General features: G+C 41.5%; 3 long non-coding RNA genes across 3 annotated transcripts; 2 read left to right on the plus strand and 1 right to left on the minus strand.

Moving 5' to 3' along the window:
* The first annotated feature begins 28,497 nt into the window (after positions 1–28,497).
* Positions 28,498–32,698, plus strand: LOC131218863 (uncharacterized). Its single transcript, XR_009157874.1, has 2 exons — positions 28,498–29,040; positions 30,384–32,698. It is a non-coding gene; the product is annotated as an uncharacterized LOC131218863 (long non-coding RNA).
* LOC131218865 (uncharacterized) lies at positions 30,579–30,960 on the minus strand. Its single transcript, XR_009157876.1, has 2 exons — positions 30,847–30,960; positions 30,579–30,747 (listed from the first exon to the last, which is right to left on the minus strand). It is a non-coding gene; the product is annotated as an uncharacterized LOC131218865 (long non-coding RNA).
* Positions 32,699–41,002: 8,304 nt separating the features above from the next.
* On the plus strand, positions 41,003–50,994 carry LOC131218864 (uncharacterized). Its single transcript, XR_009157875.1, has 2 exons — positions 41,003–41,573; positions 50,548–50,994. It is a non-coding gene; the product is annotated as an uncharacterized LOC131218864 (long non-coding RNA).
* The last annotated feature ends 21,095 nt before the right edge of the window (positions 50,995–72,089 follow it).

The following is a 72,089-nucleotide window of genomic DNA, read 5'->3' on the forward strand; positions in this document are numbered from 1 at the left end:
GTGACGGGGTTCACTAGACAAAGTGACAAGATTGCAGCACAAAGTGACAGGGTACAGTAGACAAAGTGACGAGGTTGTAGCATAAAGTGACGGGGTACAATAGACAAAGTGACGATGTTGCAGTACAAAGTGACGGAGTTCAGTAGACAAAGTGACGGGGTTGCAGTACAAAGTGACGAGGTTCACTAGACAAAGTGACGAGGTTGCAGTACAAAGTGATGGGGTTCAGTAGACAACGTGACAGGGTTACAGTTCAAAGTGATGGAGTTCAGTAGACAAAGTGACGAGGTTTGGATTGGATTCAGTCGTAATAAATGGTGGGAGTGACTCTCTCCACTGTTTTCTGTGGTGGGGTCCACTCGAGTTTTGGATTTGATTCATTCTTTGGCTCATGCCCTAAAATGATCTCTCCAAATGGATGGACAGTGTGGATACAAAACATACATCATAGTGGGACTCATATAACTGGGTGACATCACTTCCCCACCATGATGTATGTGTTTCATCCATTCCGTTAATCTATTTTTACATATAATTTTAGGGGTTGATCCCAAAAATGAGAGGGATTTAAATCTCATATGGACCACACCACAGGAAAACAATGGTGATTGGATATCCATCATTAAAGTCCTCCTAAGGCTCACCGTATTGTTTATTTGACATCCAATCTATTGGTTTAGTCATAAAGACTCAGGTGAAGGGAAAAATCAAAGATCAGTTTGATCCAAAACTTTTATGGTCCCCAAAAATTTTTTAATGGTCAACATTCATTCAACACTGTTTCATGTAATGTCGTCCACTTGAGTTGGGTTATACCTCATTTTTGGTCTTAGACCATAAAATGATCTAGAAAAATAAATGGACGGCATGGATGAAACACATACATCATGGTGGGCCCACGAGCACGAAGTGGCAGGGGAGTAGCCAATACATTTCCAATGGAAACCGTGTACGCGGATTCACTGGAGAAAGCCTTTTGCATGAAGTTCCAACGCTGGATGTATGGTGGGGTCCACCGTGATGTTTATAAGAATTCCAATCCATTCATCCATTTTTAGAGCTCATTTTAAGACATGTAAACAAAAATTAGGATGATCAAAAACTCAACTGGGCCATACAAGATGAAACAGTGGAGAAAGAAATTCCTACCGTTGAAACCTTCCTGGGCCTCTTGATGTTTATACGCTATCCAAACTATTTAAAAGGTCATTTTTACTAGGATGAAGTGAAAACACCAAAATATTAGACCGATGCAAAACTTTTGTGGCCATATAAATATTTCAACGGTGGACACTAAATCCCCACTGTTTCCTCTCGTGTGGCCCATTTAAGTTTTGTATATTCACTAGTTTTGGTATGATGTCCTAAAATGATATCTAAAAATGGATGAACGGATTAGATTTATCATAAACGTCGCAGTAGGCCCAACTGAAATCCTTGTGCAGGATCTTACTGCAAAAGGCTTTGGTAGGAAATCTGCGTCTAAAACGTGAAATCGGATTGCGTACCGAGTCTTATCGTACTGAGTAAACTCTATTGGGCCCATTGTGAATTCATGTGGTTTATCCACGCCGTCCATCCATATTTTCAGATCATTTTAGGAGTTGAGCCCAAAACTAAAGTATATCAAAAGCTCAAGTAAACCATACCAACGGAAACAGTGGAAGTATTGATTTTCACCATTGAAGTGTTTCTAAGCCCCCAATTATTTTTATTTTTCATCCAAACTGTTCATAAGATCACAAAGACATGGATGAATGGAAAAACAAATATCATCTTGATATAAAACTTCCATGGGCCCCAAAAACTTTTCAACCTTAGAATTCAATTCACACAGTTTTAGGTGGTGTGGTCCACTTGATCTTTGGATATGATTAATTTTTGTTCTAAAACCCTAAATTTAGATGATAAAAGAGATGGATGGAGTTGATACAATGCAGGAATGACAATAACGGTGGGTTCCAGAGACTTCACTCATTACGTTTACCGTACTAAGGTACTCAGTGCGCAAACCGCTTCGGTTTAACGTCTTCGTTACGGTTCTTATTAAATGTATTTTTTAATATATTTAAAAAATTAAGGACGTGGCACTTACAATGACGTTGACCAATGAAAACGCTGGAGGCAGGGAGTACCTGCCTCCGGGAGGCAGAGGATCCGCACTCAACAAAACATGCATGCGTCAGATGGTGATATCCCGCTACGGCGTGACTGTGTGGGGGTGTGTAAAAAAAAAAAAAAAAATTGCATGCATGCGTCGGATGAAAGAAAAAAAAATTGCATGCATGCATGCATGCGTCAGATGACTAATGTGCTATCTTGATTTGGACGTGAATTAGGTATTGCCCACAGGGACAACATGATGGGATATGATTGGATGATAGGCAAGATGGGCCTGATCGAGTACCTTATGTACCCAACAACTTTGGAACATACTTTTTGTGAATTGTGGAGCCCATCAATGTATATGTTCTATATCCATGCCGTCCATCTGTTTTTCTAGCTCATTTTAAGGCATGGTCCAAAAAATGAAGCTAATCCAAATCTCAAGCGGACCACAATATGAAATAGTGGTGATTGAATGCCCACCGCTAAAAAGTTGGATTTTTTTGCCTTCATAAGTCTGTTTTAACTTTATCAACAAGTTGGATGGTAAGTAAACGTTACGGTGGACCTTAGCAAATTTTCAATTCTAAGTACTCCATTTCCAATAGAAAAATAGATGAACGGCACGGATATATAGCACATACATTAAGGTGGCCCCATGATCATGGCCTCGATCACATGATCATGGCCTCAAAAGGAGTAATTAGAATTGAAAATGAACAAGCAAAATAGATGAAGGGCATGGATATATAGCACATACATCAAGGTGGACCAGGCCTCATCGAACTTGGTGGTTCCCATCCTCACCGAATCGGCGCACCCGGTCTTCGTCCTCTTTGACTTTTCGTAACATGGACGTTCGTCATATGCTATGTTAAGATAGTGCCCTCACATGTGTTGGCGGAGAAATTTCCTACTGTACGATCCATTTATGGGCCATTTCCAAAATAAGCCCACTTATTTTGAGCTCTCAAGAATAAGCACCAGCTGTACGGCCCCATTTCGCAGGTTGAAAATGCCCCTCTTTTTCAGCTTTTTGATTGGTGAAAGCTTGGGGCTCGCCTTGGCTATAACCGTACCCATAACATGCCGATTGCAAAAGGGTGGACAGCGAGATGGGTCGATCAGGGTTGGACCCAGTCAACCCCAAGACACTATCCCACTGACCCGATTGACCCCAACTCACTATTCCACCTATGTACTTTTTTTTTTTTTACAAGTAGAACTTTTTCTCTCATACATTTTTCTCTAATACATATTTATATAAATATGTATATATAAGCATATAAAAAAAATTTCTCTCTTTTTATTCGTTTCTTTCTTTATTCATTTAATAAATATATCTCTTAAACTAGAATGAGTTACTTGACGTACCATATAGGATTTTGGGGTAGGAGATACTACTTTAGCTAACCAACCTACTTATTTTCCAAGATTCCATCAGGTCGATGGTCGAAAATTTATTTCATTCACTTCGTGGTCAATTTCAATCAGTTTGAGGTTAATTTCATTCATTTCATTTCACGGTCAATTCCATGAATTTCATGGTCAATTCTCTTCACTTTCACAGTCAATTCGCTTCACTTCACCATTAATTCCATTTATTTCACGGTCATTTCGCTTCACTTCACGGTCAATTCCATGCATTTCACGGTCAATTCCCTTCACTTCATGGTCAATTTGCTTCACTTCATAGTCATTTCCATACATTTCATGGTCATTCCCGGCGATTCCGTGTTGATTCACGGTCATTTCCATGCATTTTACGGTCATTTCTACGCATTTCACGGTCAATTTGCATCACTTCACGATCATTTCCATGCATTTCATGGTCATTCTCGGCGATTTCGTGTTGATTCACGATCATTTCCATGCATTTCATGGTCAATTCCCTTCACTTCACGATCATTTTCACGCATTTCACGGTCAATTCGCTTCACTTCATGGTCATTTTCATGCATTTCACGGTCATTCTCGGCGATTCCGTATTGATTCACGATCATTTCCATGCATTTCACGGTCAATTTCCTTCACCTTACGGTCATTTCCACGCATTTCATGGTCAATTCGCTTCACGTCACAGTCATTTCCATGCATTTCATGGTCAATTCCCTTCACTTCATGGTCAATTCGCTTCACTTCACGGTCATTTCCATTTCCATGCATTTCATGGTCATTCCCGGCGATTTCATGTTGATTCACGGTCATTTCCACGCATTTCACGGCCAATTCTCTTCACTTCATGGTCATTTCCACGCATATCATGGTCAATTTGATTCACTTCACGGTCATTTCCATGCATTTTACGGTCATTCCCGGCGATTCCGTATTGATTCACAGTCATTTCCATGCATTTCACGGTCAATTCCTTTCACTTCACGGTCAATTCCCTTCACTTAATGGTCAATTCCCTTCACTTCATGGTCATTTTCATGCATTTTACGGTCATTCTCGGCGATTCCGTGTTGATTCACGATCATTTCCACACATTTCATGGTCAATTCCCCTCACTTCACGGTCATTTCCATGCATTTCAAGGTCAATTCGCTTCACTTCACGATCATTTCCATGCATTTCGCAGTCATTTCGTCGATTCCGTATTGATTCATGGTCATTTCCACCCATTTCACGGTCAATTCCCTTCACTTCACGGTCATTTCCATGCATTTCACGGTCAATTCACTTCACGTCACGGTCATTGTCATGCATTTCACGGTCAATTCACTTCACTTCACAGTCATTTCCATGCATTTCACAGTCATTCTCACCGATTCCGTGTTGATTCACTGTCATTTTCACGGTCAATTCGCTTCACTTCACGGTCATTTTCATGCATTTCACGGTCATTCCCGGCAATTCCGTGTTGATTCACGGTCATTTCCGTGAAATGCATGGAAATGACCGTGAAGTGAAGGGAATTGACCGTGAATCAACACAGAATCGCCGGAAATGACCGTGAAATGCATGGAATGACCGTGAAGTGAAGCGAATTGACCGTGAAATGCATGGAAATCACCGTGAATCAACACGGAATTGCCGAGAATGACCGTAAAATGCATGGAAATGACCGTGAAGTGAAGCAAATTGACTGTGAAATGCGTGTAAATGACCGTGAAGTGAATAGAATTGACCATGAAATGCGTGGAAATGACCGTGAATCAACACGGAATCGCCGGGAATGACCGTGAAATGCATGGAAATGACCGTGAAGTGAAGCGAATTGACTGTGAAATGCGTGGAAATGACCGTGAAGTGAAAGGAATTGACCGTGAAATGCGTAGAGATGACCGTGAATCAACACGGAATCGCCGGGAATGACCGTGAAATGCATGGAAATGACCATGAAGTGAAGCGAATTGACCGTGAAATGCATTGAATTGACCGTGAAGTAAAGGAAATTAACCGTGAAATGCATGGAATTGATCGTGAAGTCAAGGGGAATCACCGGAATTGACCGTGAAGTGAAGTGAATTGACCGTGAAATGCATGGAATTGACCGTGAAGTGAAGTGAATTGACCGTGAAATGCATGGAATTGATTGTGAAATGAAATGAATGAAATTCACCACGAACTGATTGAAATTGATTACGAAGTGAATGAAATAAATGAAATTAATTACGAACTGATTAAAATTGACCGCGAAGTGAATGAAATGGATTTTCAACCATCGACCTGATAAAATCTTGAAAAATAAGTGAGTTAGTTAGCTAAAGTGTCATCTCCTACCCCAAAATCCTTGATGGTACGTCAAGTAACCCATTCTATTTTAAGAGATATGTTTATTAATGAATAAAGAAAGAAATAAATAAAAAGAGAGATTTATATATATATATATATATGCTTATATATACATATTTATATAAATATATATATATATATATATATATAGCTTATCCAAAACCTGCCCTGACCTCACGAACTTTTAACGATCCACCAAAGATTTGAATTTGCTTCAATTTTGGGTCAACCGGGTTTGGACTTTTTTTTTATTTTTTCCTATTGTAATCCTACTGCTTTTTATGGGTCCCATTATGATGTATGTGTTATATCCAAACTGTCCATCTATTTGGCAAACTTGTATTAAGGCTTGATACGAAAAATAAGACAAATCTAGCTATCAAGTGGACCACACCATAAAAGGTAGTGGAGGATTAAACATCTCCCATTGAAATCCTTTCGGGGGGGTCACAAAAGTTTCAAATCAATATGAAATTTGTTTCTCCTCTTCATCTAAGTCATTATGACCTTATGAATAGATTGTATGGAAATATATGTTATGGTGGGATCTATGAAATTTTTAACAGTGAAAATCAAGTTTTCCGCTGCTATTTGTGGTGTGATGCAGTTGACCTCTGGGTATGGTTTATTTTTTTTCCGATAATGCTCTGAAATGATCTCGAAATATGGATGAACGGTATTGGATATGATAAATACATCATTGTGGGGCTCATGTCGAGGAGCGTCAGCGCTCGTCTTCGCACACCAGCCAATCGGCTTTCGGAAGGAATGAATGACGGTTCTTTGGTTCCCCGAGAAGTCGGCCGTACACAGCGGAGTATTCTTGGAAGCATAAAAAGAGGCGGGCTGCAAATAGCCGGTGGGCCATAAATGGGTCGTACAGTAGGAAATTTCACAGGTTGGCTTCGTTGCTTGGGTCACACTCAACCAAAGAAGTAGCTTCGGAAGTTTCCTTTGCTTGGTCCTTAAGCAAACAGCCACGCCCACATGCCTCGTGCTGAACTAGGTGCGTGTTACTGTCAGCTGCTTCGTGGCGTGCGGTGCGAGTATCAGATTCACGCCTATCCTCGGAGCGGAAGCGGATTGGCTGGTGTACCTTACACCAGCTATATAGCTGCTGTATTGACGTCAGCAAGTTGTATGGCTCTAATCACGAGGTATGTGTTACATCCAGACCGTCCATCCATCTAGTGAGCTCGTATTAAAGCTTAAAAAGAAAAATAAGTCAGATCTAACCATCAAGTGGACCATACTATAAAAGGCAGTGGGAGATTAAACGTCTACCATTGAAACCCTTTTTTAGATCACATAAGCTTTGGATCAATATAAATTTTGTTTTTCCTCTTTATGCAGGTCTTTGTGACCTTATGAAAGGATTGGATAGAAAGGATTGGATGGAAAATAAATGTAAGGACCCTACAAATTTTTTAATAGTGAAAATCATTATCTCCACTGCTATTTGTGGTGTGGTTTAGATGATCTTTGCATATGATTCATTTTTTAAATAATGCTCTAAAATGATCTCTCAAAATAGATGAACAGTATAGATATAATAAATATATAACTGTAGAGCCCATATAACTTTGATCTCTTTTAAACCGTCCGTACAACTTGAAGCTTGAGGAGCGTCGGTGCTCGTCTGCGCACCACACGTACCTGCAGTAGCTATATAGCTAGTGTGTGGTACACCAGCCAATCTGCTTCCCTCGGAGCGGATTAGGTGGGACACCGGATCCACTGAGGTCGGCAGGACCCTTGACTGTAAGGCTCATAATGATTTATTTTCCTTAAATCCACACCGTCCAACCATTTTCAAAGCTCATTTAGGGAATTATTCAAAAAATGAAGCACATCAAAATTTTAGGTAGACCACAGGACAGAAAATAGTTGTGATTGAATCCTCACCATTAAAAACTTCATAAACTCCACCAGAATTTTTATTTTCCATCAAAACTGTTGATAAGGTCACAAGTACCTATATGATGAGACCAAACAAATATCATATTGATCAGAGATTTGATGGCCCACAATAAAATGTTAATGGTCAATTACTACTGTTTCCTCTGGTGTAGTCCACTTGAGATTTGGATCTGCTTCATTTTTTGAATTATACCTTAAATTGGGTTTTCAATACAGATGGACAGCACGGATTTAGTCACGTACATCAAGGTGGGCCCCACAATCAGGGTCCCACGAACCTCGTGGATCCACCGAAGCCACGCCCGGGTAAAGTCCTTCGCAGGAACTGCGTCGCAAATCCGTGATGTCTGTGGCTCTTTTTTCCATATCAGATTATGTTAGTACATGATGCAAATCCAAAACTCATGTGTGCCGCAGGTACGACAGGAAAACTTGGGTGGATAAATGCCTACCGTTGAAAGCTCCCCAGGGTTGAGGGGAATATTTATATGCCATCCATGCCGTTTATTAGGACGTGGAGTGCGTCTTGCCAGGACGGGAGCAGATTTGGTGAGACCCCGGATCACATAAGTTGGTGGGATCTTTGACTGTGGGGCTCAGGGTGATGTATGTGCCTAAAATCCACGCCGTCCAACCATTTTGAAAGCTCTTTTTTGGGCATTACTCATGTGGAGGCCCTCCTCACGCGCATCATACATTGCATGATTACGCCCACTTTTTTATATCCGTTAATTCTAAGTTTGATTTGATTAAATGTGAGGTTGACTAAGAGGGAAAAAAATATTTGATTTGGAGGCGTCACTGCCCAAGAGAAGCTTAGAATCTTCAACCGGTTAGAAATGATAAAATCACTTAACCGCCGGGAAATCACAAGATTCCCCAACTCAAAGTGACTCCTGTGATTGATATACGCCCATGGATTTTGGGTAAGGGCCTTAGTTATAGATAATGAAGGGGTTAGGTACCATTTTCCATTCGTATAATATGCAGTCTCTATTTTATGGGGTTGTACGATTTTTAAAAGAATTCAGAGGAACTTCCAATGTTGCATGAATCAATCCATACTTCGCAAGTCTTTTAGGGCCCAAGTAGGCAAAATAGAAAAGTTCAGTAACAAAGTAAAGAGAACTAATAGGGTTAAGCCATACTTCGTAGGCTTTTTAGGGCCTGAGTGGGCAAAATATAAAAGAAACAAAAGCAAAATAAAAGCATGAGTGAGTTTAGATGTTGTAGGCGTGTAGGGAATGTGCGAAGTGAAATATGACTTGATTTTGAAACGTGAGAGGGAAAATTGAAAATCACACACCATTTTTTTTAATCAAAAGGGATGGTTAGACATCTCAGATTTTGACCCTACTCAGTGACTTCGACTTTGGTTGAATTTTACCGTGGTAATTGCTTTTGAATTCTCAATTGAGGGAGTAGAAGATGGAAAACATTTTCTTTAGTCATTGGCACTGAGTTATCAGTTACTTCGGAACGACAAGTGGATTCTGTCGATGATTAATACGAAATGGATGCCAAACAGAGCCTCAATTTCTACCCTTCCGAAGCTTCCTAGCTTGTCAAGACGCTTGCAGCTCCATTTTTCTTTCCTTACTGGTGACTTCTCACTGGTCTTTCTGCCTCCTCCTTTCTCGCTTGCTCCGACCTGTAATTCTTCTCTCGCTCGCTACGACTAGTCAATCCCTTTACCGAGTCTCGGCGAGCTACTTAAATAGGCAATGGGCACTCGATCCATCATGATCAAATGAGGCAAATGGTGTGCTATAGTTGGCAAGAGGTGAATGGCTAAGATTGACCCAACCTATATGCGTCATGCGTAAACCGCATCCGCGTATGCGGTTTATGTATGACCGCATCCAGGATGTGAAATGCCCCTGGTTTGTAGGTGAAATAAGTTTAGTACTCACTTACTTTTTGGGTTTGCTCGTGGTTGGCAGGTGAACCCAGGATAGTACTCATTCGCCTACCCCATGACCTATACATCCAGGTCTTGGTCAATCCGATCTAGTAGACATTTTCAAGGCGTACATTTAGTCGTACAACCGCCTTGGTTAGGGCCCATTGAAGTCGCTTAGTAGGATTAGGGTATGTTGCACGTTGAGGTGGCACCTAAAAGCAGTGTATGCAGGACCACATCCATGGATGCGGTTTACAAACCACCACATCTAGGGTGGGTGTCTACAGATGCCTCCCTTTGGTAGAGGTTGGAGTGTAACCAAATGCCAAAAATAAAGCTGGCTTAAATCATAGGTAGACCACATGTAACATCCCAATTTCAAAACATGAGTATACTCATCTTCCGAAAACCCAAGCATTAACTTTTAAAATTCAAGTCTAAATTTAAACAGTCTTGTCATTAATCGGAGTTAGCAACAAATATTAGCGGAGTAAGCTATGAATTGGGTAAAAGTTTTCCATTCATTATAAAAATTTAAAAATAGTGCCCATATCGGACTTATATAACCCAAATATTAAAAGTACACTAATTTAAAATGAAAATATATCAACTAATGATAAGCCCATTATGTCTCACTAGGACCTTGTCTTGCTTCCCAACTACTCGATCTTTTCCAGCAATCAGGTGAACGATGTCTCCTCGCTTTACACCTGTATCAACTGATATGTTTTGATAGCATCAATAGCTATCACAGTAAAGAATACCCTTCAAGATTACACACTCATCATTCATAATATAATATATTTGCAAGACATAAAAAAAGATATATTAAACAACGAAATTCAAAATCATAATCAAAGACTTATAAATATATCCAACTAACACAATTTCACCATTATATATATAGTAAAAATTACAATACGAGTGAATATATCCAGATAGTCAGATGATCAACATACGACTTTCTATTGCCCCCAAAAATCACATTGTACACAAATTCCGCAAGATGACTAGAAAATCAATAAGTGAACTTCTGCTTCACCTGGAAATCATATAAAACTCGGTAATGTGATTAGAAAATTAATAAATGAACTTTAGCTTCATATGAAAATCATATTAACTCTGAAAGGTGATTAAAAAATTAACAAGTGAACTCTACATCATCCAAAAATCATATAGAACTCCACAAAGTGACCAAAAAATCAATAAATGAACTTCAGTTTCATCCGAAAGTCATAAGAACTTCGCAATGTGACTAGAAAATGAGCAAATGAACTTCTACTTCACCCGAAAATTACAATACATGTGAACTCTGAAAGGTGAATAGAAAATCAACACATGAATTCTGACATCACTTGTAAATCATATGAACTTCATAATGTGACTAGAAAATTAAAAAATGAAGTTCATCTTTATCTGGAAATCATATTGAACTCCGTATAATGACCTGAAAATCAGCAAGTTTGTACAAAATATTTCATCATGCCGCAAAAGGAAAATGTCTCATGAAAGCTGCATAGGGCAAATATCCGAAAATCAAAGTCACATAGAGAAAATATCCAATCAAAGCCACATAGGGCAAATAGTCCGTCAACGGATGCGATAAAAGTAGGTTATCCCTAAAAGCCGCATAGTCACAAATGATCTGCGAGATGGTAAGTCCACAACAAATTCTCTTCAATCTATTAAAACATACACTAGTTTGAAGACCTCCAAAATATCATCAAGTAATCACAAGTAGCAACATCTAATCGATTGACAAATTTTTAACTTGAGATAACATGTGACAATTAAATCATCCATGCATACTATAATTAAAGAAACATGTCAATTATTCAATCCAAGAGTCATGTGTGCAACAGATTAGCATATTTACATAGTGAGACAAGTAGATTAATTAAGTAACTCAGGAGATACTAAATATAAGAGATTAAAACATCATTTATATCAAGATTAGCGAATTTAATTGGAAAGCTTAAAGGGGGAGTCCTCACCTTTGGGTGCAGGTTCTCTTTTAGATTTATAGAATATAATATCGTGCCCTAGGCACAAGTCCTGTCCTAAATTGACCACCAATGGAAGGTTAGGATCCTCATTAGAGCCTTAATCGTGAAGTATGGTAGACCTTACTCTAAAAATCCCAACCTAGCTAGGGTTAGGGTTTTTAAAATTCAAGCTTTATAATTATAACATCTAAATGATGATCAAATATAAATTCAACAAAAGAGGCATAGAAGTGTACTCAACTCAAGTCTTAGAGTTATTCAACTCGATCCCACACTTTGTCCCGATTTGTACTCCACAAGGTGGATCTAATGGAATGTTGAGGAAAATCAAGTTTCCTACACTAAGAGCATAAATTAAAATTAAAATCTTAGACTAAGATTTGATTAAATTCCAATAAAAGCATTTAGAGAGTCAAGTCACCTATATTAGGGGTGCACATCGAACCGGTAGAACCGTGGAACCGGACCGGAACTGATCAAATGGTTCGATTTGGTCCAGTTCTAGACTACACCAGTTCCGATTCCAAAAATCCAAGAACTGTTGGATATAGTTCGGTTCCTATTTAGGGGCATGTAGAACCGAACTGAACCGTTGATCCCAAACCATGGATTCGAACTTTAGTGTGTGGATAGAGGCTTTCGACAATACACATGGGTTTTCAATTATAACTATTAGTCCTATACATTACTAATCAGACCATTTTTTAGTTCTAAATTCCTTCCATATTGGAATGTTGCAACCAATAATCATTCCCATTGTTCAGGCTCATATTGCAAGGTTACAGCCACGGGTATTAAGACTTCTTTTGGGGTGAGTTTGCTATGATATAACCTCCCTTGTTCCTTCATTTCAGGACTGCGGTTCAATGATCCAAACCCTTTAAATGATGGGCCTTACAACTGATTGGATAACCCAAAAAGTATAAAAAAAATCAGAATGATCCAAACCCTTTAAATGATGGGTTTTTTCATTCATTTTTGTCGTTTCTTCCATGCGAAACTTATTGAATTGTCTTGTTATATGGACATATCTAAAACTTCTCAGCGGTCATTTAGCAACATGGATGTAGATTCTAATTCAAAACTACAAATCCTAGATTTTTAAACATGTATGTACGGTGGATATAAATGCATCTCATACTAACTGGGTTGGATTTTAAAAAGCCCAGAACCATGGAACCAGTCCAGAATCGAACCGGTTTTCACGGTCTGGTTCTGGTTCGGTTCTAGAGTGTTAACGGTCCAGTTCCGGTTTTGAAAATCCTATAACCGTTAGGAACGTTTTGGTTCCAATTTCACCCCATAACCGGACCGAACCGACATGTGTGCACTCCTAACCTATATGATTGCTTGACACTTAGTCCCGTTTTAGACCCAATTAACTCCGCTTCGATAAAGAACTTGGAATTCCCGAACGAGCTAGCTGGTGTGGTCGAACTAAAATAGATCCGAACCCATTTGACCCGCTGCCAAACTCAAAAGCCCCAACCGCATTAACTCAACCACGTAATGGTGGAAATCAATCCAACCCGATGTTGTAAAGTAACTCAACTCAATTTTGAGTTTTCCTTGAAACTAGCTGAGCAGCAGCAGCAGGTAGACATCCCATGATCCAAGACCCGATTTATTGGATAAAAACATCTCAGGAAATGGTCAGTCTCGGTAGACCCAACCGAGTCGACTCGACAACAACGTGGAGACTCGACAACCGAGTGCTTCTCCTCCTACTCTTTCTTCTTCTTCTTCTTCTTTCTCCTTTTCATTTTTCTTTTCTTTCTTACAACACCCAGCAGCGGTTCTGGACATATCAAGCCCGAACCAGGCCTGATATGGCTGGGTCAGTGACTTAACAATGACATAGAAGAAAGCCAACCGAGTCGATGCGGCAGCCCTCGACTCTCTCTCTCTCTCTCTCTCTCTCTCTCTCTCTCTCTCTCTCTTCTCTTGGTTTCTTTCTCTCCATCTTCTTCTTCTCCCTTTCCTTTCTCTCTGAATCCTATTTCACGACCAGACAAGGTCTGGACTCGGCCCAGACTCGGATCACGACTCGACCCAGTCACCTAATGCAGTAAAATGACGCCCTCACTTTTTCTCTTTCCGTTTTCTATATTTGGCAACGTGATGCCCAAAAAAGGAGGCCTATATATGCTCTTGATCTATCTATAGAGTATGACAGCTAATCTCCATGTAAGATTGGCTCTAATACGAGTAACTCAATCGAATGTCTGTTTAAAACACTTATCGCCTGCATGGCTGTAAACCAACACTATAAATGGACTTCCGTCGTTGAGGGCCACCCAATAAACGACTCAGATCAGTAAAATGGGCCCCATCTAAGAAGATGGATTCCTCCAGCTTAATGGAGAAGATAACCCCACCATTAATGGCGAAATGCTAACGTGTAGTTAATCTTCGAATATACTACATTTGGATGGTTCAGATGGGTCACAAAGATCTTGTGGGGCCCACCATTTGGACGACCATTGTTCTTTCCATGATGGGATCGGGTTTATCATGCGGCGGTGAGTGAAAACCCTAACGGTTGTTGAGAACCCTAGGATGACTTGGAACGGAGAGTTAATATGGAGGAAAATGGGCGCACTCGGATTGCTAGCCTGTCACGACGAAAAGAGAATTTCCATTTTCGAAAAACGCCGCACTCACCACTCCACTCGCGCTGGTGTTCGTGTGTTCATGCGTGCGTATCATCGGGTAGACCAACTATATTTTTAATTGTAATTTGATGACACACCAGATGGACAGTTTGGATCGATCATGTAGGCAATATAGGTGGGCCACAGATCACATCCGCGAATGGCGTCCGTTCGAATCCCGACCGGGTGGGAAAAGTGAGAGGAAGAGGGAGGAATCCTCTCTTTTTTGGCTGGTCTTCAGGTCAAAAACCGGATTGACTGGAATTCCTGGATGGGTGCGACGCAGGAGTACACATTTTTTGTACACACAATATCTAAGGTGGGGTCCACACTAATGTTTTGAGAAATCTAATCCGTCCATCAGTTTCAACAGCTTATGATAGGCCACCTATCTGACTATGAAGAAGATTCATATCTTAGTGGGCCATATAACAAGGATTTTTGTATTTAGTTGATGGCCAAATACAATCCAACAATCGATTTTATAATCGGATGGATATATCATTACAAAATTACTCCTCCTCTGTTCTAGGTATTGTACTAGATATAACTATATAATTTCCATTTAACGGTCGAATTGTATAATTATCGTAATGGATTATCATGTGGGCCATAATTCTTAATTGGTATATCTAATTGATGATTAATAATTTAACGATCCCATTCATGCTATCATGAAGTTGAATGTTTAAATAAACTAGATTTGTGTTTACACTAAGAGTCTGTTTGTTAATGTTGAATTTTTGTACTTAACTTGCAGTTTCGAAAATGTTCCATATTTAATAGTGTTTGTTAACGCATAAAAAGTTATTATTTTTTTAATCCAAAATTGTCGTTTGGGGGAGAGATTTTCTCCTTGTGTCATACACATCCCAACTTTTAACATGGGGCACTTCTTTGAGCCCACCATGATGTATGTGTTTCATCCATTCCATCCATCCATTTTTTAAGATCATTTTAAGGCTTGATACAAGAAAAAGAGAGGAATATAAATCTCAGGTGTACCACACCACAGGAAAACAATAGTGATTGGATATCCATCATTACAATTCTCTTAAAGCCCAATGTACTGTTTATTTGACATCCAATTTGTTGATTAGGTCATATAGACCCAGATGAATGGAAAGAAAAAAAAAAAGAAAAAAAAAAAGAAGCAAAGATCAGCTTGATCCAAAACTTTTATGGCGCCTAAAAAGTTTTTAATGGTCGACGTTCATTTAACAATGTTTTCCTTTAATGTGGTTCACTTGAGAATGGGATATACCTCATTTTTGGTCTCATATCATAAAATGATCTAGAAACATAGATGGATAGCATGGATGAAACACATACATCACGGTGGGGCCCACATAGCACCGACCACCTGCCATTGGTTGGTGTAGGGTAGAAACCTAGATGGGATACCGATCAGTTTCTACCCAAGGATCTTGTGTGGGCCAACTTAGATGTTTGTGAAAAATCTAACTCCTCCATCCGTTTTTTAAGCCCATTTTATGACGTGAGACCAAAAATGAGGAAGATCCAAAACTCAAGTGTGCCACACGAGAGGAAATAGTGGAGATTTAGTGACCACCGTTGAAACATTTATATGTCTATAAAAGTTTTGTAACGGTCTAATTTTTTTGGTGTTTTCATTTTATTTGAGTGAAAATGACCTTATAAACGGTTTAGATGGCATATGAACAGCAAGGTGGAGCCTCTGAAGGTTTCAACGATAGGCATTCCTTTCCCCACTGTTTCATCTCCTATGGCCCACTTGAGTTTTGGATCCTCCTAAATTTTGATAGCATGTCTTAAAATGATGTCAAAAAACAAATGGACGGGTTTGATTTCTCACAAACATGGCAGTAGACCTAGAATCCTTGCGCAGGACCTTGTTCAAAAGGCTTCCGCATAGCGAAGTTTTGTGGGCCCATCATGATGTATGTTTTGTATCCACGCCCATCCATCCATTTGGAAAGATAATTTAAGGTAAATATTTAAAGAATAAGTCAAATTCAAAGCTCCACTAGACCTCACTAGAGAAAATAGTGGGGAGAGTGACGCCCACCATTAAAAACTTAAATAGGCCATAAAAGCTTTTGATCAAGCTGATATTTGTTTTTTCCCTTATTTCATGTTTGTGTCTATGTTAACTTGTGAATATGTTGGATTTCAAATAAAAATCATGGTGAGTTTTAGGAAGGTTTCAACAATAGGCATGAATCTCCCCACTATTTTTCGTGGGGGTCAACTACATATTTGGTCCTGCCTCATTCTTTAACTCATGCCCTAAAATTATATCTCCAAATAGGTAAAGATAAAGCACATACATTATAGTGGGGCCCACATACATCATAGTGGGTCCACAGAACTCGATGATGTCACTTTGGTAGCGAATCTCACCATTTTTCTCACCAGTTATGTGAGCCTTATTTGAAGGTTTCGTTGCTACCAGTGCTCAAGCCTACACGACATGGTGACAATCTTCCCGCTAAGAGGAATTGAGGGACTTATGAATAATGATATTTTAATTTTATATTAAGTATTTTAGTTTATTTAAATTAAATATAATAATTTTATTTTCATTTAATAAAAAATAATTTCTTTATAATGTAAAACATTTCCAAAAGAGAGATAGCACCAAATGTGTCAAATTAACATATTTCTGACATTTCAAATGTTTGTTAACAAACAAGTTCCTCCAAATTCAATACTTAATTTTTAGACTTCAGCCATAATTATCAAATAAGTATTTTGACTTCAGATTTCAGACTCAGGCTTCACATTTCGGATTTAGACTTTAGATTTTAGCTTCAACAAACGGAGCCTAAGTTGGATTTTCACGGTAACACTCAGTGCTAAAAAAGTACGGAGTATTACACCAACATGCAAAACATTTGTGATTGAATCCCCACCATTAAAAACAAACTCATGGATTCCACTGAAATGTTTATTTGGCATCCAACTTATTGATAAGGTCACAAACACCTAGACGAAGGAACCACACAAAAACCATTTTAATTAATACAAAGCTATTGTAGCCCACGATAAGTTTTTAATAGTCAAATGCCACGGTTTCATACACTATATCTCTTTTGTTTTTTTGTTTTTTTTATCATGCATAAAATAAGCTTTCAACAGGGATGGAAGGCGTGGACGTACTCAAATACATCACAGTGAGCCCTACGGTTACAGGTCCACCCCACCTCTGTGGATCCCGGGTCTCACAAAATCTGGACTGGTCCTGGCAGTAGCTCTGTGGGGCCGCCATAATATATGTGTTTTATCTACACGGTCTAGTCAATTTTAAAGAGTATGAGTCAAAAAATTAAAGAGATGCAATGCTCAAGTGAACTACACCGCAGGAATCAATGGGGATTCAACACCCACCGTTGAAAGCTTCTTCGGACCGCAGAAGTCTTTGATTAAGATGACATCTGTGTTTTCCCTTCACGCAGGTCGATGTGACCTTGTGAACTGGTTGGATGGTAAGTAAACATCCCGATAGGCAGTAGGAAGGTTTCAATTGTGGTGTCATTTTTGCCATTGCTTCTGTCGTGTGGGCCACTTTATCCTTGGATCTGCCTCATTTTTCAGTTCATGCATTAAAATGATTGATTAAAATGGACGGACAACGGACAACCTGAATAAAACACATACATCATGGTGGGCCCCACAGAGCCCCTGTCATGACCGAGTTAGTCCTAGCAATCCACAAAGGAGATGAGGACAATCGTTCAAAGAGTAGGCCACAGAGATTCACTGATTGTCGGACTATTTTAATACGTTCATTCCTTGTGCATGCCTATATGCCACTTCATTATCCAGCTAGGTTGAATTTTGGCCCAGTGATGAATATGGTGGGACCCACTTGATGAACGGCTTTGATCTTGCACTGTTGTCCGTATGATGGGGCTCTCACTTTTCTTTATGAGCTCCTCCCCACGTCCTTGTATTTATTTTACGAGTGCTGCGTGGGCCCACCAGGGTGTGCATGGCATTAATTCTGACCACCATGAAGTTGGACACGTCAGAAAGTAGGTCATCCAACTATCAACTGTTTTCGACCATTTATTTTTATTGGATTTTGGATGGTTGTCTGTTGTTTTCTTTGGTGGTGTCATTGTGCTGTGTACGTGCCCTCTAAGCCGTCTATTGGGGTCCTTATGATGGAGATGGGCCACCTAAAAAATCAGGCCTATACAGTCATGAGGCGGCCAAACATTCAAGTTGCTGTGGTGCATGACCTAATGGTTGGATGGGTTGGCCCATCGTGCTGTGTATACGACCCATGCATTGCGGGGCGTTACTATGCAGTTGGGCTACCTAAAAAATCAGGAATATACGATCACGGAGTGGGCAACACTATAGAAAACGACGCGTAACCGTCCAAAATACCTCCAAAATTCTTGTGGTGGCCCACCCTATGGTTCGATAAGCCTGCCTACCATATGGCACAGTTTATATGCCATCCAACCTGTGTATTACGTGGGTCTTACCTTGAAGTTGGGCTGCCAAAAAACTTAGGGCTATACAATCTCAAGGTGGGCCACACTATAAGAAAACAATGGACAGCTATTAAAAACCTCAAAATACGGACACGCATTTCTTTATAAGAATGGTTTTCGCATAAAGTTACTGTAACTTGAAGTTAGGTGGGCTGCCGTCTTTGTGAGAAACCTATCCCATTCATCTATTTTGCATATAAAGCATATCCAAAACTCTAGAGCTGCACAAACAGGAAACAATGGGTAGAGAAATTTCTACCGCTGAAATTTTTGTGACCCCACCTTGATTTTTATATGCCATCTGTTGGGGACAAAAGATACGGAGTTCGGAGAAAACGTTGCGCTTCGCATTCATCTCCGAAAACTCCCTCCTGGGGACTTCGAGAACCTCTAGCCGCCATTATCACTAAATAAAGAGGAAGGGGAGACTCACCGGAGGGAGGAAGGAAAACGGAAATGGCGAAAGGAGCCGCTGACAGTTATCTCAAAAATCTTTTTGAGGTGAGAAAGAGAAACCTCCAAAGGAAAAGCAAAGCGGGAATGGCGGTATCTTAACTTCTACTGCCATTCCCGCTTTGCTTTTCCTTAATCTTTTTGAGGTGAGAAAGAGAAACCTCCATCGTCTTGTGAGGTGAGAAAAAGATTCTTTCTCAAAACCCCTCAATACATTTAGACCCAGAATCCAGGCCTGAAGATCGGACCGAAGCTCGACGAGTTTTGCTAATAAATCGGCTTTGACCAATTAAGAGCATACATGGAGAAAGCAAAAGAACTTATCAATGGATTCCAACTCTGTCGTGTCACTCGGATCCCTCGTACAGAAAACGGCAAAGCCGATTTATTAGCAAAGCTCGCCTCCGCCGATGAAGGTGATATACCCAGGTCCGTCCCTGTCGAATACGTCGATAAGCCGAGTATAAATGAACCGATTAGCGAGGCCGTCAATACAATCGACTCGGAACCATCCTGGATCGATCCAATCCGCCAATACATTGACAAGGGAAAGCTGCCTGAAGATCGTGTCGAGGCTCGACGAGTTAAGATCCGAGCCTCCTGTTACACCATACTCAACGGAACCCTCTATAAGAAAGGTTACTACGCTCCGTTGCTGCGGTGCCTCAAACCCAGTGAGGCGAACTATGTACTACGTGAAATCCATGAAGGAATCTGCGGAAACCACTCTGGAGGGCGATCTCTCGCCCACAAGGTCCTACGACAGGGATATTACTGGTCCACTATCCAACACGACGCTCGCAAGCTCGTTCAAAAATGCGACAAATGTCAACGGTTCGCGGCAATTCCGAGACAAGCCCCCGAGGAACTGACGTCGATGACTGGTCCCTGGCCCTTCGCACAGTGGGGTGTCGACATCATAGGTCCACTCCCTATGGGAAAAGGTCAGACCAAGTTTGCTGTGGTAGCAGTGGATTATTTCATGAAGTAGGCCGAGGCAGAGCCATTAGCCAAAATAACCGAGCAGAAGATCACCGAGTTTGTATAGAAAAACATTATCTGCCGGTTCGGAGTACCCCGTACCATTATTACAGACAATGGAAGGCAATTTGATAATAGGAGCTTTCGCGAGATGTGCGACAACCTCGGAATCAGAAACGTCTATTCTTCACCTCATCATCCTCAAACTAAAGGACAAGTTGAGGCGGTTAACAAGATTATCAAGCAACATCTTCGGACCAAGCTTGACCGGGCCAAAGGAGCATGGGCCGAAGAGCTCCCGAAAATTCTTTGGGCTTACCGAACTACAGCCCGAACCGCCACAGGAGAAACCCCCTTTTCACTCGCGTATGGCTCGGAAGCCGTCACTCCCGTTGAAATCGGATTACCTTCGGCTCGAATCACTTCGTTCAATGCGGAAGAAAATGAAGAACTCCTCACACTCGGGCTCGACCTTCTGGACGAACAAAGGGAAATGGCGCGGCTGCGCACGGAGGCGGGACAATGACAAGTGGCTCGGTTCTACAATACCCGAGTTAAGGTCAGGAGGTTTCGAATGGGAGATATGGTTCTCCGAAAAGTATTTTCCAATACCAAGGAATTTGGATCGAGTACGTTGGGACCCAATTGGGAAGGACCCTATATCGTCTCGGGCACCATCCGACCGGGAACGTATCGGCTAGAAGATCTAAACGGACAATCATTGCCTCATCCCTGGAACGCTGAGCACCTCAAGATTTACTATCCTTAGCTCGGTACTCAATGTTTAAAGACTCTGAACTAAGAAAGATTAAAGCTAAGTCAAATGAATAAAACTAAGCGTTTTCTTTCATTCATCAACCGCATGCGAGTATAACATGTGAATACATCGATATAAAAAAAAAAAGAAAAAAACAACACAAGGGGCCCTGGTTACTGTCTGCCGGTAGGAACGGTACCCGAAGCATTCTCGCATGTACCGGCTTCATCCCCAGCAGTGACTTCAGCAGCGGCGTCCGGATTCTCGGATTCCGAGGCTCCTCCACCCTCGATTTCTGAGAGATCAAGGTCAGGAAAAGATTTCTTTATGTCTTTCACACATTCCAGATATCCGCTTTGAAACAAGCAATCCCTCTCATCCTCGAACTCCGCTGACTCAAGGAAAGCTTGGACGGCTTGGTCCCTAGCCTTCTCGGCCTCCCGAGTCTTCTCGTTGGCCTGCTGAATGTGCTCCGCCGCCTCAAGCTTAGCCCGAGCCAAGTCATCTGCGCAAGAAGCATGGACTGCGAGAACTCGTCGGTTCTCTTCTTCAGCTCTGGAAAGGAGAGCCAATACCCGAGTAACCTCGGCTTGCGCTTCATCAAGGGCTCTCCTGGAGATAGCCGCCTCTGCTTTTGCGTCTTCGGCAGCTTTTCGGGCAAGGGCCGCCTCGCCCATCAGAACGCCGACCCGAGTTTCGGCGTCCTCGCGTCGCCCTTCGGCTTCCGACAGAAGAGTCTGCAGCCGATGAGTCGAAGATAACTCTTTGCTGGCCTTAATCAAGCAGGGAGCGAGCTCAAAAAGCACCCTTGCTGCATGACCGACGGTTTGCGTGAAGGAGCGTTGTAGAGACTGATGAACTCTTTTTCGCTCCCATGGGCTAAGGCCCAGGGAACCATCCCCGACACCACCTTCTGCAGGACGGACGGCCCTTCTTAGCTCATTTTCTCCCCTCTGGAGGATGCAGCCCTCGTCTCTTCTTCTCCTCTGGAAGACGCAGCCCTAGTCTCTTCCTCCCGTCTTGGAACATCCGTCGCAACGCGTCCCGAGTCGAGCGCCGCCTGAGGTTCCGAGGCTGCGGCCACCGTCGCTTCCGCCCTTTCTTCCGGGTCAGAAATTACGACGACAGTAGGGGCAGAAGAACTCGCAGGCTCCTTCTCCTTCCGCACCACTCTTTGTCTCTTCGGCGGCCGAGGCTCCGACAGAAGAACTGATCGCGGAGGAGCCTTTAACTTCGAGACCGCCCTAAGAGAAGGACGAGCTCCAGTCATTTCTGAGGGGACCGATTCGGGAACAACCCTGAGATGGGGTCGAGCTTCGGGCAAATCTAAAAATAAAAAAAAACGAAGTAAGTCAGGAAAAATTCAGAAGGTACATGAAGATACATTTTTCCATTACCTGTGATGGCCGAGTCAAGACCTGCGAGATGAAGACGCTCCGGCTGTAAGAGCACCTTCCAGGACCTATCTGCCGGATCTAACGTCCTCAACTCTTTGATCCGAGCTGTAGCACTGGAGCCGAGCTTTTGCCGCTTCTTCGGAATATCTGCCAGACACAAGCCCGTCAGACTTAGAATATTACAAAAATAAAGAAGGGCAAGAGAGAAGACCTAAGTCACCTGCTCTCTGGAACGCCCGAGGAACACGAGCCTTGTAGGACCCGGACTCAGCCGTCTCCCAGCGACCACAGGCCCAAAACCAACGTTCTCTCCAATGTTTGTTGGAAGTGGGAGGGTCAGTTATTAGGGAGCCGCCTCCGCCCCGCCAAGCAGCGAAGACGTAAAAGCCGGGGTAGTTCGGGTTCACGCGCACTTGGTACAGGTGGAGAAATTCGTCGACTGTTAGCGGTGACTGTTTCATCTCAGCCCACAACACCGCACACCCGAATAAGTTCCTCCACCCATTCGGAACTATTTGCCCCAGGGCAATCTGAATACGAGATAAAACTCCCCGGACAATGGCCTGAAGGGGCAGACGCAAGCCGCACTGCATCGAGACTTGGTAGATCGCGACCGCCCCAGCAGGAGGATGATCCGGCAAGTCATTCGGACGGGGGAGATAAGTGATAACTGATTCAGGGATGTGATATTCGGATTCTGTCTAAATCCGCCTTAGTTAAAACTGAAGGAACCGGGCTGCTTGGATCATCCCCTGATCCTTCTCCTTCAGACTCGGCGTGTGCCGACTCATCAACAGGAACCGGCCCAGAGGTTCCCTCGGCAATCAACATTTCCTCCTCCTCCTCTTCTTCTTCCTCCATGCCCCTTGGAAGATTAGGCCTTCCCGGGCAGGTTATTAAAGACGACCCACCACGAGGAGGATCAACGGAGGCAGGGCGCTCCGCCGGAGCTTCAGTGACCCTCTAAGAAAGAAAAGCAGCGTTCGCATCAACTGCTATCTCTGTCAGTAAGGAAGGCGATTCCGCAACATTCCAAAAACGTTGCGCTTCGCCTTCATCTCCGGAAACTCCCTCCTGGGGACTTCGAGAACCTCTAGCCGCCATTATCACTAAATAAAGAGGAAGGGGAGACTCACCGGAGGGAGGAAGGAAAACAGAAATGGCGAAAGGAGCCGCTGACAGTTAAGAAAGAGGAAAGGAAGAAGACGAAAGACCGAAAAAGCTCTAAAGGAAAAGCAAAGCGGGAATGGCAGTAGAAGTTCGAAATGCGGGACCCCCACCATTTTATAAGATTGCCATGTAGCGGAAGCAATTAATGGGAAAATGATTCGACGCCTACATCGACTCCCCCACTCGACACGTGGCGCACGTCGACTGACGACAATAATGCCCTTGCTACGTGTCCAACCCTCATTGGCGGGGTGAGCCATTTGACGGCTGTCGGCGCATGCGATGTCAGAAACTGAACAGTCTCCCGTCAAAGGCGACACAGAATGCATTAAATGACTACTTATTGTCTCGGACTGAGTTCAATACCATCCAATCGCTTCCAATCCGCCTAGCTAAACGGGCCTTAAGTTTTGGATATGAATTGTTGGGGACAAAAGATACGGAGTTCGGAGACTCGGACTTTATGCCTCGGGTCGCCAAAGGATGTGTCAGATCCGAGGCATGGTTCACTGAACCGAGACAGAAGTTGAGTCGGCTCGGACGACACATCAGCAATCCGGGCATGCATCGGGCCGATCTTCTTATCGGATCGGCCAGCGCAAGATAAAGCCTCACCCCGAATATCTTGGGATAAGATCCCCGACCCCGAAGCTCACGGGATCGGACGAAGACTGGAGATAGGCACGATCCTTTCTCCGTGATACCAGGAGAGGATCCCGCACACGATATTAGGAGAAGAATCCTCGTACGATTAAATGCTCCTGCAGCTATAAAGAGAAACCTCCATCGTCTTGTGAGGTAAGAAAAAGATTCTTTCTCAAAACCCCTCAATACATTTAGACCCAGAATCCAGGCCTGACTTTGGCATCGGAGGGTCCCCTGCTCAAGCCAGGGTCTCCTTTGTCCTCTTTCCGTGCAGGTATACGAAGGTCTAAGAGGACGAACCAGATTTTTGCACCAACACCATCCATAATGTCTATAAGGTCATTTCTACGGGAATAAATTAAAAAGAAAGAAAATATTATGGGTCATTTGGCATAATAATCTAATCATAATTGCATGTGTAATATGTGTATCATTAGACTATTAATCTATTTGACCCATGACCCACTAATGATATCATAAAATAATTAGATTATCAATTGCATCACTATAATTACTTTAATATGATGACGAGAACTATCCAAACATCGTCCATGTAAAATCAATGGTTAAAAATCACTGGTTAGTCACTCAGACATGTTCTTGTGCTTGTGACCCATCTGAGACTTGAAATTTCATCATTTTTTGACAAAGTATATATTTCGGTGAGCTTATTACATCTATTATGTCAAAAATTATATAAATTCACTAATTAGAGATATTAAAATTGATTTAGTAATTAAATTCAAACTCTTGCAAACATACTATAAATAGCTACTTTTAGATTAAAGTTGTTCTTAGGGTCGGCTTGGGAGCATGAATTTGAAACCCTTGGATTTGAAATCCTCTTCCCGTGTTTGGCAACATATATTGAGAATCAACTTTAATCTGAAAGTAGCTATTCTATATTTGTAGGGGTTTGAATTTAATTAGTAAAGCAACTTTAATATCTTTAATTAACGAACTTATATAATTTTTTACACAATAGTTGTAATAAGCCTGTTGAAATATATACTTTTCCCGAAAATGATGAAATTCCAACTTTCGGATGGGCCACAACCACAAGATCATGTCCGAATGACTAACCAATGATTTTTAACTATTGATTTATATGGATAATGTTTGGACGGTGTTGATCATCATATTAAAGTAATTAATAATGATGCCACTTATTATGGGAAATTTTACACGTCACTCCGAGTCAACCCGTATCATACTCCAAGCAGTTTGGGCCAGCAAAGCACTACACAATGTGGTATAACTTCCTCCGATCTCCGAGTAAAGTGAAATCAGGCTCGGAATATAAGTATAGTACCGGGCTCTCCCTTCGAGTCTGACGGATACCGCCATTGCGAGAACCGACCACAAGGACCGTTTCGAGTTGGACCTCGGTTCATCCTTAGTGCTCAGATTATCCCCGATGTCGCATTCTTAGGATAACTACTTAACCGTCCACACCTGTATGACTTCCGCACGATCTCCATTCGCACAACCTCCGTTGTTCGTGGTTAAGGCCTAATAAGGTGTTGAGAATAACGGATAGGTCTACTTTAGATGAAAGGTATAAATGGGAGACATTTCTATGGAAACAGGTATGCTACATCTAACACTCTAAGTCTACCTTACGTTACTTAGACCCAAAATTTCAACTTGAATTTGGTATCGGAGGGTCCCCTGATCTAGCCAGGGTCTCCTTTGTTTTCTTTTCTGTTGCAAGACTTAAGGACAACACCAAGTATCAGGAGTGCGATGAAGGGTGGTCCAGATTTTATCATCAACACCCTTAATAATCTAATTGTTTTTGGACATCATTAGTAGGTCATGTGCCCAATAGAACAATAGATTAATAATACAATGAGACACGTGTTACACATACAATTATTGAAATAAATTTAGGTGTAAATCAAGCTCTCACAGTGGATTTGATACCCCTATTATAGGGGATTTGAAACCCTTTATTTGAAACATGCAGTTACTAAGACTACCCACCAACCCCAACTCGATGGTGCCATTCTACCCATTAATATAGGGTGACAAACACAACAAGACGATTTTAAATCGAGGGGCTCCGAATCCAGGGGTTTCAAGTCCAGGGGCTCCAAACTCATATAAGCTTTACAAATGTTTCAACGGTAAGCACGACATCCTCACTTTTTCTTGTCATACAGGCTATTTAAGCTTGGATTTGCCTCATTTTATTGGTCCCACATCTTAAAATGATCTAAAAAATGGGATGAACGGGGTGGATTTCTAACAAGTATCACGGTGGGCCCATCTAAGTTAGCAGTTACTTCGTTGGAAAGGCTTTGGTAGGAAATCCGCGTACACGAAATTCCCGTGCGTTGTGGTGGCCCACGTAATGGTTAAATCCGCGTGCTATCTGAGGCGTCCAACTTTTACTGCAGGTGACTCTCGTGCGCAAGTTAAAGCCGTACAAACAGCTAGTTGGCCCCACGCACAGAATTCATGGAATAACTTACTCCTCAAGCAACTGAAGCGTAACCGACTTCATGAATTAAAAAAGGACGAGATAGATAAACGTCCAAATTTGGAGCCACTAGATTGATTGAGTGATATATAAAGTCATCCCAATCGATCTGTCAAAATCGGGGGCAAATTTTAATTAAAAATAACCAACGGCCTGAAAACATTAAACAAGTGCCCAATAATCAATGGTTAAGATTTTCCAGTCAACTGTGAGGGATTAGATTTTTCCACCTAAAATTTTTATTTATTCATGTGTGGTCTCAGTCTCATGTCCTAAAATGAGAAAAAAAACTGATGGACGGTATAGATACGCAATTCGCGCAAGAGGTAGTTGGGACCCAGGACTCTGGGCGCAATGTGATGTATGTGACTATATCTATGCCGTCCATCCACATTCGAAGCTCATTTTAAAGCATAATCCAAAAATTGAAGTGGATCAAAATCTCAGATGGACCATAATACATAATACGGGAAACAGTGGTAATGGATCATTAAAAACTTTTGACGGACTACAAAAGTTTTAGATCAAGCTGATATTAGTAGGGTCTCTTCGTTGATATTTTTATGACCTTATTAATAGGTTGGATGACAAATAAACATTCCAGTGAGTCCCGTGAAGTTCTCAACGGTAGGGATTCAATCACTACTTTTTCCTGAGATATGGTCCGCATAAGATTTAGATCTGCTTCATTTTTTGGATCATGCTTTAAAAACGGTTGGACGGCGTGGATTTAAGGTACATACATGCTGTGAGCCCCACAGTCAGGGGTTCCACCCACCTCGGTGGATGACTGTCTCACCTGATCCGCTCCCGTGCTATACATACATCACAGTGGACCCACGGTGAGGGCCACACCGCATTGGGTAACGCCAGGACCGCACCTAATTCGCTCGCGAATACAAGCGCATCGGACGATTCTTCTGGAATCTTCGGCAACTCCGATTGTAGAAATCGCTTGCAACACCTGTGATATATTGGACCCGACGGGACGCACGCGTGTATGACATCTACTCCGTTCATCAGTTAAGCCACCTCCTTTTCACCGTACAGATAAAAACCAGAGGTGTCCAAAAATTACCAGAGCTACAACACAGTACCGATATAAAATTATGCCTAAAATCTATAAATTCACTCAATGTGGCCCACCTGACTTTCCGATCAAACTGATTTTACTAACGGACTCTTCATCCTAGTGGGACTCATCTGATTAACGGGATGGATGTAATATAAACGACATGATAACTCCAAAAAGTTTTCATGGTGAGTGCCCATATCGAGACCGTTCCTGATGGTATACGGCTTGCTTCCGTTTTGGACGGGCCTGATCTTTTACACTCTCATCACGCCGGCCCACGAAGTCGGCCTCCATCTTTATATAACGAGCCCATAGTTCCGTAATCCAGACCGTGGATCTGTTGTCCCACTGTAGATGGGCTATACTAAACATAGACTTGATAAAATAATATCTTCAATTGAAAAAATTTCATATCAGTCACTCGAATCTTCCAATGTGGTCAATTTTCTGGGCATCCTCCATCAGAAGTGGGGCCAAACAGATGCATGGTCTAGATCTTGGGACCGTGGGCCCCACATGTCAGAATTTAAAACCAGTGTAACCTCTACCAAGACTACGGCCACGTATCGTACAGACGCTGTTGTTCGACTAGCCACACGCGGGTGGACTCTGAGCTGGTCCAAACGCCTGGCCCCAGCACAAGATCACCTAAAGCAGAGTTCAGGCCAAACTGCTCACAGGTGTGGCCCACTTGGACAAGTTACCAGTGATGTTTGCATTAGATATTCTTTGTGGTAGGGGCCATCTTTTTGGACGGCTTGAATTTACGCAGCACTTGCATGCGAATCGCCTATATAATTACGCGTGTTCAGCACCGACTATCCAACAACAGCTACTCGCATTAGGAGCCGTTGGATTAAAATGGACGGTCCACGTTAACAACCCGGAGATTTAAAGCTTCGATTCCGAAGCGTAGGTTTTCAATCCAGCTCCAGTCGGCAGCTTCTCTTTTCCTGGAGGAAGAGAGGTTGCCTCTCCTCGTCCCTCAAGACCCTCCATTTTCAGGTCAGTTGCCAGCAATCCGGTCCGTTCATCTCCTGGGCCCTACTGCGGCTGGACCATGCCCCAAAAATCTGGGATATTAGACGTTCCCAGTAGCTGGATCCATAGCGTCCAAGATTGGCGGCTACGATCATCCGAATCGCAGCGATTTTTGGGGCATGGTCCATCCGTGGTGGGGATCCCTAGGACTCCCTCAAAAGGCATACAGATCGGAAGATGCCAAGGAGCTGTTAGGGTTTTGATTTTTTAACTACGACGGTAAGCCCCGATCTCTTCGTCTGAAGTTGCTCGCCTGAATTTTAGAAATACGTTTCGTTGAAATGATGGTGATGATGATGATCTGATATCAGGCCGCTGTTCCTCCTTTTGGAATCGATCTTCATCGTGATTTAATCGATTGCATGAGATCCAAACAGATAGCCTTTTATTTCACCAGGTCGATTTCGATTTCCTGTTCTCCGTCTTCTGAAGGTCGTTTGGATTCATCGAAAGCTCACTATTTTTTTATTTTTTATTTATTTATTTATTTTTTATAAAGTTTTATGATCCCTAACTATTTTTCTATGTTGGGTTATTTGAAACGTTGAAGCCCTAAATAATGAGTTTATCTCATTTTAGGGTGCGTTTGGGTGCACCAAATATCACGGAATTTCATGATTAATTAGTTTAATTGGTGAAAATTTCATGAAATTTGGTGCAACCAAACGCACCTTTATCTCTATTATATATAACGTGAGTAGTAGTGTTTGGCCAATTTTATCCCTTCAATCAGTCATTGGGGGCGTGGATTTGGATTTGCCCCAAAGCCATGGATTTACGGAGATGTGGATTTGGGAAATTCAAGAATTTTGATGATTAATAAGTCTAATTTGGTGAAAATTTCTTGCAATTTGGTGCAACCAAACACATCCTTATCCGTACCCCCCCCTCACACACACATGTATTGTTTGACCAATTTTACCCCTGCGGTTAGTCACTACGGGTGTGAATTTGGATTTTCCCCAAATCCATGGATGTATGAGGGTGTGGATTTGGGAAATTCAAGGATTAGTCAAATCCTCAATGAAAAACAAAGAAGGGAGATTTGAAATCCGTGGATTTCACTAATCCCTGCTGCAAATCCCCGACCCCAACAACCTCCTTGATTTATTGCGATGGGAATTCATCTACAGTGGTATGATGCCCGAGAAATCTTCTTTGGACCAATATCTTATGGTTGTTGAGCAATTCCACGTAGTATTCCTTACCTTAATCTTCTTCTTCTCCTTCTTTTTTTTTTATTTCTTTTTTTTTTATTTCCTTTTTTTTTTTTTTTTTTTTTTTTTTTTTAAGGATAAATTGAAAATTTTATTAAGGGTAAAAAATAGCAGCAAAGGAACTGGAAAAAATGAACGGGGAGAAGCAAATTATGCTATGTAGTTTCTCACGTTGTGATTAGTTCTGGTTGCGTCTGTATCTCTATTTTTATTTTATTATTTTGGGTTCTTATTGCTTGGTATTGGAGCAGTGATGGTCCACTAACGTTTCTTTGAGTCTAGTTGCGTCTGTATCTCTATTTTTTTATTTTTATTTTGGGTTCTTATTGTTTGCTATCGGAGCAGTGATGGTCCACTCAACGGCCCATTGTCACGAGTGATTACATTATGATGTTAGAAATGACAATGGTAGAGCACTTGAACGGGGTGTTTGGATTGGAAGTTACTTTAGATAAGCGGCATAAGTAGCTTATCTTGGTTTTTTACTTATTAAGTAAATAAGCTTGCTTGGTAAACAACGTACTTGTCAGCTAAAAAGTAAAAAAAGCATGTTTTGTTTCCAACATCACTCAAGTATTTATCTCTCGTTTTTGTTTGATCCACCCTCATATTTACCGTGGATCAGGTGGGGCCAACCTTTGATGTGGGTTGTTCATTGTGGGGCCGTGGGCCTCACCTTTGATGTGGGCCCTACATCATGTAGGCCCACCTTGGACGTGTGCATTAGGTGGGGCCAACCTTTGATGTGGGTTGTTCATTGTGGGGCCGTGGGCCTCTTTGATGTGGGCCCTACATCATGTAGGTCCACCTTGGACGTGAGCCATTCATCATGAGGGTCCGACCTTTAATTTGCACCATCCATTATGTAGGCGCCCCATAGATGTTGGTTATCCATGGTGGTCACCATCAATGTTAGTCCATCGTGTGGGATTCACCTTCAATATCCACTGCCCATCCCGTCAACCATCCATCATCTGAGCCCCACCTCTGATGTTGGCTGCCCCCACTTGGATGTGGGCCACTCATCATTAGGGCCGACCTTTGATGTGGACCGTCCATCATGTGGGGCCCACCTTGACATGGACCGTCCATCCTATGAAGCCCAACTTTGATGTTGACTGTCTGTCATGTGGGCCCCACCTTCACTGTGGACTGTCCATTATGTGGGGCTCGCCTTGGATGTAGGCCATTCATCATTAAGTACCAACCTTCGATGTGGGCCGTCCATCAGTTGGGCCCACCTCAATGTGTGCCATCCATCATGTGGGGCCCCACTTCAATGTCCACTGCCCATCATGCGGAGCCCACCTTTGATGTGGACTGTCCATCATGTAAGCCCCACATTTGAATTGGGTTGTTCATCATATTCGCCTGTTAATATGGGGTCATCTGTCATGTGGGGCCCACATTAACACGGTGTCATCCATCATGTGGGGCCCACCTTTGATGGGGACAGTCCATCATGTAGGGCCTTCTTCGATAAGGACAGTGAGAGAGAGCCTCCTTTGACATGGACTGGGAATGAGAGAAAAATAGAAAAGTAACAAGTCAACAGGTTTTTAAAAAATTATTGAAATAAGTAGCTTTTAGCTTATTTGGTGGTATCCAAACAGGCCCAAAAGATCAGGGAAGTTCTGCCTCATCCTTAATTTTTGCAGTGGTGCTGCTTGTCTGGGAGAGGTAATTGAATCATGGGCTTCAGCTGTTGGGGCAACATAGTTATTTTAAACCCCTTTGCAAATCTAAGATTTCCATCTGGTTTGAATCACTGTTCTGGCTTTCTTTCCAGAAAATCTGGCCATTTCCCTCCTCAGGTGGGCCATGGTTAAAACAAACCGTTATGAAAGTCCATCTGCTTTGTATGCTGTTGCCCACTTGTGGTGTAAAATGGTCTGTTTTTTGGATAGATCTAAACAGTGTAGCCCACATGATGGAAAGCTTGCATTTTTCCTAGTGATTTCAAATTCTCGCTGCTGCATGTAGGGTGCTCATGTGTGTGTAGGGTCACAAAATCTGGACTCCAACCTTGTCTTGAGGTTTGTTAGTGCCTAGAATACATGCTGACTGCTTGCAACAGGTTACGTCTGGACTTCTGCTGTTGGAATGGTGTCCCTTTTAGTGTCCTAAACTGTTTATATGTCATGCTTCCCTGTGGATGAGGTATGCCCAGAAAACCTCTTGGATTGAAATATTTCAGTACTTTCATTATTCGATTTTTAATGAGGCCACCCGTATTCATACCAAAGGAGTGTGTCTGATGGTATTTTTTCCAGCTATTCCCATCCAAGGTGAGCTCAATCATATAGATGGTTTGGATCATGGAAAGATGACACGGCCAGATCGTAAGGGCGAAAGTCCAGATGTATCTGATGGGAGCTTATTGGGCTGTCTCAAGGCAACATGTACTTGATTTGCATGGGGGATGTACATTTATTTGAACCAGCTATTCCCATCTAAGGTGAGGTCAATCATATAGATGGTTTGGATCATGGAAACATGATCCCAGATCCTAAGGGTGAAAGGCCAGATGTATCTGATGGGAGCTTATGGGGCTGTCTCAAGGCAACATTTACTTGATGTGCATGGGGGATGTACATTTACTTGATGTGCATTGGGAAGTGGAATCGGTCAATCGCTTTTTCATACATTGCCCTTTTTTTCATAAGGTGTGGGAGCATTTTCTTGTTCTCTTTCATATTGATTGAGTGATGCAAGGTCAGTTAAGGACCTCTTTCGGGCCTGGCATGAAGGTAGGGTTAGCCAATCCGGGAAAGTTATTAGGAAGCTTCTTATTATGACTCGGTAGCTTCTTATTATGACGATCCGTTGGTGTATTTGGGGAAAGACTGAAATAGTAGATGTTTTTGGAACAAAGGATATTCCTGTGGAAGATGTTATTAGCAAAGTTGAATTTGTCGTTTTGGAATGGGCATCCTATGTGAATGCAGCAAAGTAAAGTTGAACTTGTCGTTTGGGAATGGGCATCCTATATGAATGCAGCAAAGCCAATCTCTCTCTCTCTCTCTCTCTCTCGAATGCAGCAAAGTCAATCTCTCTCTCTCTCTCTCTCTCTCTCTCGTTGTAGTTAGCTTGTATTCTTTTCTTGCCTTTTGGGGCGGGTATTTCAATAAAAGTATGCCATCTTTTGATTAAAAAAAGGCGAAGTGTGATAGTTGATAACTGATATATAAGCACTTGCAAATTGCAAATGTGAACTTGTTCAACCCAAGTTAACCCAACTAAATCAAGGGTCCCATCAATCATTATAGATATCTGATCTTCCTAAAATCAGTTTTGTTTTATCATCCCAACCGTTTGTTGAATGGACCTTTGGTTGTTGAATTCAAACTGTTAGCTAGTTTCTGTTTCCGCCTTTAGTAAATGTTTGCTAATTGTCCACTTTGATACTAAAGATCAACTTAAAATTAAGTATTTTAATCTTTTAAATTTGGCCCACATGTTCAATGATTCATTTTGAGTTTTAGACCTATCTGTTGTTATGGTTTTGAATGTCGGTATCGGTCGGGGTGTCATGATTCTGAATGTCGGTATTGGTTGGGGTATCGGCCTGGTGGAGAAATGATATAATACGGTGTTGTGCATCGGTATGTGGGTTGTATCAGTCATAATTTTTTTAAAGCAAAAAAAATTGGAAAAATAGAAAAAACAATAAGATATCCAAGAATCCATCATTATTTATTTATTTATTTATTATTATTATTATTATTATTTTTTGACCATGTATTGGACAGTGTATCAAACCATGCTTTGATGAGAGTGTTTGCATGTTGGTTCGACTTGTGGAAGGTTAAGTAAATGGTCTCTGATTTGACCATGAATCAAGCATGATTTGGTAAACTAGAGCTCATTGTATTGAAATACAACAAAAAAAAAAAGAAGATGAAAAAATATATAAAAAAGGTGAAGGTCTAAATCTAGTCTAAAATGAGTTTTTAAGGTCTCTCACCTTTTTTTTTTTTTTAAATATATATTTTTTTAAAATTTTTATTTCATGGTTTAAATGAAAAAAGAACTGACTTGATCGAAAAAAATAAAAATAAAATCAAAATTAAGCTTTTATGGTTGTATTGGCCCCATATCGGTGCCGCTACAGGCTGTTACGAGTTATTTATTTATTTATTATTATTTTTTGTATTGGGCTGATACGAACTGTTTCCCATAGCCGCCTATGCCGATATGGATAATGATACGGCTGTAGGATACGTTATTTGACGCAGGACAGCCCTAATTATGATGCATGCTCATGGAGATAATTAAATAGCGGAAATAAAAGGAATAAATGATCTAAAATTCTAACAGTAATCATCATAACTGAGAAAATCATAAAAGAAACATGCAATGGAGCGGGCCATCACTACAACCATGGAGTGTGGAATTCAATTACTACTTAGGTTGGATCCGGCGAGGGATGAGACCTCCCGATCTTGCATGGTCACACCCAATCGATCAATGAAAATCACTAGTCCGAAGAACCAAGAAGTTTCTCAGATTAGGGATTTGAGAATTTGAGAATTTAGGGTTTAGATCGGTTCTCAAGATTTTGATCGAAGAAGAATTAGCCAAAACTGAAAAATAGAAGGAAGAAAGTTATTACCTTGAAGAAGTTAGAGGGTCACAAGAAGAAATTAGAAGAAGAAGATCAAGGGGAGAGAAGAAGCACCATTAGAGAGAAGAGAGGAAGGAGGCAACCAAAGGGTTTGCTTTTCATTAATCAATAGTTGAAATTCGTGTTTAGGGCTTTACCCCACTTAAATAAGCAAATAAAGACATAAAATTACTAAAATACCCCTCGGATAAGCAAATAAAGATATAAGATTACTAAAAGACCCCTAACTAAGTCAAAAAACGTGTAAATAACATAAGTATGGAAAAGTTTGGGCGCTCGGTCTTTTTTCTCCAATCTTCCTTCACATGTGCCTTCCCTAAGTGGGGTCTTCTATATGTCCAATCACATGTGAAAGGTCTTCAGCTCCTCAATATTCGCCTATCCACAAGGACGGCACTTGTGGTTACCGTTTTCTTCGTTGGTACACCTTGAATGCACCTGTGTCCGCATCAATTCCCCTCGGGTGAGAAAAACTCGACCCCGACGAGTTGAAACTTTTGTAACGCTCAAGTAGATCTGGATCAATACCCTGCAATGCGTCGCCCGACAGCCACGTAGATTCAGACGATGGTTTGTTTTTTCACCTGACAAGATACCTTTTGAAACCCCCATCTCTCGTGGATACTTTCTCGTCATCCAAGATTTCCTCAATTGCTTCTTTATGGGTAATGGATGGAGGAGGGGGTGGAAGGGGTTGGGTAGCAAACTCAGAAAAAGGCCATGAAAGGGACGATGTATCAACAATGGGAGTATGGGCACGGACTAGATCTTCCACATTAAAAGTTGGATTAATGCTCATTTCAGATGGAATGTCAACCCGATACGCGTTGGACCCAACCTTTTGTAATATCTTGAATGGTCCAGCACTACGTGTTTGTAATTTCTTTGCTGATCCTTGAGAGAATCGCTCTGGCCTTATTCGCACCATTACATAGTCTCCTTCTTGAAATTCTTGCACTCTACGATGAGAATCGGCTGAAACTTTATAATCATCATTGCTCTTATTTAACCGTTGTCTAATATGTGTATGCAAATCATGAATATGGCGTGCGAATGCATCGGCTGACTCAGAAGACCTTTGGGTAACAGACATAGGTAAGAGATCTATGGGCATTCTAGGTTTATAACCACTTACAATTTCGAAAGGACTCAACCCTGTAGATCTATTAACTGACCCATTATAAGCAAGTTCAGCAGTTGGTAAAATTAGGTCCCAAGTCTTAACATGTTCACCCACTAGACAACGTAGAAGATTTCCAAGGCTACGGTTTACCACTTCAGTTTGACCATCTGTTTGTGGGTGGTAAGCAGTAGAAAATTGCAAACGAGTTCCCATAATGTGTCACAGTGTCTTCCAAAAATAGCTAGTAAATCGAATATCACGATCAGACACTATGGTTTTAGGTAACCCATGGAGACGCACCACACCATCAAAAAAGATACGAGCAACATGAGACGCATCTGACGTCTTCGAACATGGGAGGAAATGCGCCATTTTAGAAAAACGGTCCACAACGACAAAAACGGAATCGTGCTTTTTTATAGTCTTGGGAAGCCCGAGCACGAAGTCCATACTAATGTCCTACCACGGAGCATGTGGCACTGGCAATGGCGTGTACAACCCGGTATTTTGCTTTCTTTGCTTTGCCACCTGACATGTTTGACACTGCCCTAAAACTTTGGCTACGTCTCGCTTGAGGCTTGTCCAATAGAAACGATCTTCCACGAGGGCAATGGTCTTATCATGACCAAAATGGCCAGTTATCCCTCCTGAATGAAGCTCCCAGATGAGGAATTCACGAAGGGACATACGGGGAATACAAAGTCTGTCTCCCTTAAAAAGAAAGCCATCTTTAAGAACATATTCATCCATAATATGTTGGTTACTAGAGAGCGACGCGTAAGTACTCTCAAAATCAGGACATATGGGGTATTCATCTTTCAGTTGCTCAAATCCGACTACCTCTACATTCAAGAAGTTGAGCAACGCCACTCTCCTACTAAGGGCATCCGCTGGTTTGTTTTCAACTCCGGCCTTGTGTTTCAAAACAAACGAATATTCCTGAAGAAATGCTACCCACTTGGCATGCCTTGGGTTGAGTTTCTTCTGAGAATACAAATATCTCAAAGCCTCATGGTCAGAAAACAAAACGAATTCTTGCGGTAGGAGGTAGTGTCGCCAATGTCTCAGGGATTGCACTACCGCATAAAATTCTTTGTCGTAAGTGGAGTATTTTTGTTTTGCCTCATTCAGTTTTTCACTAAAATAGGCCACTGGGTGTCCTTCTTGACTCAACACTCCACCTATACCGACACCAGACACATCGCATGCTACTACAAAGACTTTAGAAAAGTCAGGTAGACGCATGACAGGAGCTTCCACCATCTTGCCCTTAATTTCTTTAAAAGCCTTGACGGCGGCTTTAGACCACACGAACTCTCCCTTTTTCATGCACTCGGTAATGGGAGCCATGATCGTGCTAAAATCCCTAATGAACCGACGATAAAAAGTTGCTAGGCCGTGAAAACTTCGCACCTCATGAATGTTCTTTGGTTCTGGCCACTCAACTATGGCCTTGACTTTTTCAGGGTCTGCCCGTATCCCTTCAGATGACACTATAAATCCTAAGAACACAACTTGGTTAGACATGAATGCACATTTCTTAAGATTAGCGTACAACTTTTCCTTCCTAAGGACACTACAGACCTTCTTTAAATGTTCAAGGTGTGATTCCTTAGTGGTACTATAAATAAGAATATCGTCAAAATACACTACTAGGAATTTTTTCATGAACGGCCTCAAAGTTTGTGTCATCACCCGCATGAAAGTACTGGGTGCGTTAGTCAAGCCGAATGGCATGACCAACCACTCATATAGCCCATCTTTCATCTTAAACGCCGTCTTCCACTAATCTCCTAGGCGTATACGAATTTGGTGATATCCACTCTTGAGTTCTATCTTAGAGAATATAGTAGACCTGGCCATCATGTCAAGTATATCATCAAGTCTAGGTATAGGGAACCTATACTTGACAGTAATTTTGTTTATGGCACGGCTGTCCACACACATGCGCCACGTGCCGTCTTTCTTTGACGTCAACAATGCAGGCACGACACACGGGCTCATACTCTCTTGGATGAAACCCTTTTGCAGAAGCTCATCAATTTGCTTCTTCAACTCTGTATGCGCTGCAGGGTTCATCGTGTAGTGAGGAAGGTTCGGTAAAGTAGACTCTGGGACAAGATCAATGACATGCTGTATGTCCCTCATAGGTGGCAACTCATTCGGTAAGTCTTCAGGAAATATATCACTGTATTCCTTCAGGACCGAGGTCACCTCACAGGGCAACTCTGATGAAACCTTAGGTGTAATTTCTCTAGCCATAAGGGCATACACCATAGAATCCTCCTTAGCCTCTTTTTCAAACTCTCTTGCGCTGATTATATGTAAAGACTTAGGTTTGGATTTCTCCATTTCTCTAGGCTCACTTGCCTTCTCATCCTTCTTCTTCCCTAGTGTATTCTCAGGTGGCATGGGATTAAGTTTGATCTTTTTACCATTATACATAAAAGTACACGCATTCGAACGGTTAAAGATCGTGACATCATTATCGAATAGCCACGGTCTACCTAGGATAACATGTCCCACATCCATAGGTAAAACATCACACCACAGGGACTCTTTGTATGACCTAAACTCGATGGGGACTAGACACTGCTGGGTGACAGGTAGGGATGTCTTGTCAACCCAAGAAACTTTATACGGGTCTGGATGAGGTGTGGATTTCAGTTTTAAGCGATCTAAGGTGCTAGTGGAAATCACATTCTGACAACTTCCACTGTCCACTATCACCTTACAATTCTTTTCACCACACTTGGCAATAGTGTAGAAGATAGTGCTTCGACGCCAGTCAGCACTACTTCTAGACTGAGCTAACACACGCCTGACTACTGCAAGCGTTGCTTCTCCATCCACTTCTTCATCAGTAAGTCCTTCTTAAGGGTGATACTCTTCAACTTCATAATCACCCTGATCATCTCCACCCTCGTGGGACTCGCTTATAACTAAGGCTCTCCCACGGCTCTTCGTAGGACACTGATTAGACATGTGGCCAAGGTTGCCACACTTATAGCACCTCATTTGGCTCATGTTACTAAGACCGGCACCAAGAACCCCTTTGCCCTTGTCCTCCCTAGGCCTAGGCGGAATGGTCGCCTGTGCCTTAGGTTGATTACCAATATTAGGTCTAGTTCCTTGGGAACTAGATCTAGCATTGGAGTCTCGGGACTCAAAGCGACGAAAGACAAGAGCCTTCAGATACTGCTTTAACTCCTGCACGACTTGATATGCTTCATCTAAGTCCGTTAAGGGCCGAGTAATAAGCTCGCGCTGAAGATCCGCACAAAGGCCCGTCTTAAAACGCGATAGCGTTACTAGAGGGTCTTCTCGGATATCACATCGCATCACATACTCTTCAAATTTAGTGATGTAGTCAGCGGCAGGCATTGACCCTTGGCGTAAGGATTGCCATTGGTCAAGGAGCTTCTGACGGTATGAGAGAGGAAGGTACTTCTCCTTCAACTTCTCTTTCATCTCATACCAATGTGTGATAGAGGCTCTATCAACTCTCTCTATCCTACGCTCGGTGTTGGTCCAGAAAAGCTTGGCTTGACCCACAAGCTTCATCTTAGCAAACCGTATTTGACATTTTTCTGACATGCCATACCACTCAAAGTAGTGGTCCATGTCAGCAACCCAGTCAAGGAATGCCTTGGGATTCAAGCGTCCATCAAAACTCGGGGCCTCAACTCTCACACTCTTCATCGCACGCTCATCTGGATCATAACGGTCTTGATGACTACATGTGGCTCGTGCCTCTCGCACCACACCACGACCGTTACCACGATCTCTATCCTTACTACCACCACGTGTAACAGCACTTTCTTCAATGATTCCTTCCACTTGGGAGTGCGCATCTTCCCCTACAGCGGGGTTTTCCTTTTGGGACACCTCTAGTTGCTCCACCTTAGTCATGGTAGTGGTAATTTGGTTCTCAAGGCGGGTAAACTCACGCCTTTGACCCGCTTCTAGGGCGGTTATCTTTTGTATCAATTGAGCAAGTTGCTCAGATAACTGCTCGTTATTCATGGTAGGTTGAAGTCCGAAACCTCTACCTCTTCTCGTGGGCATACAATGAAGACTTGAACCAAACTCTACCTAACTAGACTACTAGGAGTTATGACTTTCAAGATGAATGCGATGAATGCAAAACTACTATGAACTGACACAATTAAGCTGAAACAGGAAACAACTCAAATCTGAAAATGTTCCAGATTAGGAACTTTCTAAAATTGGAAAGTTTCTAAAATTGAAAACTTTCTAAACCTGGAACTTTCCTAAGTTAAACCTAAAAATCAAAACCCTAATTTGATAACTCGATCTAGACAAAAACCATGCAAGCCTAGGCTTTGATACCAAATTTGACGCAGGACAGCCCTAATTATGATGCATGCTCATGGAGATAATTAAATAGCGGAAATAAAAGGAATAAATGATCTAAAATTCTAACAGTAATCATCATAACTGAGAAAATCATAAAGGAAACATGCAATGGACCGGGCCATCACTACAACCATGGAGTATGGAATTCAATTACTACTTAGGTTGGATCCGGCGAGGGATGAGACCTCCCGATCTTGCATGGTCACTCCCAATCGATCAATGAAGATCACTAGTCCGAAGAACCAAGAAGTTTCTCGGATTAGGGATTTGAGAATTTGGGGATTTAGGGTTTAGATCGGTTCTCAAGATTTTGATCGAAGAAGAATTAGCCAAAACTGAAAAATAGAAGGAAGAAAGTTATTACCTTGAAGAAGTTAGAGGGGCACAAGAAGAAATTAGAAGAAGAAGATCAAGGGGAGAGAAAAAGCACCATTAGAGAGAAGAGAGGAAGGAGGCAATCAAAGGGTTTGCTTTTCATTAATCAATAGTTGAAATTCGTGTTTAGGGCTTTACCCCACTTAAATAAGCAAATAAAGACATAAAATTACTAAAATACCCCTAGGATAAGCAAATAAAGATATAAGATTACTAAAAGACCCCTAGCTAAGTCAAAAAACGTGCAAATAATATAAGTATGGGAAAGTTTGGGCGCTCGGTCTTCTTTCTCCAATCTTCCTTCATATGTGTCTTCCCTAAGTGGGGTCTTCTATATGTCCAATTACATGTGAAAGGTCTTTAGCTCCTCAATATTCGCCTATCCACAAGGACGGCACTTGTGGTTGCCGCTTTCTTCGTTGGTACACTTTGAATGCACTTGTGTCCGCATCAGTATTCATATCCATGCCTACTGTACAACCATTGTTGAGTGCATATAAAGCACACGTGCTGCTAGTATCAAAGTGTTTTATTTATTTATTTATTTTTTCCCCTTAAATAGGCTAACATTACAGGAGTGGTTTGCTAAGTCCATACATGTGTATGAGCCGCTTCATGTAAACGCCACATCATGTGCCAACTTGTTATACGTGTAAGAAGCTGTATATCATGTAGATCCCACCATCTACATCCCATGGACAAGATGTTAGGCTGTGCCAATTTTCTGGTGGGCCACAATGTTGTCAAACCTCTTAGTAAGACTTGACTAGATTGATGAGCTGATGGCTGGAGTTTGTGCCATAGCATCAAACTAATGTAAAGAACCTGATAGACAGCCCGGATCTCACAGTATATGCGACGATGGCACAGTTGTTGGCATGTGGCTGAGATGCCTTATAGATGGATGTTGGCTTTCATGACAAAATATGTTTTTGGTCTTCTGCTGTCTCTTTCATGCTTCAGTTCTAACTGGCGTTTATAGGAACTGCTACTCGATCTTTTACTCATCTTCAATCCACAGCTGTTGACGGTATGATATTCTTCTTCTTTCATAAATTTTAATGTCTTTAATTAAAGTAAATTTGACATCAAAATGACATCAAGAGTCAACAAGGCTGGACCGGTTTGGACCAGATCACCCAACAACAAGATTTGCTCCAATTCGGGTTTTAAAACAATGATTAAAACTGAAATATTGCTCCAATTTTTCTCATAAATGTTGCTAATTGCAACAAGTCATATCTATTGACCAAACTGTGGGATCTACAGAAAAGGCTCTGAGATGAAAGTCTTACGTGGGATTTGGAAAGGTGATTGAACTAAAGCAACCTTGAGGATGAGGTTATTTTCATCGAAATGGAACATATGATCCCAAATAATATTGTCAGTGGAAATTATCCAATGACTGATTCATTTTGGCCTTGATCTATGGATAATGGTGCAATGGTCCCTTTTATCAGTGGTGGTACATGTTTCTTTTATGGAGTACATGTTGAGTAGCCTGCAAGCATTTGCAGGTTAATTTCCCAAAATATTGCCTCTGTATGATCTTTTGGTGGAGCATTAGATCTGCAGATATGCTTTGAAATTGATGAACCAATGATCTGTCACGTGTGTGTATTTCACTGGATTTGGGTGTCTAAGTTTCCAATATTGTTTTATATATAAAAATGTTTAGTTATTTGAACCAACTTTAATTACATTACTGATGTTATATACAACCATGTGACAGCCTTAGTTTGTAAAATTTTACATTATAAGCCTTCTGAATGAAGCTGGCTATATAATGGTCATGATGTATTTAATGACGAATGACCATTATATGGGCCAGTAGAAGTGAGACAAAATCCTGTTGTAATGGCAGATTATCTGTGAACAGTTTAAATATAGAAAAAGCTGTGAAATTGCTGGCAATTGAAGCTGTTATAATGGTTTTATGAGGTTGGTTATGAAGGTCGTAAAAGGCATTATAACCGCTAGTCATTCTCGAAGATCGAAATTATGTTTTGAGGTCTATAATGGCTAAAGCGACTGTTGTAACTGTTATAGTGACTATAGAGGTTGCGATGCCTCTCTCGAGAGAAAAATGTGAATACTTTTTTTTAGTAGGTAAGCTGGGACTGAACTCGAGATGTAAATGTTTCAACACGCCCTGTCTACCATTGAGCTACGCACTTGAACCCAAAAATTTCAACTGTTATGCAGTTGTAGTATTGTTTTGAAAAATTATGTAGAGAGGTATCAGCTTTGTTTGTCATTTACTTTTGTACTATATACTCTGATGCACAAATAGATATGAAATTCAGATGAATCGGTGACATCACGTTGCTTGTCTTCTTCAGAGAATCAAAAACTTCATTAGGGAAGGAAGTCACCAACTGTTCTCACTCTTGACTAAAACCACTGGGGAATGTCCAACAACAACACTAAACCGTTATGAAATTGGTTATCAGCAAAATGTCAAAGAGAGATGAAGAAATTTGAAAAATCATAAACACACAAATTTGACCAAGATATATCTAATTGAAAATTTTTTGAAGGCTTCCAGATTTCGAATGTATCATGGACAAAGGGTTTATCTTTACCCAACGAGGTTTGGGTGAATGGTCTTCACCATAGGTTTGCTCCCTAATCCCAATAGGTGAGGGTTTGATTCCCCTCCTTGTCTTTACAAGGTACACGTGGTTGTGGGTGATTCCTCTTATCCGCAGGGATTAGTCTCACTTCAAAAAAGAGGTGGGGACACCCTGTGTCTTAAAAAAAAGGGGTTTATCTTTAAAGATGTAGTAACATTTATGTTTTCTTTTTTCCTTTGTTTTTTTAAAGAAAGGTAATACTATCAGGGATTGAACCCTGGATCACTCACACATGCTACATTGTCTCTACCAGCTCATCTAACGAGCCAAAAGCTAAAGATTAGATGAGCCAAAGACTAAAGATTGAGATGTAATTGTGCTGTATACGTTTTGTATGTTACATTATTCTTCATTAATGGGGCTTGTTCCTGGCTTTTATTCTGTCCATCGAGTTAGACTAGACTTCCTGATAAGAAATAGAGCGCATCATGTTGATAAGTTCCAAGTTCCTAGAACAAAGCTGTGTTCTTCCTGATAATATATAGAGTTTGCCGTGTTACCAAGTTCCAAGTTTCCTAGAAAAATTGATCTAGGAAAATAAATGAGATTCCACATTAAGTGTCTAAGCAACTCAGTAATTAACCCAGAAAATAAATTGTAAGCAGTGTTTTGAATTGTGCCTGTAGCATAGCTTAGCCGGAGCCCTACATTGTTCTACCAAATAGGGTAGGAAACAGAAGAAGCTCCAAAATTGACAAGTGAACGGCTAAAGAGTAACAAGCATATTTAAATGGTGTAAAACAAACACAAAAGGCTAACTTTCGTAAAAGAAAAGACTTCCGATTGCGAACCCCATTTCGATTGTAGAAATCCACAAAGCCATTGAATGAGAAGACTTTGGCTGATCAATTGGCCCTATAGGGTTTATTTGTTGTATTTTTGAGAGCATTGGAGGCCAAATGAAGGAAATAATTAAATTTCCCAGTGTCTCTGTCCTTACGCCATGGTGTTCCATTACGGCCATTATGGGGCTGTATTGGCCATTACATAATGGTAATGGTACCAACTGTTTCACGTTTCATGAAAAAAAAGACCTGTATTGGGTCCTGCAACGGCTGTAACCGTAATGGGGCCAATGCGGTTTTTCTTTCCTTTCGATTATTAAAAAAAAAAACAAAAAAGAAAAAAAAATTGTAATATTAACGGTGGCGGCTGTTATGGCTACTGTTACTGTTACAACACACCTTGCTTACAGATTTGAAGCTCAAAAATTATGTTTTTTTATTGATTGTATAATGTCATCAGCTCGATAGAGCTATGTTCCAACCCCTTAATATCTCTTAATGAGTTCTTTTTTATTTCGGATGAAGATTTATAGTTTCTTTAGGCATTTTTGCAATTTTTTAATTCTTTGTAGGAGGTTGACTCCTTTGCAATGTTGTAGGTTAGGATTATTTTACAACACTTCTCTGTGTGGGGCCTGCTGTGGTGTGTATTGGCTTGGCATGCGATCCATCCAGCCATCACGTGGGCCACCATGCTTCAGTGGAGGTGTTTGGTTGGGAGTGCATTATTTTTCTAGTGTGGCCCACATGATGCTTGGATAGTTCGGTTTTCTTAGGTGGTTTACTGCTGTTCATTGTCTTCTACTGTGTGGCCCACGACCCAGTCCAGCAGAGTGGAGGCTTTTTGCTGTTTTTTTAATACTTAATTTGTACTATTTATTATATTTCTTCTTGTGGCTGTACATTGATTTCTGTGGTGTGGCCTACTTGATGATCGGATAGGCCTGATTTTGTGGGGCATTCCATCATCGTAGTGAAGGCTTTTTGCTATTTTTTATACTTAATTTGTACCATTTATTATATTTTTTCTTACTGTTTAAAAATAAAAATAAATATAGAAGTATTGTGTGGCATATGCGGTGCACACTGTTAAAACACAGATTGTGAGAAATTGTTATTACGGGGGCCACTTCAAGGTCGCAACCTTATTATTTAGTACATTTCGCTGCCATGCTTTATATAGTTATTTCCACAATTCACGAGCACACAACTTAAAAGTGGATTTCTGCAGCATATATAACAGCTACATTTACAGAATGCTCGACCTTGTCCTAAAAGAAATGCATCGTAAAAGCTGTAGCGGCCTTCAACAGTTTTTATTGTGAGATGAACTTTTGATAAGATTCACGCGTATCTACCACTAAAGCAAGTATACAGCTGCTGCTACCTTTGACTATGTTGCTGTAATGGCTATTTTGTAATTTTGAGAGGACCGGATGCAAGCCTAGAAATTGAATATAGCATGATAATCAAGTTCTAGTTCGAGTGGGTTGGTTTAGAACCATCTTCTGTTTGTTAGCTTTTGCTCTGACACAGTTATCAGGAAAGCTTTTTCTTTTTGGATATTCTTATTTGCTTCTTGAGAATTGATATGGCATGGTCTCCATTTAGTTATCTATTTCCTAGAAGGATGCAGGAAACCCATTGCCTAAGGGCTTGTTTGGATGTCCCAGGCAATGTGTAAGTGCACTAAGATCTTTAAAAAAAAGAAGGCAACTCCACTAAAGTGGATTTCTGTTTTTAAACACTTCCAAGCAAGTGATGCTTATCGGTTGGTTGGAGCTCAATCCACAGCCAAACGGAACCTTCCAAAAGAAGCTCAAGAAGTGGAGTAATGAAATGAGGAGGAAAAGTCAAGGTAGGTATGATGAAATTGTTAAGGCTCTTGCAAATTGGGACGAGGAGGAGAGTGAGGGGGCCTCACGGGGAAGAAGAAGAAAAGAAGACGACGACTATTGTGGGAAGACTATAATGAGATGAGTAGACCGGGAGAGAGAGCTTGAAGGCAATGATCTAGTGCCTTGTGGCCCAAGGAGGGAGATTGGAAGACAACTTTCTTTCTCCACATCTTTGAAGAAGATGAAGAAAAGCTATTGAAAGAGTATAATGAGCTGAGTAGACTAGGAGAGAGCTTGAATGCAGAGATCTAGGGCTTTGTGGCCATGGTATCCAGAAGCGGTTACGTAATGGTGGGTACCGTTATGCATACTGTTACCATTACGTGTTATGAGGCCGTAACGGCTGTTATAGAAAAAAAATGGCTTGCAACGGCTGTTACATTCCCGTTGTTGTTACGGCCTGTATTGTAACGGTAAAGGATAGTGGCCGCTATGGCCGCCGCTACCATTATTGAATACCTTGCTTGTGGCTAAGAGGGGGATTAGAAGACAACTTTCTTCCTCTGCATCTCTTACTCGAGAAGAAGAGGCAGTGTGATTAATAAAAATCAGTTTTTTTTTTTCTGGAATGAAAGAATCTATGGACTAGTGTTGGATGGTTTGGGTTTTAATGCTATATCCAAGGTGTTCCTTAACCGTAACGGTGACCATAACGGGCACCACCGTTACCTTTACGATACGAGGCATGACGGTTGTTACGGCCCCATAAAGGCCATTACGGTCTTTTTTTTTTTTTTTTTTTTTTTTAAAATTGAAAAAAACCTCGAAAAACCTGTATCTGCCTTATAATGTTGATTCAAAAGTATGAAAAACATGTATCTGCCCCATAATAGACCATTACGGGGCTGTTATGGCCTTTATAGGGGATGTAACATGCCGTTAACGGCAATTATGGATCATTTTTCTCCATAATGGCCGTTACGGCCGTTACGACCCCGTAACACGTAACGGTTGCCACCGTTACCTTTACGTAACGGCCTTTGCAGCCCCGTAACAGCCTTTACAGCACACCATGGCTATATCTCAGTAGAAGAGGCAGCTCTTCTTGAAAATCAATTTGAAGAAGGGGAAATCAGAGGGCGTGGTCATTGAGTTCGAGAAATATAAGGCCTTGGGTCCTGGTGGCTTTATGTTCAGTGTCTTTCAGAACTGTCAGGAGGCGATTAAGTCAGCTAATGAAAGTTATTTTGTGAGAGGTAAAGACTATAGATTCTACCTAATTATGGACAAACCAAGACTAAAAACTTTTGCCAAGTTTTAAGAAGGTTATTTCGACTATTATTTCTCCATTTCAAAGGCTTTTTATCAAAGGTAGGAAATCCTTGATTCAGTTCTCATACCAAATTAGTGCAACCATTCTTGAAAGTAGGTGAGGGCTCTAGGGTTGGTGTGCAAAATTGATATCGAGAAAGTTCATGGTCACATTGAGTGAGATTTTCTCATTTACATGAGATAGTATATGGCCGCGTCATTTTCGGCAATCCTAAGTTGGTTGCCAGTTGTTTCATGGCTTGGTGCCAGGGGGATCCCCCATGCCATTTCTATTCTCAATGTCCACTGAAGGCCTTAGTGAAATGTTTTACAGAGCATGGAAGTGCAGCCTCCCAGAGGGATTTTGGGTTGGTTAATTGGCAGCAACGACATCCCAATGGCAATTTGTCAATGCGACTGATATGATAGGATGGCAGTTTGCATTTTGACTGTCAGATATTTTGAGATAAGTCTCTCTCTCTCTCTCTCTCTCTCTCTCTCTCTCTCTCTCTCTCTCTGTGAAAGATGCAGTCTCTGTTCTTAGGTTCAATTTGGTAAAAAGTTAGGGTGTGGAAGAGGGAAGATGGGGCAGTTCTCAAAGAGATTGGGTCGTAAGATTGAGAATTTTGCGATCACATTGCTGGATCTTTCACTAGGGCCTAAGACCCCAACCGCTGTGTGGGACCCAAGATTTGAAAAATTCGACAGAAAGGCTAGCTTTGTGGAAGAGGAATTGTCTTTGGGAGGCAGGGTAACACTCATAAAGCAAGCAACCTTATCAAATCTCTCCAAGTAGTATCAATCCTTGTGGTGTTTGGTAAGAAATTAGGGAAGATTCAAAGAGACTTCGAATGGTGAGAAAAAGAAATTCCCCCTTGTCGAATGGAAAGAAGTCTAAAGATCGAAAAATGAGGGCGGCTTCATATTAGGCCATTACAGAGGTTGAGGGAAAGAAAATGGCCTTCTATGCAAGTGGTGGTGGGGGCTTTATGGGGAGAAGAATGCTCTCTGGTGGAAATTTGTTTGCAAAAGGTAAGGAGTTCTGATAGGGGGTCAGATCTAGTCTTGGTAAAAATTTAGCAATGGTTCCAATATTTGGAAATACATTTCTTCTTTCGAAATATGGAAAGGTAAAGATTTTCCTTTTAGAGAAGTTTCAAATAGAGAACTGATTGTCAAAGTGTTATGGATTCCATGGAGGCTGGGATGGTTTGGAACCTCAATTCTTGAAGAGATGCAAAAGATGAGGAAAATGAAGCCTTTTCTGTCTTTCCTGTAGCTCCAGTCTTGTTTCCTTTCCAGAAGAGATGGAGAACACTAGAGGGTTATTTTGGAATGTTGAAGAATAGGAGAATGATTTCCATGGAGATCTACTTTTCTACTGCTTTGGGAGAAAGTAGTAGTGGAAATAGTTTTCCATTTTCACATTTTTCAAAACATGTTCTATGTCAATTTCCATGGTTATGAGAGACGGCTCTCACTATTTGACCATTTGACCTTTTAACATTTCTATGAAAAACAACTTTGCTAAACAAACAGAGTAAACAAAAAAAAAAGAAAAAGAAAGAGTATACTTGAACTTGATTGATTTTTGTGGTTTCCCCTATCAAGAGGATTCTGTTGCTGCTTTTGGTGTCCACTTTTTGGTTTCTCCCTATCCAAACATGTTTATTGAAAAGGAATTCCTTGGGTAAATTGTCTGCAAGATCTCTCTCGCTCTCTCTTTGACTGAATTTTTCGAAGCTCTCTTCAAGGTGGTTATCCTTTGCCATAGGCATCAGTTTGGAATTTAGCTCGCATGGAGTTTTGTGGGATCATGTTTTCTTTCAACATTATTTGAAGTCTCTACATCATCAACCTCCTAAAGAGGGGCGGTGTGTAAAGGATGAGGAAACCTTGCATCAACTTTTTCCCAATTTCTTTGTGGCAAACTAAACATGTTTGGATCTCTTGCCTGTTTAGATAGGAGATGGAATCCATATTGTAGACGTGGAAGACCTCTACGGAAACGGAAAACTGTGGAATTCAATAATGATTCTGTTTTTTCGTTTGCAATGTAGTGTTTTTTATTATTTATTTATAGAAATGTTAAAAGGTCAACGGCCAAATGGTAGGAGCCGTCTCTTGTAACCTTGGAATTTTGACTGATGTTTTTAAGAAGTCAATATTTACATTTTGAGTAAAACCCTGGAAATGGAAATTAATTTCCGTTTATATTTTTCTCAAATGGTAAAAAAGTAGATGCCATTGAAATTTGTTTCTTTTCCAAAGTTTCCATCATTCTGGAAAAAAAAGGCACTTAGGAAAATGCTTGGAGATGTTTTCAGTGGCTGGGTAATGGTTTGTGTTAAGAAAAGAGGAGAGGTGCTATGGTGGTTGCTTCCTTTTGTGCTTGGTTGGAAGATTTGGTAGCTATACAACTTTGAACAAAGAAAAGATTTCCTTAAAAAAAAGGGTAAGAAATATCTATGTCAAGATTTGGAGAGAAGATTAAGGGAATCATCAGTGTTTGGCTCTTTATCCCTGATTTTCCAAGGTATCATCGCTTCCAAACTTGGTAGATATTGATTGTCCATTTTGTCGAGCCAGGATCCAATTACCATCCAGGTGATCCAATGGGTCTCGCCTAGGTGTGTGGAAACTCAATTTCAATGGGAAGTCCATAGGTAATCCTGGTCCTTTTGGAATTGGTGAATTATTAGGAATGAAAATGGTTGCGACTTTCATGGCATTTTCAGGTTTCCATCCTTTCAGGAGGTGTATCTGTGGCTGTTTCTTTTGTTGTGGGAAGGTTTCCATGTTTTCAACGGAAAGTTCTGTGGAGAGGTTATTGTGGAGGGTGGCTCAATTGAAGTTATGGGAGTTAAGCCATGTGTTTTAATGAAATTAGGTATATAAGTTCTAGGTTGAAACATTTTGTTCTGCCCTTATAGGAAGACAAACCAATTTCATCACCAAGGCATTAACAAAGGAGGGTGGCATTCATGAAGATCTTTGTATTGGGGTTTTGCTTCCCATTTTGTATTGCTTTTGCTCTTCTTTTATTTATTTATTTATTTTTTTAAATTATATAATAAAATACTAGTTATCTCCTCAAAAGGGAGAAAAAAGGTGTGCTTGTAGCATCATCCTTCTGATTATTTCATTTTGGAAAGTCAAATATCAAGTAGAAACATTTAGCATTTTGGCTTTTAAACAAACCACAACAAAAGCATGTTTCTAAATTTCACCTTTCCATTCAATAAATTTAATGGTTTCATTTAAGGTTGTACAAGTAGAAATTGCTGAATTAGGGTAACATTTTATTGCTATTGTCAATTTTCCTAATGCCTTGATCAATGAATGTGTTGACATCTTTTATAAGATATGTTACAGTGAGTTGTCCTTCTTCCCGCCAAAATCCAAGTGACTTTATTTGCTACTTGCCACTGTAGGATTGGATACAAACGACATTACAATATAAGCAGTCTGTATTGTTTCATGTCTGTGACCCTACATTTCTTTCTCGTCCTCTTGGGCCTACATGTAATAACTGGGCTTTGGGGTCATTAGTGGGAGGAACTCTATTGGCATGTGAGTGGTGTCAATGCAAACTTCTTCATGGACAGTTGGAAGAGCCCGGGTAGAGGAGGAAGGTGGGCAGCCAATCGTGATAAGTTTGCCGGTGTACCATTTCAAAGCCAACTGAAGCTGTTGGGAGAGTGACTAAGATGATGATGGTGATGACACAATTTAAAATAGGAATATTCAAGAATGCAGCAGTAAATAATACAACTTTTACTGTTTGGTACATGTAATTTATGATTTATTGTGGAGTATTTTGAGTGCACTAATGTTTTCTTGAAATTAGAATAAAATGTTTGTGAAACTCTTCTGGGACTCTTATCTGTTCCTGTGCCTGCTTCCTTCACCCATGCCCATTTCCTGCTTCTGGTAGTTATGTAATGGATACTTTTGTATACTGTCTAATTTCAAACATGCATTATATGCACTGAGTGGGTGAATTTCATGGCTTCTCCTCTCTCCCTCCCTCTGTAGGCAGCACCCCCTGGCAGGAATATCCTTGGTGGCATTACTCTATGGGGCCCATGTGAGGCGTGTGTTTTATTTATCCATTTTGTCAGTTCATTTTGAGGCATGAGCTAAAAATGAGGCAAATCCAAAGCTCAACTGGACCACACCATTCGAAACCATGTGACTTAATTAGGCTTACTTTGAAACCTTCTCAAGGCCCATCGTTATGCTTATTTGCCATTCATGAATAAAGAGAGAACACGTCTATGTGTATGGGCATGATCCATTACTTTTGTGGCCTCTGAGAAGTCTTCAATGGCAGCCATTTAATCACTATTGTTTTTTTATGATGTTGTCCACTTGAGCTTTGGATTTGCCTAGTTTTCATGCCCATGCCATTAAATGGAATTGTCAAACTGGGATAAAACAGACTTTTTCCTAGGGGCCCACCTTGATGTATGTATTCTATATCCATGACGTCCAAAAATGAAGCAGTTCCAATTCTCACGTTTAGCACACACCACATGAAAAAGTGGTGATTGACTATTAATGGGTCACAAAAGTTTTTGATCAATATTATTTTTTAACCTTCATCCAGATTTTTTTGACCAACTGGTTGGTAAATAAACATGGATGGTAAATAAACATTACGGAAATATTATGGTGAGCCCTAGTAAGTTTTTAATGGTAGGGTGTTTAATCACAACTGTTTCCTACAGTGATCCACTTGAGATTTGGATCTCCTTTTTTTGAGCTCATGCCCTAAAATGATAGGGAAAAACGGAGGGACAGGGTAGAATGCATATATCAATGTGAGTCCCACGCTAAGGGCCTCACCTCTTGGGTGAGGGTGAGACCGGGCGCTCCGGGGGTGGCTAAGCGTACGGAGTAAACTGTGTGGGTCCCACTGTCATTCATGCATTTTATCTGCTCCGTCCATCCATTTTAGAAGATAATTTTAGGTTGTTATCTCAAAAATGAAACATATCCAAAGATCACCGTTGAAAAGTTCCTGGGGGCTAAAGAAATTTTAGATCAATATGATATTTGTGTTTTAACTTCATCCATGTCTGTGTGATATTATGAACAGGTTGGATGACAAATAAAAATCACTATAGGCCTTATAAATGTTTCAATGGTGGAAATCAATACTTTCATTGTTTCCCGTGGTATGGTCCACTTAAGCTTTGGATATGCTTCAATTTTGGACTCAACCCTTAAAATTATATGGAAAAATGGATGGACGTGATGGATAAACCACATACATTCACGGATCCTTACTCTTGCTCGGGTGGTAGACTCTAATGAGTTTCAACACCCGGTAAGGGTTCGAGTATCCATGGGTGGTGAAATTCCACCAGCGTGAGTGTGTGTACAATATATATATATAAACCACATGCATTCACGGTGGGCCCAACAGAGTTTATTCACTACAATATGAGTGTACGTTGAGTAACTCAGTACGCAATCCGATTTCAGTGGGGGAGCGGGTTAGGTATTACCCAGACGTGCTGCTACACGTCTGTCAGAAAAGGGTCCATAGTCGACCATGAAAGTTGCTGGCCCACCATCACTGCTTCAACACGCCAACGATAAGGCAATGCATGAGCTGGGTAACACATTATCTACTCCCTTCCGTGGCATGGTAGGCTAAAAGAAAGGAAGAATATGTCATATGCCTCCACTGCCGGATACGGAGGATGCGGATTACTTGGCGTGCCAAGAGCATCCTATTAAGCAAACTCTATGGGCCGACCATGGATGTCTGTTTCTTATCCACGCTATTCTTTTATTTTTTTTCCATATCATAAATATGGCATGAGCCCAAAATTGAATAATGTCCAAAGCTCAAGTGGACCCACCCTGGAAAACAATGGAAAGCCTTCTTAGGGCTCACAGTTATGTTTCTTTAGCTTCTAACCTGTTCCTTGAATCACACATGCATCCATGAAGGGAAAATACAAATATCAGATCCAAAACTTCTATGGCTCGCAAGAACTTTTCAATGGTAGCCTGTTAATTCACATAGTTTCCTGTGGTGCAGTCCACTTGAGCTTTGGATATGCTTCAATTTTGGGCTCATCTCCTAAAATTATCAGTTTAAATGAATGAGCGGAGTGGATAAGCAACATAAATTATGGTGGGCCCCACAGAGTTTACTCAGTACACAATCCACTTTTGGACACGAATTGGGTAGTCTAGCATCTGTTTATTTATTTATTTATTTATTTATTTACACGCCACCCACACACCACACACATGTGCACTCACATACCCCACACATGCGCACTCACTCACACCACAATGGATCCTCAAACCCATGACCTCATGTTTAAACTCTTGTAAGTCTACCACTGAGCTATAGGATCACAGGCCGGACATCATTAATGATAGGTGCTGAATAAGCGGGTTCCAGTCCTTGCCCAAGTGGTAGACGCTGGGTGTTGAAATCCTACTACGGTGTGCTTGTGCATCTCATTTTAAGGCATCCAGTCCTACCAAATTTGCAGCTCAATCTACCAAATCATAGGTGGTGAAATCACCACTGTTTACTGTGGTGCTATCCACCTGAAATTTGGATAAGCTGCTTTTTGGAATAAATGGCAACTTTAGGCAATAGATATTGGCTTCTGTTTTTTTCCAAGTTATCTAAACCGCTTCTATGTTTTCCTTACTATCCATTTCGAGTATCCAGAAAATCTTCCATACTAAAATATTTCAACTCTTTCATTAATTTCTGAAGTAAATATGATCAAGGGTGGAAATATTCCAATTTTAAAAATTCTTATTTTCGGCTTTCAATGTCATTTCATTGGTGTGCATATGCCGGTCAATACATGCTTGATAATGATGGACTTACACGTGTTTATAATGGTATCAGAGCCGATAGATCCCCCAACCACCATTAACTCCAGCGACCACCATTATATCCAGCAATCAGCAAACCCTCCCTGCCACCAAAATCGACGACTGCCATAAATTCCAACGAGAACCATCTCGTACATCTCCGCAAGCAGCAACAGTACTCCCAGTAGCTGCTGTGTGTGTGCAGCTTCCTCTACAGCTGCTCGAACCCATTACAACGACGATGACGATCTTTGCAACGAATTTTGTGCGCCGTGTGAGGGAAACACCTCTACTCGCTGCCACTTCTTCTACATCTTCATCAGTGTTCCCTAGCACCATCATTCCTACGTTTTTCAATAATCATATATGGTCGGGTCCTTACTCTTGCCCGGGTGGTAGACTCTCAGGAGTTTCAACTCCTAGTTTCGAGTACCCATAGGTGGTGAAATTCCACCAGCATGAGTGTGTGGGGGTGTGTGTGCGTGTGTGACAAAAAGAAAAAGAAAAAGAAAAATATGGTCGGGCCAGTATACCAAGTACTTCAAAAAAAAAAAAATAAAAAAATAAAAAAATCTGATTATGTATTTGTTGCGGATGTTGTTCCTACTTATGCTCACTAGAACCAAGTTGGTTACAAATCCCTCTACTGTTTTAACTACAGCCATTAACGATGACACCGAGCTGCTTAGCATTCAACAAGCCTTTGCTTGACCGAAGTGTACTAGTGCAATGCAAGAAGAAGACTTATGCTCACTAGAACCAAGTTGGTTACAAATCCCTCTACTGTTTTAACTACAGCCATTAACGATGACACCGAGCTGCTTAGCATTCAACAAACCTTTGCTTGACCGAAGTGTACTAGTGTAATGCAAGAAGAGCTAGATGCCCATGATTGAAATCAAACTTGAAAACTTGTATAAAGCATTGTTGGGATGAATGTGTTGATGGGATTTCCTCCTAGGCTCGACCCGTCGTGAGCCTCACTCGACCAGTCGAGCTCTGACTCAACTCAAAGTCCAGTGACTTTGGGTTTATTTTTCTTGTGGTGCTCGACCAGTCGAGGGAGGTGCTCGACCGGTTGAGTGGGCCGCTTGACCGGTCGAGGACCCTGCTCGACCAGTCGAGGTTACGCAGATTTGAGTCCGTATCTTGCGTGGACTGCAGAAATTTGAGTCGCTTGACCGGTCGAGGACCCTCCTCGACCAGTTGAGGTTACGCAGATTTGAGTCCGTATCTTGCGTGGATTGCAGAAATTTGAGTCCCTTTCGCAAAGGGTGTGAAAGGGAGTTGCCTAAACTATAAATAGGGGTGCGAATGAGAGTTGCCTAAACTATAAATAAGGGTGCCTAGGGCTTTTCTAGGTAATGCAAGTGGGTTTCCTAAAGCTTTACAAGGGTTTGCCAAAGACTTTAGGGCTATCAAAGGAGAGAGAGAGAGAGAGAGAGAGAGAGAGAGAGAGAGAGAGAGCTTGTGGAAGGGAGTCAACGTCTCAGCGCTTATACGTCCTCGTGATCGGTGAGATCTCTTCACTTTTCTTTTTATTCTCTTATTATTTATCCACTCCTGCGTGAGTGAAGAAGGTTTGATCTAAGCAGTGTATGCTTATGATTAGTTGTAACGTTCTACTTGATAGTGGATTGTCGATCTGGACGAGGTCCTGTGGTTTTTACCTCTTTGAGGGTTTTTCAAGTAAAAATCTCTTGTGTCGTGTGTTTTGTGCTTTGATTTATTTCATTGCTTTATTATCCCATAATTCTGGTGTTTTGGGAGGCGAGATCTTAAGGTTTTTGTGCAACGACCCACAACAAAGTGGTATCAGAGCTAAGTTCATTGAACGGATTGGAATTGGTTCTAAATTATGGAAGGTGACTCATCAAGGATGATCAGCCTCAATGGTTCTAACTGGACTATATGGAAGGCTAAGATGGAGGACTTGCTTTATTGCAAGGACTTATATTCTCCAATTCAAGGCATATCAGCAAAGTCAAAGGATATGACAGATGATGATTGGAAGAAATTGGACCGGAAGGCGGTGGAGTTTATTAGACAATGGTTGGACGATTCCGTATGCTACTATGTATCTACGGAGACCTCAGCCACTAGCCTATGGCTGAAACTACAAGGGCTGTATGAGAGGAAGACAACCGGCAATAAGATTTTCCTGATACGATGACTTGTGAATCTCAAGTTCAAAGATGGTGGTTCTGTGGCTGAGCACATGAATGAGGTCAGCACTATATTGAACTAGCTCTCCGCCATGAAGATGGTCCTGGATGATGAATTACAGGCTTAACATACATGCTTGTTGTCTTTACTTTAAGAAATCCTCCTTGTGGAGCCCCGCTTATGGGACTTAGGATGTGATAGTTGAAAGTCCCAAAATCGGAGTTCTACGGAGGCTGTCAACCAAAATTTGGTGTCCCGTAATCATGGATTACCAACATTAGATTTAGGGTCGTGACAGGCTCTGCTATTGCTTAGCTCATTGCCTGATAGTTGGGAGACATTGGTGGTGTCTATAAGTAACTCTACGCTAGACGGAAAGGTATCCATGGAATAAGTAATTAACTGTCTCTTTAATGAGGAGACAATGAGAAAGTCTCAGGGGTCTACTCAGCAAGAGGCCCTTGTGACACATGAATGGGGGAGAGGAAAGAACAGAAAAGGTGGGAAGGCCCGAGATAAATTAAGAGGTAAGTCGAGTACCAGGAAGGATGTTGAATATTAGAATTGTAGCAAGAAGGGCTACTATAATCATGAATGTCGTAAGAATAAGAACGACAAGAAAGGAAAAGGAAAGGAGAAGGAAGATGAATCGGACTCCACTGCGATCACTTCTGATGGTGACATTGTAGTTATTCTTTTTGTAGATCATGATGTTTGTCTCACGGCTACGAGTAAGGATACCGACTGGGTGATAGACTTGGGAGCCTCGTTTCATACGACTCCACGCAGGAATTTCTTCACAAGCTACAAGTCAGGTGAATATGGGACCGTGAAGATGGAAAATTCTGGCATATTGAAGATCGTAGGAGTCAATGATATTTGTGTGAAGACTGATGTGGCTACACATTGGTTCTCAGGGATGTGAGGCATATCCTAGACCTTCGCCTTAACTTGATGTCGACGGGAAGATTGGATGATTATGGTTATGAAAACCGTTTTGTTGGTGGGCGTTGGAAGCTCATCAAGGGTTCGTTGATCGCAACCAGAGGAAAGAAGTGTTGCACCCTTTACAAGGCAAGTGTAAGTGTCTGCAATGGTGGACTGAATGCAGTGGAAGATTCAACTATTAACATGTGGCATAGGCATCTAGGCTACATGAGTGAGAAAGGGCTTCAAGTACTAGCGAGGAAGCAGTTCCTTCCAGACGTGATAGGTATATCTCTCAAAACCTGTCTTGATTGTTTATCAGGAAAATAACATAGAGTTTCATTTATTAAATCTACTTCTCATGTTAATAAATTGCATACGTTAGATTTGGTTTATTCTGATGTTTGTGGTCCTATGAGGACAAAAACCTTGGATGGGGCATTGTATTTTGTTACTTTTATAGATGATGCATCTAGGAGGGTTTGGGTTTACGCTTTGAAATTCAAAGATGGGGTCTTTGGTGTGTTTAAATTGTTTTATGGTATGGTTGAGAGAGAGACAGGTAGATCATTGAAGTGCATCTGCACTGACAATGGTATGAATACATCGGTGACTTCCATGAGTATTATAAGTCCTTGGGTATATGACATGAACAGACGGTTCCTAAGACCCCCCAGCATAATGGTGTAGTTGAGCGAATGAATCGTACCATTGTTGAGAGAATCAGATGCATGTTATCCTATGCGAAGTTGTCCAAGACGTTCTGGGGAGAAGCAATGCACACAGCAGTGTATCTGATGAACATGTCTCCATCAGCCCCGTTGAATGGAGAAGTACCCGAGAAGGTGTGGATTGAACAAGATCCATCGTACAGTCATCTCAGGGTATTTAGATGCAAGGCATCCGTTCACATGCCAAAGGACGAGAGGTCCAAGCTTGATATGAATATTAGGCAGTGTGTGTTCTTGGGGTACAGTAATGAAAAATTTGGTTACAGACCATGGGATTTGATCGAGAAGAAGCTCGTTAGGAGCAGAGATGTGGTTTTCTTTGAAGATCAGTGTATATAAGACATTGGTAAGCTAGAGAAGAACCAGCCTAGCTCAGGAGTGAGCTAGAGGACATGGATGCTGTTATTCCTCCCGTGGTGCCTAATAGCGGGGAAGTACAGCTAGGTGCAGAGGACGAGGAAGTTCCTACAGAAGATGGGCGAGGGGAGCAGCCCCCACTTGATCCACCTATTAAGCCATAGGTAAGGAGATCATCTAGGGACAGACAGCCGTCCAATAGGTACTCGCCGCATGAGTACATTATACTCATAATGGGGGAGAGCCAGAAGATTATTCTGAGGCCCTAGCCGACGAGCATAAGGGAGAGTGGTTGAAAGCTATGCAAGAGGAGATGAAATCCTTGCATAAGAACCACACCTATGATATGGTGAAATTGCCTAAGGGCAAGAAAGCTCTGAGCAACAAGTGGGTGTTCAGAAAGAAGATTGAGTAGAAGAATTCACAGATAAGGTTCAAGGCTAGACTTGTGGTAAAAGGGTTCGGTCCGAGGAAAGGTATAAACTTCGAGGAGATATTCTCACCGGTGATGAAGATGACATCCATACGGGTGTTGTTTGGGTTGGAGGCTAGCATGAATCTGGAGATAGAGTAGTTAGATGTTAAAACTGCCTTTCTCCATGGTGACCTGGAAGAAGAGATCTACATGTACCAACCAGAGGGGTTCGAACTCAAGGGCAAAGAGCATATGGTGTGTAGCTAAGGAGGAGATTGTATGGGCTGAGACAAGCTCCAAGGTAATGGTACAAGAAGTTTGACTCGTTCATGTTACAGCATGGGTATGACAGAACGGAGTCGAACCACTGTGTGTTCACGCGTAAGTTCTCAGATGGTGATTTCTTAGTTCTGCTGTTATACGTTGATGACATGCTCATCATAGGAAAAGACATCAAGAAGATCGACAGACTAAAACAGGAGTTAGGTAAGTTATTTGCGATGAAAGACATGGGCTCGACTAAACAGATCCTAGGAATAGAGATAACCCATGATAGAAGCAGCATGAAGATTTAGCTGCATAAGAGCGGTATATTGAGAAAGTCCTAAAGTGGTTCAATATGAATGCATCGAAGCCAGTCAGTACTTTACTGGATGGTCACTTCAGATTGAGCGACAGGCAATGTCCCAAGATGAAGGCAGAAGTGGATGAGATGCAGAAGATACCTTACACATTAGCATTATGAAGTTTGATGTATGTTATTGTGTGTACTCGCCCAGACATAACATATGCGGTTGGTGTAGTTAGTCGGTATCTTGCCAATCCTGAGAAAGAGCATTAGGCAATGGTGAAGTGGATATTGCGATATCTAAGAGGCTCATCCAGGTTGAGCCTATACTATGGTGACAAAAAAGCTGTGATAGAGGGCTACATAAATGCAGATATGGCAGGTGACATAGACTTCAGGAAGTCTACATCGGGGTTCATGTTCACATTTGTAGGGGGAGCGGTATCTTGAAGGAGCAAGTTATAGAAGGTCGTAGCATTGTCGACGACAGAGGCCGAGTACATTACCGTCACAGATGCATGTAAAGAGATGCTTTGGATGAAAATGTTCCTACAAGAACTTAGCCTAAAGCAGGAGGAGCATGTGATCTATTATGATAGTCAAAGTGCTATACACTTGAGCAAGAATCCAAGTAAGCATTCCAAGTTGAAGCACATAGAAATTCAGTATCACTGGATTAGGAATACTTTGGAACAGAAGGTGTTACAGCTTGAGAAGGTCCACACGGATGATAATGAGTCTGACATAATGACCAAGGCTTTGCTCAAGGGCAAATTTGAGGTTTGTAGAAACCTGAATGACTTGAAGAAGGTGAATCCCTCGTGGGTCAAAAAGGAAGAGTTTTGATGGGATTTCCTCCCAGGCTCGACCAGTCATGAGCCTCACTCGACTGGTCGAGGGTGGTGCTCGACTTGTCGAGCCCTGACTTGATTCAAAGTCCAATGACTTTGGGTTTATTTTTCTCGTGGTGCTCGACTAGTCGAGGGAGGTGCTCGACCGGTCGAGTGGGCCGCTTGACCTGTAGAGGACCCTGCTCGACCAGTCGAGGTTATGCAAATTTGAGTCCAAATCTTACATGGACTGCGAAAATCTAAGGCCCTTTCGTAAGGGGTGCGAAAAGAAGTTTCCTAAACTATAAATAGGTGTGCCTAGGGCTTTTTTAGGTAATGCAAGAGGGTTTCCTAAAGCTTTGCAAGGGTTTGCCAAAGGGTTTATGGCTATCAAAGGTGAGAGAGAGAGAGGAATCTTGTGGAAGGGAGTCAACGTCTTAGCGCTTCTACGTCCTCGTGATTGGTGAGATATCTCCATTTTTCTTTTTATTCTCTTATTGTTTATCCACTCCTGCGTGAGTGAAGAAGGTTTGATCCAGGCGGTGTGTGCTTGTGATCAGTTGTAATGTTCTACTTGATAGTGGATTATTGATCTGGACGAGGTCCCATGGTTTTTACCTCTTTGAGGGTTTTCCACGTAAAAATCTCTTATGTCATGTGTTTTGTCTTTTGATTTATTTCATTGCTTTATTATCTCATAATTTTGGTGTTTGGGGAGGCGAGATCCTAAGGTTTTTGTGCAACGACCCCCAACATGTGTTAGGCTCAAGATGAGTGTTCAAAACAAAGCTTAAGTCTAATGAGTTTATTGATGCAGAAATCTGGTTAGCCTCTCCGGACCTTCGTGTACCTACGTAAGGAATGAACAAAGGAGACCCTGGCTAACACAGGGGACCCTTCAATGCCTAAATCGGATAGAGCATTTGGGTCTGGTCAAACAAGGGGTTCTAGGCTAAAGATTGTGCGTACCTTTCATCATTGGAGGGACTCCTATTTATAAATGAGAAGGGGTGGTGGCATAGAGGAGACCTCCTTGTTTAGCAAGGGTGTGTTATAGTAGGATTCATATCTCGTACATGTCATGAGGACCTCCCGAAATCTTCGACTAGGATCTCCGGCAGATTCGTATTGCGGTCAATTTTCTAAATCTTTGGCTGGGATCTTAGATAGACGCTGCTGGGATCAGGTCGAAACTAGTAAGAGAAGGGTTATGCCGACCTGGGCTTATACCGATCTGACCTCTTTGGCAAGTAGTAGTTGAATTTCTTCTGGCATAGGGCCGATCAGTATGTTTGCTGACCTGCTAATGAGAGACCGAGCTTGACCTCATCCCTTACTCGATCTGTGGCTAGAGGTTGAATCTTCAATTGTATGTATCCATTGTTGTTCGACTTGGCGAGGTACATAAAGTCCTGACCTGACCTTATCCTTTTGTTTGGTCCACTTCCCCCACAACATTAAGCTCCCCTACTTTCAAGGTAACGTAGTGGGCTTAACAAGTAGGTTGGTCCTGGTCAGGTCAGACTATTATGTGCCTAGGACGTCGAGTTAGCTTGTCATTAATGTGGAGTAAGGCGGTGTGCTTTAGGAATCGAGGTGTATCCATAGTCATGATACGCTACGTTTGAGATGATGTGCCATGGCTCGAGGTCACGTGCGTCGTTAAGATGCCTTTTTGGTGCTCGGCATATGGGGTAGTGACGCGTGGCATGTCCTCGGTCATGGAGCTATATAACAAGTGGTTGTGTTCCATGTGTTTGAGCGAGAATGCTGAGGAGTTATTTTTCAGTTGCGCATTGAATGTCATCATTAAGGGCTCGTACGGACAGGCCTGCTATAAAAAGGGGTGCCCTAGCATCATCTAAGGTCATTTGCCCTTCTTCCTCTCTTGCTCCTTTTTCTGTGTTTGTCCTCCTTCTCTGGCGTAGGCTATTTCAAGCTCTCCCCCTCTGTGAGCCTCCTATCCATTTTTCTACTCCACTCCTTTGTCTCTTTCTTTTTCTTTGGGATTCCAATTTCCAGTAGTTTTTTTTTCTTGGAGAACATATTCGGATCGCTTGACCAGTGGGGAGGGGCCTTTTGGCATGGTGATGGTGGGGCAAATGAACTTCTCCCTATGTCGAACCACCATCACCATTGGTGGTGATGAGCAACATGGATTTCCATGCATCCCACGAGTCATGGATGGTAGATCGGTCCTCGGCCGAGCAGCTAGAGCATGCACGTGTGACTGAAGAAATCAATGGGTCTTCGTCATAGGGAGAGAAGAAAGGGCCGGTAGGGTCCTCGTTGATGGAGACCGACCTAGTGCGGATCAGGTCGGGGTATCATATTCTTGAATATGTGCTACTTCGAGCTCCCGCACTGAGCGAGCTCTCTAATGAACCCCGTAATGCAGAGGTGGCCATTTTCCAAGTTGCCCTCTAATGCGGGTTGGGGCTTCCCCTATAACCCATCATTAGGAAAGTTCTCACATATCTGGGGTTAGATCCCGGGTAGCTGATCCCTAATGCCTGAAGGGCATTGGTGGGGCATTCATTCTTTGGTTTGAGCTCGACCAACCCAAGCTAACCGTGAATGAGTTTCGCCACCTAAACCATGTGAAATCCAACCCTTTCCATGAGGGCTGGTACTATTTCGTTTCTTGGCAGAGGATTGGTAAGGCCCTAATCATAGACATCCAGATCTCGAGCAAGAATTGGAAGGGCATGTGGTTTTGGATGTCTGGCCATCATAACTATCAAGCGATGCATGACCTTAGTCTGACTAGTTATGTACCTATTAGTGTTCTCAGTTTAAATATAAAATTGCTCGACCTGGGTCCTTTCATATTCCTGAACATGTAGAATACTTAGTTGTACATCTCAGAGTGTGGCCGTCATCTCTTAAGGAGAAACGGTCTAAGAGGTCAAGGCCCCTTCTTGATTCCCGATACTGAATGTTTGACTACTATTCAAATTTAAAACTTCAGGGGTTGCTTGAAGCAGTACGTCATCGATTGGAGGTGGTACGATTAGTGTGGAAGGTTCAACCCCAATGATTCAATTACTCATTCTATTCATGATTCTGATTGTCAATGTTACACCGGCAAGTTAGAGACAGGGTCCTACTAGGAGTGTCAAACTATTGTTGTAGTTGTTTTCAAATTTGGCCACGTGATAAGTGCAGGCATATATATACCAGAATTGAATGTGCAACTCAATTTAAACTAGGCAACTATGACCCCAAGCGTTGAGATAGGTAGATACATAGTATATGACCGAGATCAAATGTGATCGGCCGCCTATTTAGCCACACGCTCAATATGTAAATAGGATCAGGTGATATTCAAAAGGTAGGGTTTGTCCTCTGATGATGGGTTACACCTTTACTTTCCGTAGGAAAGGACTTCTTAGTACAAATAAGAAGACCTTGAAAGGAATCATTACCGTCAATGGTGAAGAGTAGTTGCAGAACACCTTCCTATATTGAGAACCGAATCCAGTGTATGAATGTCACTACAACAAAGAGGGGATTAGCCAGCACTTTTGGAGTCATCTTTTGCTGTGCTGAGCAAAACCGGGTACTGGTAAGAGAAATGTATAAATACAAAAAAACCCTATTTATTCCATCCCAACCCCGACTCTCTCCTTCTCCCGCTCCCGATTCTCTCTCTCTTCTCTCTCTGCAACTCCACGACGCCGACTCTCTCTTCTCTCTCTGCAACTCCATGAACGGACTCTCTCTGCTGCAACTCCAACAGTTACCCATCGCGGCTCTCTCTCTCCCTCCCTCTCTCTCTATCTCTCTCTCTCTCTTCTCTCCCCCCCTTCTACCAAGCAAGAGCTCTCTCTCAATTGGGTGGCGAAGCAACCTCCATACGTGGCACATCACTCTCGATTTCCCTCTCTCAGGTCTCTCTTTATCTCTCTCTGTGTCAATGTCATGCTCAATCTCTTTCTTGAATCAAGTATCTTCAATGTTGAAACCCTAATAAGGATTTTTACAATGGTGAATTCCGAATTAGGGATTTACAATGTTGAAACCCTAATTAGGGATTTACTATATATGTTGAAACCAAACATTTGAATCTCCATGCTATCATCCTGGGGGTACGAAACATTTGAATCTCCATGCATGTCATATGTCATATTTTATAGAGCATATACCTTTCTTCTCTTTTCTTATTCCATCTATACTCACTCTGATTTTGCCCATGTCAGTTAGTTCTCAAGTGCTTATGGATATGTTCATTTAACTAATGTTGTGTACATGATGTTTGAAACACTCTTGATTTGTGCATTGTCTTTAACTTACCTGCTTGATCTTTACTCCCATATTGGCTTTGATTTTGCAACATTGATTCTGATTGGAAGCTTGTTACTAGATTTTGCATTTTTCTTGGTATTGCCTATTTTATGGTAAAATAAGAAGTAGAAATATCTTACTTTACCATACAGATTGTTTGGCACTTCATAGGGTGCTTTGGTATTTCTTGTTATTCTTGCTACACATGTTTTATTATTTTGTGATTACAAAAGTGCCATCTAGATAGCTAAAAATCCAAAGTCCAATGAGTGTCCTAAACATAATTGGACAGCCATGAATGATTATAATATTTCACAAATGATACTCTGCTATATGAATGGGGACTCTGTTACATGAAAAGGAAAACACCTCTAGCCGTTTGCATTATGAATATATTGCTCAACATCCGACATGAAACGGGATGTGCCCGTTTGCATGAACCCAACAGTTTGGGCCTTGACCTATGGATTAAGATGGTCCATTCAACAAGTGGGGCACACGTTGTTGATTTTGAGCAGCCCACACATAGACAATCACATAACTCTCGTGGGAGTTTGTGCTCTCATTGTCGGTCACAAGCCAAATTTATCATCGCTGTGATGGGGTTTTCCTCCTCAGTTTAGAGGAGAGATAGAGAAGCCAGTTGTAAAAAATGGGTGTTTCACCGCGCTGCTCGATCGGTCGAAAGGTGCTGCTTGACCAATCGAGGACTGCTTGACTCAAAGTCCAGCGATCGGGTTTTTTATTGCTCGATCGGTCGAGGGCCTGGCTCGACCAGTCGAGGGTCCGTTTGACCAGTCGAGAATCCAGCTCGACTAGCTGAGGGTTACGCAGATTCAGTCCGGATCTTGTGCAGACTGCGTAAATTTAAGGTGGTTTTCGCAGAGGTGCGGAAAGGAGTTTCCTAAACTATAAATAAGGGTCCCTAGGGCTATTCTAGGGTATGCTAAGGCTTTCTATTTCACATCCAAGGTGAGAGAGAGAAAAAGAGGAAGAGAGAGGAAGAAAAGAGAGAGAGAAAGCTTGTGAAAGGGAGAATTTTGCTCGTAGAGGTGATTTATTGCGCAGTCGACGTCTCAGCGCTTCTACGTCCTCGTGATCGGTGAGATCTCTCAGTTTTCATTAGTCTCTTATTGCTCATCCACTCTTGTGTGAGTGAAGAAAGTTTGATCCAAGCAGTGTGTGCTTGTGATCGATTGTAACGTTCTACTTCATAGTGAATTGTTGCTTTGGATTAGGTCCCGTGGTTTTTACCTCTTCGACGGTTTTCCACGTAAAATCTCTTATGTTGTGTGCTTTATGCTTTGATTTATTGTATTGCTTATTATATCCCATAATTCTAGTGTTTTTGGGAGGCAAGATATTAAGGTTTTTTTGTGCAACGCTCCTAAAAAAATGGTATTAGAGCGTCCAGGTTGGTTGAATGGAGTGGGATCAGTTCTGAATTATGGAAGGTGGCTCATCAAGGATAATCAGTCTCAATGGTTCTAACTAGACCATATGGAAGGCTAAGATGGAGGACTTGCTTTATTGCAAGAACTTGTATGCTCCAATTCTAGGCATATCAGCAAAGTTAAAGGATATGTCAGATGATGATTGGAAGAAGTTGGACCGAAAGGCGGTGTGGTTTATTAGACAATGGCTGGACGATTCTCTATTCCACCATGTGTCTACAGAAACTTCAGCCACTAGCCTATGGCTAAAATTGCAAGGGTTGTATGAGAGAAAGAAAGCCGGTAATAAGATTTTTCTAATATGATGACTTGTTAATCTCAAGTTCAAAGATGATGGTTCTGTAGCTGAGTACATGAATGAGGTCAACAACATATTAAACCAGCTCTCCTTTATGAAGATGGTCCTGAACAATGAACTATAAGCTTTATTATTGCTTAGCTCATTGCCTGACAGTTGAGAGACATTGGTGGTGTTTCTGAGTAACTCCGCGCTAGACGGAAAGGTGTCCATGGAATAGGTAACTAGTTGTCTATTCAATGAGGAGACAAGGAGGAAGTCTCAGGAGTCTACTAAAAAAGAGGCCCTTGTGACAGAAGATCGGGGAAGAGGAAAGAACAGAAAGGACGAGAAAGCTCGAGATAAATCAAGAAGCAAGTCGAGTATTAGGAAAGATGTTGAATATTGGAATTGTGGCAAGAAGGGCCACTATAAGCATGAATGTCGTAAGAAAAAGAATGCAAGAAAGGAAAAGGAAAGGAGAAGGAAGATGAATCAGACTTTACTGCGGTCGCTGCTTCAGATGGCGACGTTGTAGTAATTATTTCAGCAGATCATGATGTTTGTCTCACAGCTACGAGTTAAGACATCGACTAGGTGATAGACTCGGGAGCCTCGTTTCATGCGACTCCACGCAGAGATTTCTTCACAAGCTACAAGTCAAGTAAATTTAGGACTGTGAAGATGGAAAATTATAGTGTATCGAAGATCGTAAGGCTTGGTGGTATTTATGTGAAGACTGATGTGGGCTGTACATTGGTTCTTAGGGATGTGAGGCACATTCTAGATCTTCGCCTCAACTTGATGTCGACGTGAAGCTTAGATGATAATGGCCATGAAAGTCGATTTGTTGGTGGGCGCTGGAAGGTCATCAAGGGTTCGTTGATCACAGCCAGAGGAAAAAGTGTTGCACCCTTTACAAGACAAGTGTCAGTATGTGCAAGTGTGGGTTGAATGCAGCAGAAGATTCAGCTATTGACATGTGGCACAGGCGTCTAGGCCACATGAGTGAAAAAGGGCTTCATCTACTAGCAAAGAAGCAACTCCTTCTAGATATGACAGGTATACCTATTAAAACCTGCATTGACTGTTTATCAGGGAAACAACATAGAGTTTCATTTGTTAAATCTGCTTCTCATGTTAATAAATTGCATGCATTAGATTTGATTTATTCTGATGTTTATAGTCTTATAAGGACAAAAACCTTGGGTGGGGCATTGTATTTTGTCACTTTTATAAATGATGCATCTAGGAGGGTTTGGGTTTATACTTTGAAATCCAAGGACGAAGTCTTTGATGTGTTTAAAATGTTTCATACTATGGTTAAGAGAGAGATAGGTAGATCATTAAAGTGTATCCGCACTGACAATGGTGGTGAATACATTGGTGACTTCCATGAGTATTGTAAGTCCCTGGGTATACAGCATGAACGGAAGGTTCCCAAGACCTCCTAACATAATGGTGTGGCTGAGCGAATGAATCACACCATTGTAGAGAGAATCAGATGCATGTTATCCCATGCAAAGTTGCCCAAGATGTTCTAGAGAGAAGCAATGCACATGACAGTATATTTGATAAACAGGTCTCCATCATCCCCGTTGAATGGAGAAGTACCTGAGAAGGTGTGGACTGGATAAGATCCATCGTACAGTCATCTCAGGGTGTTTAGATGTAGGGCATTCGTTTACGTACCAAAGGACGAGAGGTCCAAGCTCAATACGAAGATCAGACAATATGTGTTCTTGGGGTATGGTGATGAAAAATTCGGTTATAGATTATGGGATCCGACCAAAAGATGTGATTTTCTTTGAAGATCAATGTATAGAAGACATTTATAAGCCAGAGAAGACTTAACCTAGTTCAGGTGAGCTAGAAGATATGGATCCGGTTACTCCTCCTTTGGTGCATGATAGCGGGGGAGTACAGCAAGGTGCAGAAGACGATGGAGTTCCTACAGAAGATGGAGCGGGGGAGCAACCCCCACTTGATCCACCTGTTAAGCCACAAGTGAGGAGGTCATTTAGGGACAAACATCCATCCAAGAAGTACTCGCCACATGAGTACATTATACTCACTGATGGGGGAGAGCCAGAAGATTATTCTAAGGCCCTAGCCGACGAGCATAAGGGGGTGTGGTTGAAAGCTATGCAAGAGGAGATGAAATCCTTGCATAAGAACCACACTTATGATATGGTAAAATTACCTAAGGGCAATAAAGCTCTGAGTAACAAGTAAGTGTTTAGAAAGAAAAATGACCAGAAGAATTCACAAACGAGATTCAAGGTCAGACTTGTGTTGAAAGGGGTTGGTCAGAGAAAATGTATAAACTTCGAGGAGATATTCTCACCAGTGGTAGAGATGACATCCATATGGGTATTGCTTGGGTTGGCGGCTAGCATGGATCTAGAGATAGAGCAGTTAGATGCTAAAACTGCCTTTCTCCATGGTGACCTAGAAGAAGAGATCTACATGCACCAACCAGAAGGCTTCGAAGTCAAGGGCAAAGAACGTATAGTGTGTAGGCTAAGGAAGAACTTGTATGGGCTAAAACAAGCTCCATGATAATGGTACAAGAAGTTCGACTCGTTCATGTTAAAGCATGAATATGATAGAATGGAGTCGGACCACTGTGTGTTCACGCGCAAGTTCTTAGATGGTGATATCTTAGTTTTGCTGTTATATGTTGATGACATGCTCATCATGGGTAAAGACATCAAGAAGATTAACAGGCTAAAACAGGAGTTGGGTAAGTCGTTTGTGATGAAAGACTTGAGTTCGGCTAAATAGTCCTAGGAATGAAGATAACCCATAATAGAAGTAGTAGAAAGCTTTGGTTGTCACAAGAGTAGTATATTCAGAAAGTCCTAGAGCGATTAAATATGAATGCAGCGAAGCCGGTCAGTACTCCACTGGATGGTCACTTCAAGTTGAGTGATAAGTAGTGTCCAAAGACAAAGGCAGAGGTGATGGGATGAGGAAGATATTTTATGCGTCAGTGGTAGGAAGTTTAATGTATGCTATCGTGTGTACGCGCCCAGACATAGCTACAGTTGATGTTGTCAGCTAGTATCTTTCCAATCCTGGTAAAGAACATTGGGCGGCGATGAAATGGATACTGCGGTATCTAAGAGGCTCATCCAGGTTGAGCCTATGCTGTGGTGACGGAAAACCTGTGTTAAAAGGCTACATAGATGCAGATATGACAGGTGACATAGACTCTATAAAGTCTACATCGGGGTTCATGTTCACGTTTGCAGGGGGAGCAGTATCTTGGCAGAGCAAGTTACAGAAGGTCATAGCATTGTCGATGACAGAGGTCGAGTACATTGTAGTCATAGAGGCATGTAAAGAGATGCTTTGGATAAAGAGGTTCCTACATAGACTTTGCCTGAAGCAAGAGCAATACGTGGTCTATTGCGATAGTCAAAGTGCTATACACTTGAGCAAAAATCCAAGTCCGCACTCTTAGTTGAAGCACATAGACATTCGGTATCACTGGATCAGAGATACTTTGGAATGGAAGGTATTACAGCTTGAGAAGGTCCACACGAACAATAATGGGTCAAACATGATGACCAAGGCATTACTGAAGCACAAGTTTGAGGTTTGTAGAAACCTGATTGGCTTGAAGAAAGTGAATTCTTCCTGAGTCAGAAAAGGGAGGATTTGATAGGGTTTTCCTCCTCAGTTCAGAGGAGAGATAGAGCAGCCAGTTGTAAACAATGGGTGTTTCATCAAGCTGCTCGACTGGTTGAGTGGTCTGCTCGACCGGTCGAGGACTGCTCGACTGAAAGTCCAGTGACCGGGTTTTTTATTGATCGATTGGTCGAGGGCCTGGCTTGACCAGTCGAGAGTCTGCTCAACCAGTCATGAACTCGGCTCGACTAGTCGAGGGTTACGCAAATTCAGTCCGGATCTTGTGCGGATTGCGTAAATTTGAGGCGGTTTTCGCAGAGGTGTGGAAAGGGGTTTCCTAAACTATAAATAGGGGTTCCTAGGGCTATTTTAGAGAATGTTAAGGCTTTCTAGTTCATGTCTAAGGTGAGAAAGAGATAAAAAGAGGAAGAGAGAGAAAGAAAAGAGAGGGATGAAGCTTGTGGAAGGGAGGATTTTGCTCGTAGAGGTGATCTATTGCGCAGTCGACGTCTCAATGCTTTTACGTCCTCGTGATCGATGAGATCTCTCAGTTTTCATTATTCTCTTATTATTCATCCACTCCTGCATGAGTGAAAAGGGTTTGATCCAAGCGGTGTGTGCTTATGATCGGTTGTAACGTTCTACTTCATAGTGAATTGTTGCTCTTGAATAGGTCCCGTGGTTTTTACCTCTTCGAGGGTTTTCCACGTAAAATCTCTTGGGTCGTGTGGTTTGTGCTTTGATTTATTTCATTGCTTTATTATATCTTATAATTCTAGTGTTTTTGGGAGGCAAGATCCTAAGGTTTTTTGTGCAACGCTCCCAACACGCTGGTCCCATACAGTACAAAGGAATTGAGTGGCAGCTAGCTGAAACATTTGCTGCTACTTTCATCGTAATTGAATTATGGCCCTTGGTAGAGTGGAATAGCGGAACAAGATACTGATAGCTGAATTCTCTTTGTTGGGATAAAGTTTACAAGATGGTGATGACGATTCAACTGGTGGGACGTGCAAGTTTAACCTGTATTGTCAGCCAAATCGATTCAACTGTCAGTGGGTTTTTTGGACAGCAATTGGGAATTTCAGCCTGATTCTTGGGCTGGGACAGCTAACCACTGGGGCCCACCTAAGGTTCTAGATCATCCAAATCATCACCTCGTGCATGGTCCAAAATCAGTATGTGATCCTAACCTCTCAATTGGTGGCCACTGGATTGATAACCAAAAAATAAAATGGTCAGAGACCAAATTCAAGTGGCAAAATCAGACAGAAACCAAAATGGACGCTGAGCACATCTTTTTTTTTTCAGAAAGGTTGGATCATATTGCCAATAACTTTGTTGATAATGAAAAAAAAAGTGCATATTCATATGGGTGGGCTCCACAAAAAGACCAGGCCACGGCTATACATGATTAATCTAGTGAAATTTTTCAAGAAATTTGCATTAATGTAGTGAAAATTTTATAAGTTTCTTCTTCTTCTTTAATGGAGTTTAATCACTCCATTAAAAATTAAAATGCTTTTGGTAAGCTGGTTACATCAATTCCTGCCACTTAGACCAACTTAATGTTGGATTTTATGCTTTGCAGCAAATGGGTCCGTTCTTTGGTTAAGAGAACTAAAATAGTCAACAGAAGAAGATCATCCCCAAGGGAAATCTCTTTCTTGGAAAGTCATGGACTACCACTAGTTTATGTCTATTGTATATAAGGAGTATATCTTGATATACTTGAATTTCTCAAAATTGTTAGACTATCTCTCTCTTAATTATTGTTAATCTCTCTCTGTTAAATTTGTTAAAACCTTTATCTATCTATTTATGTTTCTTTCTTTCAGATGTAAAAAAATTAAAAATTAAAAAATTGTCTAATCTATCTAATCTATCTGTCTACAGGTAAATTAAAATTACTAGCAACAAAACCATTTAAGATAACTTCATATTAATCAAATTAGAATTGCATCACTCTCTCTCTCTCTCTCTCTCTCTCTCTCTCTCTCTCTCTTTCTCTCTCTCGCTCTCTCTGTCTCTCTCTCTAGCTAGCTAGCTACCTATCTACCTAACTTCAGCAACAAAACTATTTATGATGACTGCTATTAGTGAAATTAGAACTATCTCCTTTGTGACATACGTGTCAGGATTTTTCTCATGTTATGGTATTTGTTCCCATTGTCATTAGGTTCTATTCTGGCCCACATGTCAGGACGTGTCTTATGAATTTTATCTTGAGATTAGACCGTTGGTTATTTGTTCCCATTGTCATTAAAATTTCATGTTCTTTTCTTTCGAATGGTGGAATAATTGACAGTGCAAGTGATGGGATTTGAGTTGAAGAGCAAGGGTGAGATTTTATAAGACAGTGCAAGGACAGATTTTATAAGATTTGAGTTAATGCGCACAGTTCTAAGTCTAATCCAGTTCTTATTTTCACTTGACAGAGACATTATCTTTTCTAACACCTAATTAT

This window comes from Magnolia sinica, chromosome 11 (assembly GCF_029962835.1).
Source record: "Magnolia sinica isolate HGM2019 chromosome 11, MsV1, whole genome shotgun sequence".
In the NCBI taxonomy this organism is placed as follows: domain Eukaryota; kingdom Viridiplantae; phylum Streptophyta; class Magnoliopsida; order Magnoliales; family Magnoliaceae; genus Magnolia; species Magnolia sinica.